We start from the raw sequence: 58910 nt of genomic DNA, 5'->3' as shown, positions 1-58910 counted from the left end.
CCCCCCCCTTTTTTTTTTTTACTGTAAGAGCTGGGAAACATATGATATCAACCAAGAAATTGAAAGTTCTCCATCAATCTTACATTCTATACTTTAATCTTACACAACCAAAATCATCTACCTAAGGAAAGGTTCTCGGAGCAAAAACGTAAACCCCCATTTTCCCTAAATATAAATTTTTTTTGTACAATGTACTTGTAAATATAGTAGAATGATTTTGATTTTTATCATTTGTTTTGCATCATCTGCTTTGTGTTTTGTTTGTTTTAATCATGTATTTTCCATTTTTTGTTAGTAACTTATATATGTAGTAATAGTACAACTTCAGTCAACGTACACTAGCAAACTTGGGCCAACAACACAAGTATCATTTTAGGTTTTTTTTTTTTTTTTTTTTGAAACTAATTCTTTGAATAGGTTAGAAACGTCAAAAATAGGATGTACACCTATGTAGAACCTTGCTTGAGGTTGATTTGTAGCACAGCAGAATATACTCTCAATCAGTCTTCAAATAGTATTAGAACACCAGTGTTTGATTTGAAACAGAACTGATTTGTGTACCTGAAGTTTCAGAACCAGGAAAACAGTTAAGATTGAAGAAGAAGAAGGATACGACTTGGATCTGTCACCCAAGCCTCGACCAGCTCCCACCAGTCAACCCAGCTTCAAACTAGGTAGTGTACTGCCTCTCACAATATCACCTGTTTCTCACAGAACATTGCAGCTAGGCAACACAGCATATGGGGTTCAAAATCGTGGCTGGGGCTATGCCCTTCTCTTTATTTATCATAACAGAAACAAGAAAAATAGGAAACACCCATGTGTAGAAGAGGGGAGTCCTTACAACCTATGTTTCACTCAAAAATAGTAACATTCTAGAATAACAAAATAGAAATTACTATAAAATAGGAACAAACAACTAGGTAGTAACTAACCACTGCATGATAAAGTAGCATCACTAGTTACATGTTACCCTTTTTCCTTTCTTAATTAGGTTCGGATATTCTCTATTTTGAAGTCGTTTAGTAAAGAGAGTAACATTGAGAAAAGTGACAATGCATCGAAAGCAATGCTACCAAACAGTTAGGCTCCGCTTCGGTCCACCTGAGCTGACCATGGCTGGACTCTTCGCCTTAGCAGACCATGGCCTTCCCCTGCCTTGACCCCACCTCCTCTGTGAACTCTCACTTCAATCGAGCATCCTCCTCCCCTGCTGAGAGCCTCCATCTCCATTTTGTTCCTCCGGTCAATCTTAGAGACGACCGCGTTGCTGTCTATCCTAAAGGCCTCCTTGATTCCAAGGCTTCCCAGTGGAGTAACTCCCTTGTTGGTCATTTCCTGGGCAAGCGACCCCCTTTCCACATTGTAAAGCTCTCTCTCTCTCTCTCTCTCTCTCTCTCTCTTGAAGCAATAGCTACCTTCGGGAACGATCGATACTTTCCTTTTGGACCACAGGTTTTTCCTGTTTCGCTTCTCTGATAAGCAGGACCGCTTAAGGTGCCTGGAAGGTGCTCCCTGGCTCGTTGGACAATCCCCAATTTTCCTTGGTCCCTGGCATCGCCATATGCTCATGAATCAAGTGGACTTCTCCACAATTCCCATATGGGTCTCCCTCCATGGGCTCCCACTGCACTTTTGGTGCTCTGATCGGTTAAGTGCGATTGGTTCTGAGTTGGGTACCCCCCTTTATTCCGATGCTTGCACTAATCAGAAGGATCGCCTTGCTTTTGCGAGGATGTGTGTTGAAGTTTTGGCTACTGACGCACTCCCTTCTTCCATATCCATCCAGGATAGGGATGACTTTTCATTCCAACAGACTATCCTCTACGATTGGAAGCCACCACAATGGCTTAGCTGCAAATTATTTGGCCATGACTCAAGCTCCTGCCCTCTAAGGCCTCCCCCGACTGATCCTTTGGGAGCCCTGTATACTTCCGCCATCGGTTCCATCCGCCACTGAGATCAGTCGAGAATGATGAAACCTAGCTCTCGTCCTCTCCGGCCGCCGGCAAGAGGAAGAGGGAGAACTGGAAGAAGAAACTCTCAGAGAACCACCGCCAACTGCTAGGTTGCTGCGACTGCCAAAAATCCTCAGAGCCTCAAAGATCCTTTGCTTGCTGTGTAAAACCGGTTTGCTATGCTGGAAAAGTTGACTGACAACCTCGAAGTCCCATCTCACCTTGTCGGTAATGGTGACGGCGATGTCCAGGTTCCTCCCATCACAAGCCATACTTTGAAAGGTACGGTTGGAAGTTCTGACGACTCTTCCTCTTCTGACGAAGCCTTATCGGACTCTCCTAGCTTTGCAGACGAGGAGAGCTCCTTGGGCTCCGATGGTGACCTATCGACTGAGGAGTCTTCCACTTTCATGCCCTCTTCTCCGTCTTAGACAGTGTCCCTTGCTCCAACTCGATGCTGAGATTTTTTTACCCTATTATAAACACACGTGCCCATGCTAGCACATCTCGCACGCCTCGGTGCTGGATGGGGGCCTCGATCAAAATGGGCCTCACCCATTGGTCACTTCCCCTATTTCTAAGCCCACTAAGCCATCTTCAGCCCACTGCAGGTGGTCATCGAGGATCCAAGTTAATGGGGGGTAACATGCTATTGGTAACCCCTTGCAGGTTGGTAACAGTGTGCTGAGAGACATGTAGACTAGGCAAGGGGCCTAGAGTCTGGGTATAGGCATCTGAAGGGGCATAGGGGTTCACTGATCAAACCAGAGGCGAGGCAGTCTTGATTGCTAAGGGGGGAGAGCTATTCCTAACGCCGTCGAAGGCGGAATCTTGAATGGCAAGGGAGGTCTTGAAGAGACCAGGGGGGATTGGCAGGGGGGCAATGGTAGCTAACAAATGGCAGGCCATCGAGGCCCCAAGAAGATCAGAGGTGGGCAAACTGGAGCTGACTCCTACAATGGCCGGAGCAGTTGTGGATTATGAGGCTGGCTGGACAAGTTTGATCACAGGCGTGGCCAGCAAGGGGCAAAAGAAGGCAAGCTAAAGCTGACCCCTTCAGAGGCGGTTGTAGACGTGGCTAAAATGGATGGATTGCCGAGGTTGATCACAGGCGAGGCAAAATAACATAGGTTATAGTGCAGGCGCCCAGCAGATAGTGGAAAGTCTGCATGAGGTCAAGTCGAGGGGCAGGGGGAGCCAACGAGGACTGACGAGAGGTGGTGGCTAGAGTGCAAGGGAGGGGAGCAAGGGGAAGGTGTGTGGTGAGGATGCAGGTGCAGGCATTATTAAGGTTATTTGGAAGATTGTGACCAAGAAGAAAAGTATATGGGTTGATTGGATATACTCAGGTTTGCTGCGTTATGACCCTATCTGGACAGCCTCGGCCTTGTCTGTTGCATCTTGGGTCTTGCACAAGATCCTGTCCCTTTGATCCACTGCCCTCGTTTTTACCACTCAGGTAGTTGATGGCTCTTCCACCTCTCTTTGGCTGGACCATTGGCATCCCATGGGTATTCTTCATCACTCTGTAAGTTCTAGAGACATTTATAGTTCGGGTTTTACAAAATATCCCAAAGTGGCTGACATTATTAGGTCCAGTTCCTAGCACCCTCCAATCTCTGCCTCTCCTCATATCAATATTATTTGGAATTCCTTGCCTCTAATTGGTTCTAGTAATCATGGTTCAGGTGACAAAATGCTCTGAGCGCCCATTGCATCCAAAATTTTCTCCTCTAAATCTGCTTTGGATTTTGTTAGATCCAAAGGTCCTCTATCTGGTTGGCGGAAACTTGTTTGGTTCAAGTATCATTTCCCTTACCATTGTTTCAATGTTAGGCATGCCTTCACCAACTTTCTTCCTACGTAGGCCGTCCTCATACATCGTCAAATTCCTATCTCGCCTCTTTGTTGCCTCTGCTAGAATGAAGCAAAAGATTTTGATTACATATTTTTTCTTGCTCCGTCTCCTCTATCTAGAAAGGGGTTCTAGTGAAATGTTGGTCAAGGCGAAGAAGATTTCTCCCCTTCCAGAGGGAATGGATATGGATTGATATGACTTATGAGGGCACTTCTATTTGTGATGTTGTAAGCTAGCTCGCTTTTAGTGCTACTTTCAATCAGATTTGGATGGAGCGCAATCTTAGGAAGTGGAACTCCAACTCTCGACCTCTTCATCAGCTTTGGGACTCCATCTCCTTTGATATAAAGTTCAAGCTTTCTAGTGTAGCTTCTTCTTGTGCCGAGTCCTCAAGGAACATGCAGATTGTTGTTTCCCGGGGTCTCTTTTTCTCTTGTTTAGATCCCTTCCTTTGGGCTGGTCTTTGTTTGTTTTCTCCACTCTTTGGGGTTTCTATATCTCCTTTGGTAATGAATTTTTTATTCACCCAAAAGGAAAAAAAAACATATGCAGTGTATCCATCATGTTTAATTTGTAAAAAATATTGAGTTTTATACGTGGAAACTATATAATTTATATAGAATATGTATATATGTTTAGTTATTTTCTAACTTGAGCTTTACCCCAGCATAAGCATGAATTTGAATTTTCCTACCCTTTACTTTTAATAAAATATTTGATACCTGATCCAATATTCAAATATTTTAACAGCTATGGTTACGGACAGCACCATGTTGGATGTATGTTGTAGACTGCTTATTAGAGATGATTAACTGTGTGAATACTTAAACGAGGGAGCCTGTAATAGATTCTGAATTGGAATGAAAACCATGTTAAAGTTCAGAAGTCAGAATAGCCGTTGACATGACTGGAGTATATCTAGACCAAATCTAGTTGTAGTTTTACTAATTCCTTTTCATATCACTCATATATCCTGTCATGTTCTTTGTACAAGCCTTCTAATTTTCTATGGCAAATTAGATTACTGGGCTACTTGTACAGAACTTTTTACAATATAAAGAGGGGTCTTCTTTCACTAAAATTTGTCAAGGTAGATCCCAGAATATTTGTGTAATATTTTGATGCTCATGGGAAATCATCTCGTCTGAATTGTTACTTTTTCTTCCCCCTACGGTTTGGTAACAGGAAGATTCAGAAACTGGCGAGCAGTATGTATACTCTTCATCAGCAGATTGTCAGGCACTGGCTGGATTAACAAGGGAAGTTTGTAGATCTTCATTTTTCTCCAAAGACGATGAACCTTTTGAGTCACTTTTGAACCTAAGAATCTCCACGCGACTGGAGGAACACAGGAAGGGAGGTTCATCAAGTAACACATCAGGTTGTGGATCACCCAGTTCATCAGAAAAAGGGGCCGATGAGGATTTAGAAGGCCCAAATCAACACAATTCCTTGAAGCTCAGGGCAGTATCTCCACAAAAAATTGGATGTATCACTGAATGCCCTGCTTCTCTTTCCAGAAGAAATTTAGAAAGCCATGTTGTTGAAGATTCACAAGAGGTGGATGGTGGGGAATTAGAAAGCTATGTTGTTGAAGATTCACAAGAGGTGGATGATGGGAATTTAGAAAGCCATGTTGTTGAAGATTCACAAGAGGTGGATGGTGGGAAATTAGGAAGCTATGTTGTTGAAGATTCACAAGAGGTGGATGGTGGGAAATTAGAAAGCTATGTTGTTGAAGATTCACAAGAGGTCGATGATGGGAATTTAGAAAGCCATATTGTTGAAGATTCACTGGAGGTGGACAGACTGGCTGATAGCAAAGAGCATGGTGATCCTCTTTCGTGCTTCCCTGAAAATGCTACTGCCTCATCCCATCAACATGCTGACTTCACAAAAGACATTGAGGTTGAAATCAGTGATTTGCAATTTAGCATTGATGTTGTGCCGGAACCGTTAAAACAGCCAGCTGCAAAACGTCCAAGGCTCACATCTTCTTTCTCGAAGGAATTTGAGAAACAAGAAGCTCATTGAAGGATAGACATTTGACTCTATTACCAGAAATAAGCATTGACTCGAGTTGTGTTGCCTGGCTTATCGTTTGGGATTTTGCATCTTAGATGGGAGCTTTTGTTTTGTGAATATATGCTGAGCTGCTTCTCTACATTGACTGGGTTGGGGTTTGGGGAGTTGATCGAGGAACCAGTAGATTGAAAATGGGTGATGGATTCACCAGGTCCTTTCCTGATGTTGTTTCTTGTAAAAAAAAGTATCTCATGTAGCGCTCCTGAAAGTTTGTGTAAATATTTCATGGGAAAGGGTTCTTTAGCATGGCTCCCGTGCCTGCTCAAGGCCCAATCAGTTCCCCATTTTGGTTCAATCTATGGAGGCAAGGAAGTTATTTTATTGGAAAAAGGTAGGGGAGAGAGAGAGAGAGAGAGAGAGAGAGAGAGAGAGAGAGAGAGAGAGAGAGAGAGAGAAGGGTGCAGGCGCTGGAGTCGCACTGCATTTTACAGTATAGTTTATATAACTCCGGCCTCTTGATATTCCCTCTTATATCAGGTTTTTTCTGCACAAGTGTTTTGTGGGCTGGCCAACGCTTTTAAGAGAAATTGAATTACTGAAGTCATCCCTTGTTGAACCTAATGGTAGCAAGCTGTTTGGATCAGTTCCACCCTTCATAACATACCATTCTGTCCTGCGTCATTTGCTTGAAAGCCTAAAATGAGGATCCGGCTCCTCTCCAATTGGCATGTCGCCCCCAATTAACAATCCAACGGCTGGGAGAACTTGGACACACATCTCAATATATGGGTGCTCATCTCAGTACCACCCAGCTAGCTGATGGATGACTAATTGGGTGGCCCAATAATTGGAGAGGATCTTTTTCCTTGAAATTGGATATTTTGGATGGATTCTTTATTGAACAAATGAGCAAAATTGCTTGTATTGAGAATGTTCAGGAAATTCAATATTGTCTATAACCAGGTACTGGCTGAGCTTATGGTGTTGAATCACAAATGGTCTCGAATTGGTCCAGATCCCAAGTATGGATCCCAAGTATGGAGACTCTTGCAACCATCTTTTGCAAGATTCCTAAGGTTATGTTTAGTTACAAGGGGACTCAAAGGGAAGGGAAATAAAATTTTCATACTTAAAAAAGAAATATATGTAATCATTACCCCATGTGACTATATCATTACTTCAAGTCATTCCATATTAGGTTATAAAATTTCACTTTACTTTACATCCAAAACCCTTTGCTATAATATATAAAATAAAAATTACATGTAAAATGTATCATTACCCAATATAGTCAAAAAAATCAAATAGTTTACATAATCACATTGAATCACATGGGGTAATGATTATAAACATTCCTTTTTAAGTATGAAAATTTAACTTTCCTTCCCTTTAAATTCCCTTGCAAGCAAACGGAGCCTAAAGTCTTCTCTTTTTTTTTTTTTTTTTTTTTTTTTAATTGAAAAGAAAATTTCATTATAAGCCTAGGAAAAAGTAAATCAGAGTCTGGATGGATTATACCAGATTTTCTGCCTAAGATAGTGTTACTAGCGATATTTTCTATACATTGTGAGGCAGGATTAGCTTGTTACATTTATGATAGAAGGAAACATATTTGAATATAAGGAAATATATTTGAATTTCAGATATATTTTTCAAAATATTATAAAAATATTCATGATCTGTTAGAAGGTTGCGGAATAAGCTGAAGTAAATCTTGACTTGAGAAAACCTCAGTGATATTTTAGCCCATGTTAGAGCTAAATTGTAGGCCTTCTAGAATTTCATAAGCTTTAGCCTCCGCCTGATTCTTGAAGGTTTGAATGCCAAACTTTTTTTTTTTAATTCTAAAAATAAAAATTGCAACTAAAGTAAAAGAGGGAGTGCACAATTTTCAGAATTACATACATACATTGGCATTTTGTTTATAAGAGTTTGGTTCGCTAATTTGGGCAAAAGAACAATCCCTCATTTTTAGGCTTGGGACAAAAAAACTAAGTTTGGAAAAAAATTATATACATCCAGAAATAAGGGTACTACACTTAAATGGCCATGAGGTAGTTGTTAGGTCGAAAAATGGGTATTGTAAATCTTTCGAGTTGCTCTGGACTTCCTTAACATCCCATCCCTTCCAACTTTCTTGATGTGCTACAAGTAGGATGGATATCTCATGTGCCTGCTTCAATAGAATTTCATGTCATCAAGTAATTAGTTATGAGTAAGAGGAAATTTCTCTTAAATAAGAAACAAAATGCCCAATTAGTTGGGGAATCAGCTCCTGCTTGTTAGGTTGGATAGTATTAATCAACCGTAAGGCAGAGGTAGAATTTGGAAGGAATTTGGTTTTTGTTTTTTTGAAAATTATGTTATTTCTATGAGACCATATAAAATAACATAAAAAAATGAAAGTATAGAGGAAATATTTCCAATTATTCTAAGGGATAAAGTTGGAGTTAAAAAACGGTATAATTGAATATTGAAAAGAGGGTGCAGATAGAGAAGCAGTATATAAACCCAAAGGGCTAGCTGCCCAAATACGCTTGGTGAATTCGTAGGAGAGGAGGATGTGCAGATAGATAATCTTTTATCCATTATGTCTACAACATGTTTAAGGCTATTCACATGGGACTTGGGATGTATAAGATTTGTCCCAAGATAAATAGCATCCTTCGTTAATTCCTTGATACCAATGAGCGAGCAGAGTTGGGAACATTTTTACTTAAGAAAATTCCACTTTTTTGGAAAGATTGATATGTTGTCCAGGGAGATTAGAGAATAAATCAAGCACAACCTTAATGGTTAGGAGATCATCAGATGTAGCTCAAAAAATATAAAAATATCATCAGTAAATAGTAAGTGAGTAATTTCAGAGGCTCTGTGGGCAACCTTAATGCCCTTAAACAAATTTAATTCCCTGTAAGTTGAGAGGAGTCGGGATCGAACCCTGTCGTACACATTGTGTGAGTGTGTGTGTGTGTGTGTGTGTGTGTTTTCTTATTTATTCTATACCCACCCGTGGGTTGCCCAGATGGTTAAGGCAAACTGGGGATTGTGTGGATTAGGCGCATGGTCTTAGGTTCGATTCCCCATCTGTGCATCTGCGATTTAAGTGGAGATCATGGTAGTGGGTTGCTGTGCTGGTCTCCCGGAGGATTAGTCGAGGTGCGCGTAAGCTGACCCGGACACCTTGGTTAACAAAAAAAAAAAAAAAAAAAAAAAAAGAGGAATCAGGAAAGAACTTCCATAATAGTGATAAATAGATATGGACTTAATAAGCAGCAATGTCGAATTCCACGAGGAGGTTCAATGAGGTCAACAGAGGATCCCTCCAACTTAATGGAATAAGAAACTGATGGCAATAGATGATTGATAAGATCGCACCAAGATTTGCCAAATCCAAGAAAATCAAAGGGGGCCTTGATAAGCCAACATTCCAATCTATCATTGGCTTTAGCCATATCAATTTTAACAGCAACAAAGCCTAGTTTCCTTTTCTCTTTTTCCTTAAGAAGTGAAAAATCTCATGAACCATCACAATATTGTCAGAAATTTGCATTCCATGTAAAAAGGCAGCTTGCAAGGAGATATGAAAGAAGCAAGATGAATTTTATGTGTATTAGCCAAAATGTTGACAAAAATTTTATAAGATACATTATATAGACTAATAGGTCTAAATTCTTCAACCCTGGAAACACTATCCTTTTTGGGGATATGATGAATCAAAGAATGATTGGTCCCAAATGGAAGAGAAAATGTTGTGAATAAGTCCCGAACAAACTTGCAAACATCAGTACCAATAAAATATAAGTTTTGGTAAAAAAAGGCTTGAAAACCATCAATTCCGTGGGCCATAGGGGCCAAGAGAGAAAATATTTCTAATTTCTGTGTCCTCTGGTAAAGAACATATTAAATTAGCATTTTCCTTTGAGAGGACCCTAGGAAATAGACATTCCACAAAGGAAGGGTCAAGAGGGTTAAAAGTAGAATATACATCAGAGAAGTAATCAGAAAAACTCTTGCAATTGCTTGTGTTGCTTCAAAAAATTTCCCATCATTGTTCCAAATGAAATCAATTCTCTGAGGTTTGGTCTAATGTTTATTGATGACATAGTAGAATCTAGTATTACGATCACTTTTAGAAATATGGAGATGTCTATATTTTTTAAACCAGAAAGACTCTCCAGTAAATTTAGATTAACTTATTCCAAAGTAGATATATTAGTAGAGAAGAAAGCATCATTTTCCAAGTTTAGAAATTTGGTGAATATACCACTTTTGAGAAAGTCAATATGACCAAAAAAAAAAAAAAAAATTACGATTCTAGACAAAAAGAAGATGGCTAAAATTGTTAAGTTTACAGCTAAGATTAGTTTGATTATTACTGTCCAGTTAGAAGAAGAAAAGGATTTTGAAATCCGGGTGAAATGACCAAGCCTCTTGAAAATGGAATAATTTTTTGAAAGATTGTCGAAAACCAACCAATTTAAGAACAATGGGGTTTGTGGTCTGACCCTGCCTGTAGAGAGAAGTTTGGAAATGGAAGCATTCGGAAAAAGGGTCGACCAGTATGGTTAGCAAAACATCTGTCCAGAACATCTTTGATCAGTTTAGGTGGTTTTTGTTTGTTCCACCAAGAGAAATGACAGCCCGAAGGTTAGAGTTCTCCTAAATCAAAGCAAGAAATAATATTTCACAAAATAGAAGCCATAGAAAAAGAAGGGTTGAAAGGAATCGCTACCTAATTTGTCTTCATCAGAGAGCACCTCATTAAAATCTCATGATGAGAAAGAGTGATAATATATAATTGATAAATTGGCAAAGATTATGCCAGAAAGTTATATAGGGTTCACTTGAGGACGAGCATAAATGCAACTCAAGCACTAACTGTCCCATCTGCTATCCAGGATGTGCACAGTACAAAAGTAGTAGTGGAAGAGTCAACATGATTAATGGAAATAGAATTGGAGGATAATAACCAATGACCACCTTTACTACCTCTTTCTCCAACACTGTTAACAAGCCATTATGAGTTCTAGGAATCACAAAGCTTTGGGAGAGACAAGGTAGCATTTTTATAATTTTTTCACAAAGAAAAATAATATATGGATGCCATTTCATGCAAAAATGAGATTCCATGGAGGTCACGAATATTCCAATAGAGGATGCTAATGGTAAAGTATGATAATAGCAAACAAAAACCAGAATAATAAAAATTATAAAACACAAACTTAATGAGATTAGCAGAAAAAGTAAAGAGAGAATAGAGGATATGGTAGCAGGATAAAAAGGGCAATGTACAGTCAACTCAAATAGAAAATCACAACAAAAACCAAAAGAAACGACCAACCGATGGATATCTAAACTCTTCGACCAAGCCGAAACCAACAGAATGAAATGCTTAACAAAATAATAAAAAAACAAGCAGATAAAACAATAAATGAGCTGGGAGAAATATAAGATGTTACCCGGTCCGGTATTGAAGCATCACCCATTTCCCTTGTCGAGTCAATCCCTCTCTAGCTCGATTAACTAGCATTACAAGAGGGAGAGAAGCCTTTCCCATATGACGGATCATCGATCCATTCCTTAAGAGCATGCTGAGATAAGAGCAGCAGGGCTCGTGGAGAAAGAAATGCAATTGAGAATCAGTGTTTTTATAGCAATGAGTTCAGGTTCAGCAATCGATGCAGTCTAGTGGTGGAAACTTCAGCTCATGCTCTCTTTGAATGCGCCTCCTCTCGGTGTCTTTGGCTTGCCTCACCTATTCCAAATGTGCCACTCCCCTCTTACTCTAGGCTACTCCCCCATAATTGGATTGTAGACTGATTGCATGAAGGTAATTGATCCAAAGATCAAAAGAAGAGATCATTTGCAGTTCGTGTTATCATCTATTGGGAGTCTGGCTATTAAGGAACAAAGAGACTTTAGATCGGAATAGTGTTCACTATCCTTCTATTATTTCGGCAATGCAATCTAAAGTTTCAGAATACCTTCAGGCATTCTTCCTGACTCCCTCACCTACCTCTTCCCGTCAAAGTGTTGCTCCAAATGGATGGGAATGTGTTGTTTGTGATGCCTCCTCTAATGACCATAGGAAGACCGCTTGAATTGGGTTTGTTGTTTTGGATTCTAAGTCTTATTTCAAGATGGTTGTTGCTTTGCCTATCCCGTGGTCTCCCCCCCCCCCCCCCCAAGATATTGTAGAAGGCTTATTGCGTTCTTTTGTTCGATAGACTGTGGATAATTGCATCTTCTACTTGGTATGCTTTTCTGATTGCATGCTGTCAATGGCGATTCATATTCGACCTTCCCTGAACTCCAGACTATTGCTCAAGATATCTCTTTATTAGCTACTCACTTTTTGGGGTTTCGAGACCTTCATTTGCCCCGAGATATGGTGCAACCTGCTCATATTCTTGCTACTAGGGCATGCATTTTTCCCGTGTCTGCTTCTTGGGATAACGCCCTTGGTTGGCTGGCCTCTTTTTCCCTTTTTTTGGCAAGACTAGATAGATTCCCTGATAATTTTTTGCTCGGATTGGCCCCCATTCAAGTCACCCGAAGGAGGAATTGGGTCCTTTAAAAAGAACAGTGGCTGGTGGAGAGTCTGAGTATTCACGTCCTTCATATGCATGAGATTCAATATCCATTGATTAATATTTTGGAGCACAAAATTTGGGTTGGGGGAAATTTTTATTTTTTTTTTCTTTTGCAAAGATATTATTTCTATGAATCCATATGAAATAGATTGTTATGGAAAAAACACTAAAACACCAATAAAGATCAACACGGTTTAACTGCAAATGAAGAAATATTTGTTTAACAACTTGCACCAAATTGGTAGCCCTAAGGTTCTTGGGGTGCAATCCCAATAGGCTCGCAGTTCGAATTCCGGCAATAAATTCACAAGAGATAAACAGGTGATAAAGAGATTCAATGGTGCCACCATAGAATAACATGATTTATCAATGTCCAACCACATACCTAAGATATCTCTTATCGGTACATCTTGCAGTGTTCTCCAGAGAAAAATTAAAATTTCTGATGGATACGAAGCTTCCATAGACCCAAGCCTATTTTGATTATATAAAAAATAGTAAGAGCCATTGACGAATTGAGAGGCTCTTGTTGTTAGCATGGTTTTAAGGGATCGGATTGGATTGGGCAGAAACGGCTAGATGGGATATCCGTTGAGGCTGATTCCAATCCTAGGTCGATCTCATCATATCGGTGAATCAATACAGACAAAGGTAAAAAGATTAAAAAAACAATCTATTTTTTAAAATGAAAGTTAGGGTAATTTTGTCCAATACAGGCTGACCCAGATCGGATCGGATTGATATCGACTTACTTTTGATAATGAGTTATTACTAAGGGGTGGTCTTAGAAGTTGATAATGGCCCTTCCATTGTCTTACATGTAGGTACCTAATTGTTTGGGCACAAACATGATTGTGCTCTAAACAATTAATTACTTTAGAAACTTTTCATAAGGATCCAACCTTATACTTCTCTATGGGTGGCAATTGTATCATTAATCAAGATATAAACACCTTTTATGAAAAGAGATACCACCACCTTGGGGAAACAACATATATGAAAATTATTATCTAAATTTAGATTGCATTTTTGTAAAATATTTTTTTATTTTATTTTTTTAAAGCAAAAGTTTCTCTCAATTGACACAACTATATAGTAGGTGGACGTACACATCTGATTGTGCCAAGTGAAATAGTTGTTCAACCATGTTGACCATTGGATTTGTAGGGATGGTTTGGATTAGTGACATACAATTAAATCTTTAAATTCAATTATTTACCCCTTCCATGTATGTTCATATATCCTTCCGTCTTCCGAACATTCATGTTCACCCTTTGGAAGTAATGAAAAATTTCAATACTTTATTTGGTCATGTGGCTATCTCTTTTGGACTTCGAACTTGACATGTAAGCAGGGGGCTTTGGGGTTTATATGTCCATAAAATTTTAAATCCTATTTGACTTACCAATTCTAGAAGATAGTTTTTTCTCAGTTATTTATGTATATTAGAAACTCACCTTTTTTTTTTCGGCCTAAATATTTATTTATTTATTTTGAATATATATATATCAATTAATTTTTTTTTAATGAAATTCTATAGTGGCAAGGCCACATGGGCCTACGTTTCCCATCATGTCAATGGTTAATGAATCAAATCAATCTGAATTATAAATCTTTCATATCACATATATGGTTCCCTTACCAATGTCAAAACAATGGCATACCTTGTTCTATTCTTTTATCCTAGGGCCTAAATTGTAAAATTGGGCAGGTTTGAGGGGTTTCTTTGTTAATTAAGAAAAAAAATGAGAGATGTTTTTCCTGTCAATGGTATGTCTAGGTTGAAACAAATGTATTTGTTATATGACAGATTAGATGGAGCTGAATTTCTGTGGGTCGTTAGATCAAGTTCTTCACTCGCATATGAATTTTAGCTTAAACATGTCTGCCAACTGCCAGGTGACAAAATAAAGTAATAAAAAATTCAAGATCACCAAAATGGTATTTGATATACATTATGTAGAAGAGTATATAATTGAATTCTGAGTCTAAATTTGACATGTAATCAATTCACAAGTTTTTCTTGTTAACATGTTTACATGGTATTTGATATAAATCATAAAAAGAAAATATAATTGAATCTGAGTCCAAACAAATATTTGTTATATGGCAGATTGGATAGAGCTGTATTTTTATGAATCGTTAGACGCAAGGTCCTATTATCGCATATGAAATTCAGCTCATACAAGTTGGCTAAGTGGCAGAGTAAGGTAAATAAATATTACGAAATTCAAGACCACCAAACAGATATATGATGTACATTATATGAAAGAATATATAATTAAATCAGAGATATAAAATTTGACATGTGATCAATACAGATCATTTGCAGGATAACATCAACTTTCCACACGTAAGCTATTTCTTTGTGTTCTGTTTTTCTACCAAAAAGCCCTTTGGCATGGAAAAATTTGGCTGCAGATTTACAGTTATCCCTTGACTTGCGAGTCTCCAAAACCTTTATAAAGTGAGTGAGCATTTTGTACACAGGAGTACAGGACCAGTGGCCCCTTATTAGCTGTTTCTGCGGAGCAGGTAGTAATGCTTGGGTCATTTAAATAGATTTTATTAATTCCCATAAATCCTACCCTCAACCCCCACTCCCCCTCCCCCCCTACCCCCTACTCCCACTCCCACTCCCACTCCCACTCCAAAAGGTTATTATAAATATCATTATCAAGTCTGAGACCTCACCAGTCACCACCAATGCCTTTCTCTGGCTTTGGCATTGTTTGGTTTTAATCTTTTTGGAGCAGACTTTTATTTTTAGATTTTTATTTGATTCCCCATCAGCCAAAGCACAGTGCCTGAAAATGCCTTTAGTGATCTCTGATGTCACGGATTGTCTGCTACTGTGGTGCTGGTGACTGGGTGGAAGTGTGGAACAACCACGAGAAAGCTTAGGATACGAAAGGATAGAAAGAAAGAAAAGCATCCACTTTCTCTCTCTTTGATTCTCCATCCAATGTTTCTTTTCTCTCACCCTCTCCTCTTATTCTCTCCTCCAATCTTCCACACCCTTTTCCTTTACCAGCCACCTTTATTTACGTTCTCTGTGAATTGATTTTGGGATTCCCAACCCTCAACCTCAAAAGGGACAAAAAAATGGCGACGAGGAAAGATAGCATTCGCTCATACGGTCTGATAAAGCAATTATTTTATTTGTTGTGTTGGGCCCCTTGAAAAGACACGCCTCACAGATGTCTTCTTTGTAAGAGATGAGAAGGGAAATTGTAAATGGAGGTGGCATTGCTTTCTCTCTCTCTCTCTCTCTCTCTCTCTCTCACTCATTATCTTAACGGTCTAAATCTGCTTCTGAATGAACTCTTACTTTAGTAGAGCTAGGGTTTCTTCAGGCAAGAGGACGTTTTCCAGATCCCTGGAAGCTTCGACGATGACGAAATCTTACTACAGCTATCAGTATCAAAGAAGCGCATTTGCAGGTCTCTTGGTGCTGCTGCTCCCGTTTTTCTTCCCTTCTCTCTTCACTCCACTGGGCCATGCCTCTCCTTCAATCTTCTCGGTACGTGAGATTCTCTGCAATATTCTAGTTTTGCCTTGAGTTTGCTATTATAATTTCTGTGATACTTAAGTTTTATCCTTCTGTTGAGTGAATATGATTGAAATTATTATTATTGTTATCTTCGATGTTCATGATTTTGAGTACGGGATGAGAACTACCCAAAATTTAGGTTTGTGTTTTAGTGCTGAAATGTTCAGCTTCTGAATTCTTGCTCACATCGTGCTCTACTTTTGCAGACCCAATTAGTTTTAAACTATAGAATCCAAAGGAAATGCAGGATTTGCGAACTAGATATCAGCTTGTCTTATAGCTAAGAGAGTCCTTTCCTTGATTTTACCTCTCTCAGCTTTTCTTTTTTTTTTTTTTTTTTTTTTTTTTTTGGGGGGGTTAAGAAATTGTGGCCGTTCAGTTCAGTACTTTGGACTATGATATCTTCATCCTATTCGGAAGAGTTGACTTAGTTGACTATGACTTGCCTAATTAATGGATCTGGGCGCACTTACTGCTTATGTAGCAGAGCTAGTTTCCTGACCAGCACAGAAACGATTCATATCGTTCTTCTATGCTATTATCTGTATGGAAAACTCAAATCCTTTTTTTTTTTTTTTTCAATGATAATCTTTCCCTTGTTATGTAGTTACTTAGAAATATATTTCTTCTTTTAAATTCTATTTTCTGATTCTTGAATTGCTATGTTTTGATGGTTATTTATTGAACTCTTATCCAAATTATATAGACCCTCAAGTAGTTGTTGCATTAGATGTTTCATCAGTCGGTGGATATTAGTTTTTCAATATGAATAGACGTGCATTCGATCCAGATGTCTAGCTTCTGTGCTCAGATGTTGAGATTGTATACCATATAGACACTAAACATGTCCTATTATCACCAACAATAATAGATTGATGATGTCCGCATAAATTTAATTTTTTTGTGTGATTGCCCCATATGCAGGAATGGAATGCTCCTAAATCTAGGCACTTGCCACTTCTAAAGGGTGCTTTACAAAGGCAAACTGTGAGTACAATGCTTTTGTTAGGTGGTTAATTGACTATCAAGAATTATGATGCCAAATTCTGTATAAAGGATTTTTTTTTTTTGGTTGATAATTCTTCCCTGCCCCTAAAAAACTTTGCCATTCGTATCCAGTCAAATGTACAGCAGTTCGATCTCTGGTCTCCCTTGGCTGATCAAGGGTGGAAACCTTGTGTTGAACCTGTAGAACCTGCCGGTGAGTGGAAAGAAGCTATGAACATTATAGTTTATATGTCAAATTTTTCAAAGAAAACTTGTAACTTTTATGTGGCAGAAGTAATATATGTTGTTCCTTGACTGATACTTTTTCGTTTCCCTCATTTTTTTTTCCTCGTTGGTAGCTTTACCAAGAAAATCTCAGGGATATATCCAAGTATTTCTGGATGGAGGATTGAACCAACAGAGGATGGGGGTAGGTAATTTGTTTGAAGTGCTTGTGGATCTTGTCTTTTAATAATTTGGCAGCCTTTTTTGTCTTAAAAGTTAAATTATTCATTTTTATTATCTTAACTCATTGTTTTCCTTCTCTAGATTTGCGATGCAGTTGCTGTTGCAAAAATTTTGAATGCAACACTTGTGATTCCACACCTTGAAGTAAATCCTGTTTGGAAGGATTCAAGGTACTACTTTTTTTGTTGTAATCTAATCTTTAATCCAATTCTTTTACCTTTACTTGTGGAAGATGGAAGCCATGGTGACATTGCTTTTACTTCTGCAGTACATTCACAGAAATATTTGACGTGGATCACTTTATTGAAGTCTTGAAGAATGAAATTTCTATAGTTAAAGAGCTACCTGAAGATTTCTCATGGAGCACAAGAGAGTATTATGCAACAGCCATCCGAGCTACAAGAATCAAAACAGCACCAGTTCATGCTTCGGCTAATTGGTATCTAGAGAATGTCTTGCCTTTATTGCAGAGGTGGGTACAGTGTTGCATCAGATAATTTCCTTCTAGGTCCCCCCCCCAGCCCACCCCAAAAGCAATAAATATATAAAAGAGCTCTATGCGAATCTCTCTAACACCCAACCACTCAATCTCCACCTGTCCCCCACAAACATCCCCCCCAACCACACCCCACCCCCAAAAAAAAAAAAAAAAAAAAAAAAAAAACTTAGATTGTATGGATTTGGTCCCAGTTAGCACAACTGAAATTACCTGAAGTATGCCCAGGGGGACTGATCAATTTTTACCTTGTAGGTATGAATTGCATGAAGTCATGGACTACAAGCGTTCGATTTACCCTGCATTTGGCATTGTAGAAAACCTTTCTGCAGCAAAATAGCATAAGAAACAGGGGAAATTTTGATGATAATTAGAATATTAGTGATAAATACTGATGATAATATATTTTTCTAATAATAATGTTGTTGTTGTTGTTGTTGTTCATAATAATAATATGAATATGAATAAACGTAATAACAATATTTATTATTACAACAACAATAGTAATAAGGGAGAAGGCTGTGCACATTGCAGGGGTGTATGGCCCTCCCACACACTCTCTCTCTCCTCCATGACATGTGGGCCTCCCCTTGTATACGAATCGTGAGGTGTCACTCTTGTGCTCCCTTTGGCCTATCATGGAAGATTTCATCCCACACTAGCTGCAGGTAGAATCTCTGCCCTAATAATAATAATAATAAGGGGAAGTGTTTCTTGTGGGGGAGCATGGCCCTGCACATGCATGGGAGACGATGGGAGAGAGTGCAAAAGCGTCAGGAAAGGGATCATTATCATTGCATGGGGGCGAGGCAATCATTTCAACCCCACACTCCCCACAGAAACCATTTCCGCTAATAATAATATGTTTAGCACCGCAATCCCTCACTTCCATCCCCCCTCTCTCCCTTAGCTGACCATATCTTCTAGACCCCCTCCTCTTTTGGATGCTTCTCCTCCAATTCAGCCTGGCAACAGTTTCACTCCCATTCCCCTCTCATTCCCTGGTTCAATGTTGTCTGGTTTCGAGCTCACATCCCTTGCCACAGCCTCACTGTTTGGAGAGCCCTCTCCAACTGCATCCCTACCCATTCTTTTCTCATCTATCGCCACATCCCGGTCTCACCCCTGCTGCCTTTGTTGGAATGGCATTGAAGATACCTCCCACCTCTTCTTCGATGGCCCCTTCTCCTTCCGTATTTGGAAGCTCGTCCAATCCAAGTGCTAGCCTGCCCTGAGATCCCCCCTCCCCCTTCTGAGAGAATGGCCTTGGATTTACATGACCTTTTCAAGGAAAATCTATTTGTGACACTGCCGGTAAGCTCGCATTGGTGCTGCAATCTCCCATATTTGGATGGAACGCAATCTCCGTAGATGGTCCTCCAAATCTAGATCCCTTGACATGATTTGGAAAGCCATCTAGTTCGACATCTCCTCCAAACTTGGATCCCTCCCCCATAGGTTGGTCGTGGACTCCCCAAGGAACAGGTTCATTGTTGATTCCTGGGGTTTATCCCAAACCATCATGTTCTTCCCTCCCCCTGCCCCTTAGGGTTGTATACTTCGGCCTTTGGGTCTTTTATATCCTCCCCCCCCTTTTCCTTGCTTTATATATATTATTTATTCATAAAAAAAAAAAAAAAATGTTCAACACCATTTTGCTCCCACTACATCATGTTAGTGGCCTTTTGAGGAGGGAAGGTTGGATACAATTGTGATTGAAGGATTATCTCCAAAGAAAATTTTCTGTGGTCCTGATGAGAGAGTTTGTCATTAGATTTTCCAGTATTCAAACCACCTTTCTCCTTTAATGCACCTACTTCTGCCTCACCCTATGAAATGGTCTTTCTTCATTCTGCCACATGTTATGTTACTGCTTTTGTCATTGTCTTAAATGTCAATGCAAAATTCTATGATTTCTGTAGCATTTCTGAAGTTATGGTATTTCTTGAAAAAGGTTCTGCACAGCTATATATATATACCAGATAACAGGATCGATCTACACCAAAATCCAGGGAAATAGTGATCTCCTGGTTTTGTATGGTGAGAAGAACGAGATCGGTGCAATACCGTACTTCGATCCAGCAAGGAGACTAACACTATGATAGGTGCGATACCTTATTAGGACTAAATCGTGCTGAATTAAGATAAATAAATAAAAGAACAAGACCATAAACTCAAAATAGGAACATAAAGTAAAGACTGAAAATAAAAGCTGCTTAACCAGATCTATTTCTCAGAATCAAGAGGCACGACTGTAGGCTTTGATCTGAGGATAGAACAAGAAGCAAGCTATATGCAAGATGAAATGCAGAAAATAATGATGCAATTTGAAAATTAAAATAAACTATGCATATAATATTTGGAGATCATTGATACAAGGCTTTCGGGTAGGTTTGGGTTGGAAGGTTTGAGAGGAAGAAGGATGTGTTGATCTTTGAGAGATCTTTGGAGTTTGCTGGAGCTAACCTTTGAGGGCGATCGGACTTGTAGGAGACGATCAGAACCTGGAGTTGTTTGAAGATCGGTGGAGTACTTGGAGGTCCGGCGGAGCTTGGAGATGTCGAAGGCAAGAGGGGCGATCCTTTGAGGGTCTCTCTCTTCTTGAGTTCTAATCTTGGGGAATTTACAAGTGATTTGGGAAATGGGGCAGTGCTCCTTTTATAAGGCAAGGAAACACATTTGAATTACATTTGGGTTTTCGGTGCATTTGGGTTTCATTTGGTACTATTCTACTTTCATTTGGAACAGTACTAAATTACATTTCATTTGGTACTGTGCACTTGAATTTGAATATTGTTTGCAGGCACTGTAGGCGCCGAAAGTTGGGGATGATCTTGTCCTTTGATTTGGAATCTTCTATGTCGCACCACGGCATTCCACGTGTTAGGGACACTGTTCTCCGTATTGGTTTGATTAAGGGTATTTGTACCATATTTATCTGAGGCTGGTATTGGCCTGATTGTCCTTTTTCCTGGGACAGTAACAGTGCCTCATTTCTTTAACAGGTTGTCCGAGGTTATTTGACTAGGTGAGTTTTCGACTTCACCGGTCGGCTAGTTAAAAACCGTCCTAGCAAACGTTAAGGACCAAATCAGGGTTTGGTCGAAGAGGATTTTGATTTGGTGGTGGCCCAACGGGACTTGCGGGAGGTTACTTCTTTGAATTTGCTTGAAGATGATGCCTTGGAGCTGGTAGGCTCATAATCCAGATCATTTTCATAGGGATCTTAGGCCATTTGCTGAGTATGGCAATGGGCCAGCATAGAACCTTTGATGGAACTAAGACTGTAGGCACCATCGCTGGAGTCTTCATCATTGTCTGAGTCAGAACCGAGCTCAGCCAAGCGGGCTCTAAGAGCTTCCTTTTCACTCTTGATGCTAGATTTTGATGATGTTGGAAGGGCCAGAACACGTTTGAGGCCTATAAGGCTTTGAATGATTGCCGTCTTTTCGCATTTTGAGACGTCACAGTTATCCCACCGTTTGACGTTGAAGATCCGGCAAAGGACTGGAGCAACCCAGTCGGGAGTCTGGAAATCATAGATTTCATATTCCCAGAAAAGTATCCATGCCAGACGGCAGTGGAGAAAAAACCGGAGAAGGTCAGGCTGGTGAGGATGTGGAGTGGAGTGTTGGCAAAATAGTTGGAATGAATTTTGAATTTGTGGTGGGAGGATATCAATCACAGGACCATATTGATCCCACCATCGAGGAAACCAGAGGGGAGTTTAGTTATTAAATTTGTAGTCAAAACAGAAGAACCAGGAATGGCGGTTGATCATGTTTTGGAAGCAGATAGCTTTGTACCAGGCCTCTAGGTAATCAAAATATGTGTAACCAGGAGGATTGAAGGTATTTGGGAAATTTTTTGTAGTGAGGGGGTGATAGCCCATATCTTGGAAACTAAGAATTTTGCATATGGTTACGGTGGTGTGAGTAACCAGGGATTTGTCATTTTTATCAAAATTGAGTTTGAATTTGACAGAGTCTGTACTTTTAGAATTCTTGTGTTTTTGCAGAGGAGGGGGAATGATAATGCCACCCTTGGAAGAAAATTCTTTGGGCAATATGAATTGGGGAATTCGTATAATTTTGGAGAGTCCTTAATAATAAAGAGGTCTTCTTTGAAAGGTTTTTCATGATATTGGCTCTTTGGTTTGAAACCTTGGGCAGTTTGGAGAGGTTTAGCTTGGGTGGTTTGGAGGTTGGAACTGGCTTTGTTTGTAGGTTGGAGATGTCCTGCGGTGGCCGAGGAAAGAACCACAGCATGCGAGTAAGGTTTGTTTATAGAGGCCAATTGGGATTCACTTCTGGTGACAATTTGGTTTGATGGGGCAGCAGCAGAGGCACCGTAACTGGATTTTGTTTTGATGATAGAATTTGAGGAGGTGGACTCCTTAGGGGGAGACATTCTGAGGAGATTGAGTTGTGGAATCTGGCCCTGTAGGAATTCACGGGTAAGAAAGTCAGGGACAGAATTGGATTCTTCTTTAATGTATTCTATTTGAAATTCAAAGATTGAAAGTAAAGCTTGCCATCTGGCAAAGATTTGTTTGGATGCAAGGTTTGAAACATCATTTTGTAAAACATATTTAGCTGCGCTACAATCAACACGAACTAAAAATGGTTTATTTAATAATGCATTTTGAAATTTTTGGATGCAGAGAACAATGGAAAGAATTTTCTTTTTAATGGTACTATAATTCTTTTGAGCAGAATTCCATATACCAGAAGTGAATTGAACTAATTGTTCTTTGTTGTTATTGGGAAGTTTCTGTTTGAGGATTCCTCCGTACCCAATATCTGAGGCGTCGGTTTCGACAATTTTAAAAGCCTCGGGATTAGGAATAAATAAACAGGGAATTTCCTTGACTAATTTTTTGATAGTCTGGACGGCTGAGGTTTGGGTCGGAGACCAGGGAGTTGGTTTCTTTTTAAGCCGAAGATATAAAGGTTCGGCAATTTTACTAATTTGGGGAAGAAAATCACGAACGTAATTTAAGCTTCCTAAGAATCGCTATAATTGGGTTCTTTCTAATATTTGATCAGGGAATTTTTCACCAAAAGAAATGGCACGGTCGATAGGGGTTAGAGTTCCCCTTTCGATCAAGTGGCCAAGGAAACGTACTTTGGTAAGGAAAAACTCCATTTTTCTTTTGGAGAGAACAAGACCATTTATTTGAAATGCTGTTCTACTGAATCAGAAAAGACAAGGACATCATCAATGTAGACAATTGTAAATTGTCCGTATGAGTTGAAGATGTCATTCATAATCTTTTGAAATTCACTAGGAGTATTTTTCAAGCCAAATGGCATGACATTCCATTCATAAAGACCGAAGGGAATAGTAAAAGCAGTTTTGTATCGGTTCTTTTCATGGATCTGGATTTGCCAAAAACCAGATTTCATATCGAATTTTGAAAAGATTTTTGCTTTATAAATCCTTTGAAGAAGATCCTTTTGATTTGGGATTGGATATCTAACCCATTGAAGGGCATCATTTAAGGGTTTGTAATTGACAACCAACCTGGGAGTACCACGTTCAATTTCAGCAGTTTTATTAACATAAAAAGCTGTGCAACTCCAGGGAGAAGTACTACGCCGAATAAGGTTTTTGGCCAGGAGGTCACTAATTTCAATTTTGCATGTTTCAAGTAAAGTTTGGTTCATTTGAGCGGGTCTTGCTTTAGTAGGGATTTGGAGGTAAGAAAAATCCGAAGCATATGGAAGAGAAACCATATGCTGTTTGCGGTGCCAAAAGGCATCAGGAACATCAGAACAGAGGTTGAGCTCAAATTTGGACTTGATTTGATTAATTTGGTGAATGGTTTTGGGATTTTTAAGTTGTTCAGAGATTCTTTGGTGAAGAAGCTCTGCTTTAAGGAAATTTAATTGTTTAATTTTGTTGAGACTTTGGTTGGCAGATGTTTGAGCTTGTAAAAAGGGGAAGACAATTTTTTGTCCTTGAAATTTTGTTGTAATGCCATCTTGGGTTATTTTGAAAGGCTTGATTTTCTCTAAAAAGGGTTGGCCAAGAATTATAGTTTGGTCAAGATTTTTTGCCAAGATAAAAGTTTGGGGAAGGCAAAGGCCTTTGTTGCAGACGTGGGTGTTTGAAAGTTTATATTGGACTTTCAACCCAGATCCATTAGCCGTGTTAAGGCGTTGGGTAGTACGTTCATAGAACTGGGTTGGAATGGCACCTTCGTTGATACAGTTGAGCTAGGCTCCTGAATCAACAAGGGCAATGGCTGAGAATTTGAGTGAAGCACTAATGACCAAGGTTATGTGGATGTACCAATTTTGACAAGTAATGGTAGACACAAAACCAGGGGGAGGTTCAATATTTGATGGTTCTTGATTTGCAAAAGGATTTGTCAAAGGTTCATGGGCAGGTTCAATATTTGATGTAGAGGCTTGTTGGTTATGTTGTTGATTAAGAAGAAATAATTGTCGTTTGATATTTTTGATTTCATACTGCAAGGTTGCAGTGGTTGTTTCAAGAGTTTTGATCCGACTGGAGTGGTCGGGAATAGAAGGTTTTGAAATTTTTTCAAACTTTTGCATAATCTGTTGAAGATTATAAGGCTGGGGAGAATTTTGTGCAGAAATATTTTGTTTGAAATGTTCAAGGCAGGCCTTCTTATGTTCTGGGTCTGTCAGATTATCAATATATTCAAAAATGTTTGAATTGGGAGATGCTCTAAGCATTCGAACAGATTTGGGAGCACATTCGTCACAACTTAAATCAATAATGCAAGAATCACAAGTACAGGCTTGAAAATTCTCATTATCAATTGAGCTGGAAACAGAGTGCTCGGAGGCTTGAACTTGGTTGAGTTTGTAAGTTTCTTCATCAGAGGACGAAGAAGAAGTTTTCTTAGAAAAGGGCAAGGATTTGAGACTTATCTTGTTCAGATATTTGTAAAGAATTAATTCTTTTGGATACTCGACAATATTTGGCAATGTGGCTAGGCTTGCCACATTTAAAGCATCCTTGAGAATCTGGGTTTTTAAAATCTTTTTGATTTTTAGGTGCCTTGAAAGGCTTTTTGTATTTATTATATTTTGGTTTTGAAGAAGATTTTTGATAAAATTCTGGTGTTGTAAAAGGTTTGCGAGAAACATATTTCTTAGATTTATACAAATTCTTGTAATATTTTCGTGAAGATTTGTGTTTATGTTTTGTAGGTGGTCTAAGGGGAGAAAAACCAAATTGCTCATAGAAATCTCCTAATTCTTTTTTGTAAAATTTGTTTTCTTGATTAATTTGTTTTCTTAACCTAATATCAGTGCAAAGGGCTAAGCCTTCTTCATGAATTAAGTTAATTATTTGGCCGTAAGTCATTTGATCGTATGGGATAATCCCATCATTTTCTTTATGAAGTCTTTGTTTAATTTTCTCAGAAAAAAGTGTTGGAAGACCTGTAAGAAACTTCTCTTTCTAACAGGGAAGATTAGCATCAGGTCTGGTAAGGACTTTGGTTAGGAAGGTGTCCTTGTACCATTTGAAATCATGTAGTTTTTTGCATCTAAGATTTGATAGTTGTTTGGTAGTTCTGTCTTTGAGACGGGAAGGATTTCCTAAGAAGTAATTTGCTATACTGAAAATAAGGGTATTCACAGCATCTTCTATAGGTTCTCCAAGGTGATTAAGAAGGGGAGTCCCATCAGGGGCAGTTTGTATGGCAGTTAAGATTTCAGTTTTTTGATCGTCAGTCAGGACATAATCCCACCAACCTTTGAGTTGGCCAGTAAAGCCGGAAACAAGTAAAGTAGCAACTGCACTGTCTTCAGTATTCTGAATAAAATGTGCATTGCTGACCATAGTCATTTCCTGTAATTTGTTCATGAGATTATGCTCGGACAGACCATCTATGTTCCATTCATAGATGATGCCACTTTGGTAGGAAGCTTGAAGGGTTCTTCCTCGTGCTTCGATTTGAAGGTCAGGGAAGGTTGGGTTTTGAGTGGAACTTTGACCAATCTGATTAATTTGAGGGAATATATCAGACTCATTTCCTGAATCGGAGGAGTCCGAAGAATATCCTTTAATGGTGCGAACACCACTACGACTGGCAGATTCAGCAGTCGGTTGACTTTGTATTGGTGTTTGAGGGGCTTCTAAAGAAGTGTGACGATGATTAATTTGATCAAGAATATAAGATTTGTTAAGTAATTTTTGTTGTTTTGGAATATTATTAGGTTTGAAAAGTGGTGTTGAAGAAGGAACCAGAGCCAGGGTCATGGATGATGAGGCTAACGGTTCAGGTTGGACAAGGCATTCAACTCGGTAAAGTTGATCGCCAATGGTTTGAAGACTTAAATTTGTAAAATTTAGTTGTTCGATTTGTTTTCTATTTGGGTCTTCTTGGTCGGTAACTTTAAGTGGAGAAACGATTATCTCCGTATTTTTAAAAGCATATTTGATGCTTTCCACCGGAGGATGGATAGCAGTAGTAGTTGGACCGGAATTTAGGGTCCAAGATTTATGAGAAGAAGTTTGAGTGCAGATTTGGTTATGCCAAGGGTAATTTATGTTATTATCTTGGGCATAAATATCAAAATATGTAAAAAAGAAAACATTTGTTTTAAGGTTTGTCATAAAATTATACCAATTTGTCATAATCTGAGCTTGTTGTTCAAGATTAAAGGTTTTGAAAAACCAATCACGTTTTTGTTTATTTTTGGGTGATTCAAAGTCGGTTCTAAGGAAGGGTTTGTCAATTTGGTATTCATGATCAACCTGAATTATATAGACACTTGAGGTTCGTTCGGGTGCAGCTACTTCAGAAGGTGTTTGAGATTGGGGTTGGTTTTGATCATTTTGTTGTTGTTGTTGTCCATAGTGGATTGATTCAGATACAGATGATGAAATATCATAAGTACCGTGGACAATATTTTGGCCTTGGTGTAATCCAGAGAGATTTGAAATAGGGGGTGGATTCCTAAGGGGAGAAATCCAATGAAAAGAATCAGATGAGGTCGAGGCATCAGAGCAAGACCTTCTGGAATTTTGGTAGACAGATGGAGATTGTTGTCTATTGAACCTAAGAGTTACTAATCCATCTCAATTTTGGGAAATAGACTGGATGTTAGTATTTGAAACTTGTGGTGGAATAGCAGTTGTTTGTAGTTGCCATTCAGTAGGGAAAGAGATATCTTTCCACTGGACAAGTTTTGGGTAAACTATTTGACCTTGGAGACAATCAGTCTCTAAGTAGAGGGTTTGTCCTTTAGGGGAACATTTGAGGGCTCGAGGTTTAACAGTTTTCATAGCTTTGTATTTGATGCGATGGATGATCGATATTGGGACCGATCCATGCATCATCTTGTACCCGTGGGTTTCGAAGTTGATTTTGAGGGAGTGAAGAATATTTGGGTCCTCAAGGGATATGGACATATTTGGGTAAACATTGAAATGGACAGGTCCATAACAAAGGCTTGTTTCAATGGCTCTCAGAAGGGAATCATTGAACTCAATAAATCTTTGGTCACGAAGGGCTAATAAAAGAGAAGTGTTAAGTCCTCGATGAAGTGGTTTGATGGCAACCTGAACAAGGCCGACATGGACATAATTGAATTTGTGTTTTTGGTAAAGGTCTTGTAAAGACTGGGGGTCAAAGAGGGTGATTTCTTTTGTTTCTGGGGTGAAGTTGATGGTTTGTTCAATGGTTTTAATGGTTTCAAACGAAAGCCAATCTTTTTCATAAACTTCTTTTTGTGAAATTTTTGGCATGTCCCATTTTTTAAGTCGTTTGTCTAGATCTGTTATTTGTTCATCATAATGGAGCACATTAGAACTTGTGCTCGCCTCACTTGCCGATCTCATCGACATGGAGCGGGAGAGACGACTCATAGTTATGAGAAATCTTAAACTAGGGGCCCGTTTGATAACGTTTCTGCCGTTTCTGTTTCGAGAAACGGCAGAAATATAAATTTCCGTTTCTATTTCTAGAAACGGAATTGAAGGTGTTTGATAATTCATGTTTTTAGAAGTCGATAGTAACCAATGAAAAAATGGCCACAAGTCGTTTCCAGAAATGGCGAAACAAGTTGTTTTGCCTAGGTCGTTTCCTGAACCATAAATAAGTAAAAATTTCTATTTCCATTTCTGAAAATAAGTGAAACGAAACAGTTTTATCAAACGTTTTTTACTCCGTTTCTGCTGTTTTTTGAAACAGAAACGCGTTTCTTGAAACGTTATCAAACGGGCCCTAGGGGTAATCTCCTAGATCTAGTCATTTGACGAGGGTATTTCCAACTTAATTTGGGCACAAATGTGGTCTTACACTCTCATCTGCCACTCCTCCCAAAAGTCCAAAGGCTTATACACCGTCAATGGCTAAAACTAAACCGATTACACAAAAGAAAAGAAATCTGTAACGCAAATAAATCGAATTCACCACCAACTTGGCTCTGATACCTGAACGAACCTCAGGTGTCTATATGATTCAGGTTGATCATGAATACCAAATTGACAAACCCGTCCTTAGAACCGACTTTGAATCACCCAAAAATAAATAAAAACGTGATTGGTTTTTCAAAACCTTTAATCTTGAACAACAAGCTCAGATTAGGACAAATTGGTATAATTTTATGACAAATCTTAAAACAAATGTTTTCTTTTTTACATATTTTGATATTTATGCCCAAGATAATAACATAAATTACCCTTGGCATAACCAAATCTGCACTCAAACTTCTTCTCATAAATCTTGGACCCTAAATTCCGGTTCAACTACTACTGCTATCCATCCTCCGGTGGAAAGCATCAAATATACTTTTAAAAATACGGAGATAATCGCTTCTCCACTTAAAGTTACCGACCAAGAAGACCCAAATAGAAAACAAATCGAACAACTAAATTTTACAAATTTAAGTCTTCAAACCATTGGCGATCAACTTTCCCGAGTTGAATGCCTTGTCCAACCTAAACCGTTAGCCTCATCATCCATGACCCAGCTCCGGTTCCTTCTTCAACACCACTTTTCAAACCTTATAATATTCCAAGACAACAACAAAAATTACTTAACAAATCTTATATTCTTGATCAAATTAATCATCATCTCACTTCTTTAGAAGCCCCTCAAACACCAATACAAAGTCAATCGACTGCTGAGTCTGTCAATCGTAGTGGTGTTTGCACTATTAAAGGATATTCTTCGGACTCCTCCGATTCAGGAAATGAGTGATATATTCCCTCAAATTAATCAGATTGGTCAAAGTTCCACTCAAAACCCAACCTTCCCTGACCTTCAAATCGAAGCACGAGGAAGAACCCCTCAAGCTTCCTACCAAAGTGGCATCATCTATGAATGGAACATAGATGGTCTGTCCGAGCATAATCTCATGACCAAATTACAGGAAATGACTATGGTCAGCAATGCACATTTTATTCAGAATACTGAAGACAGTGCAGTTGCTACTTTACTTATTTCCGGCTTTACTGGCCAACTCAAAGGTTGGTGGGATTATGTCTTGACTGACGATCAAAAAACTGAAATCTTAACTGCTGTACAAACTGCCCCTGATGGGACTCCCCTTCTTAATCACCTTGGAGAACCTATAGAAGATGCTGTGAATACCCTTATTTTCAGTATAGCAAATTACTTCTTAGGAAATCATTCCCGTCTCAAAGACAGAACTGCCGAACAACTATCAAACCTTACATGCAAAAAACTACATGATTTCAAATGGTACAAAGACACCTTCCTGACCAAAGTCCTTTCCAGACCTGATGCTAATCTTCCTTGTTGGAAAGAAGTTTCTTACAGGTCTTCCAACACTTTTTTCTGAGAAAATTAAACAAAGACTTCGTAAAGAAAATGATGGGATTATTCCATACGATCAAATGACTTATGGTCAAATAATTAACTTAATTCATGAAGAAGGCTTAGCCCTTTGCACTGATATTAGGTTAAGAAAACAAATTAATAAAGAAAACAAATTTTACAAAAAAGAATTAGGAGGTTTCTGTGAGCAATTTGGTTTTGCTCCCCTTAGACCACCTCCAAAACATAAACACAAATCTTCACAAAAATATTACAAGAATTTTTATAAATCTAAGAAATATGTTTCTTGTAAACCTTTTACAACACCGGAATTTTATCAAAAATCTTCTTCAAAACCAAAATATAATAAATACAAGAAGCCTTTCAAGGCACCTAAAAATCAAAAAGATTTTAAAAACCCTGATTCTCAAGGATGCTTTAAATGTGGCAAGCCTGACCACATTGCCAAATATTGTCGAGTATCCAAAAGAATTAATTCTTTACAAATATCTGAACAAGATAAGTCTCAAATCCTTGCCCTTTTCCATGAAACTTCTTCTTTCCTCTGATGAAGAAATTTACAAACTCAACTAAGTTCAAGCCTCTGAGCACTCTGTTTCCAGCTCACTGATAATGAGAATTTTCAAGCCTGTATTTGTGATTCTTGCATTATTGGTTTAAGTTGTGACGAATGTGCTCCCAAATCTGTTCGAATGCTTAGAGCATCTCCCAATTCAAACATTTTTGAATATATTGATAATCTGACAGACCCAGAACATAAGAAGGCCTGTCTTGAACATCTCAAACAATTTATTTCTGCACAAAATACTCCTCAGCCTTATAATCTTCAACAAATTATGCAAAAGTTTGAAAAAATTTCAAAACCTTCTACTCCCGACCACTCCACAGTCGGATCAAAACTCTTGAAACAACCACTGCAACCTTGCAGTATAAAATTAAAAATATCAAAGGGCAATTATTTCTTCTTAATCAACAACATAACCAACAAGCCTCTACATCAAATATTGAACCTGCCCATGAATCTTTGACAAATCCTTTTGCAAATCAAGAACCATCAAATACTGATCCTCCTCCTGGATTTGTGTCTACCATTACTTTTCAAAATTGGTACATCCACATAACCTTGGTCATTAGTGCTTCATTCAAATTCTTAGCCATTGCCCTTGTTGATTCAGGAGCCTAGCTCAACTGCAACCCAATTCTATGAACGTACTACCCAATGCCTTAACACGGCTAATGGATCTGGGTTGAATGTCCAATATAAACTTTCGAACACCCACGTCTGTAACAAAGGCCTTTGCCTTCCCCAAAATTTTATCTTGGCAAAAGATCTTGACCAAACTATAATTCTTGGCCAACCTTTTTTAGAGAAAATCAAGCCTTTCAAAATAACCCAAGATGGCATTACAACAAAATTTCAAGGACAAAAAATTGTCTTCCCCTTTTTACAAGCTCAAACATCTGCCAACCAAAGTCTCAACAAAATTAAACAATTAAATTTCCTTAAAGCAGAGCTTCTTCACCAAAGAATCTCTGAACAACTTAAAAATCCCAAAACCATTCACCAAATTAATCAAATCAAGTTCAAATTTGAGCTCAACCTCTGTTCTGATGTTCCTGATGCCTTTTGGCACCGCAAACAGCATATGGTTTCTCTTCCGTATGCTTCGGGTTTTTCTGACCTCCAAATCCCTACTAAAGCAAGACCCGCTCAAATGAACCAAACTTTACTTGAAACATACAAAATTGAAATTAGTGACCTCCTGGCCAAAAACCTTATTCGGCCTAGTACTTCTCCCTGGAGTTGTACAGCTTTTTATGTTAATAAAACTGCTAAAATTGAACGTGGTACTCCCAGGTTGGTTGTCAATTACAAACCCTTAAATGATGCCCTTCAATGGGTTAGATATCCAATCCCAAATCAAAAGGATCTTCTTCAAAGGATTTATAAAGCAAAAATCTTTTCAAAATTCGATATGAAATCTGGTTTTTGGCAAATCCAGATCCATGAAAAGAACCGATACAAAACTGCTTTTACTATTCCCTTTGGTCTTTATGAATGGAATGTCATGCCATTTGACTTGAAAAATACTCCTAGTGAATTTCAAAAGATTATGAATGACATCTTCAACTCATACGGACAATTTACAATTGTCTACATTGATGATGTCCTTGTCTTTTCTGATTCTGTAGAACAACATTTCAAACACTTAAGGACTTTTTACCAAATTGTTAAAATAAATGGCCTTGTTCTCTCCAAAAGAAAAATGGAGTTTTTCCTTACCAAAGTACGTTTCCTTGGCCACTTGATCGAAAGGGGAACTCTAACCCCTATCGACCGTGCCATTTCTTTTGGTGAAAAATTCCCTGATCAAATATTAGATAGAACCCAATTACAGCGATTCTTAGGAAGCTTAAATTACGTTCGTGATTTTCTTCCCCAAATTAGTAAAATTGCCGAACCTTTATATCTTCGGCTTAAAAAGAAACCAACTCCCTGGTCTCCGACCCAAACCTCAGCCGTCCAGACTATCAAAAAATTAGTCAAGGAAATTCCCTGTTTATTTATTCCTAATCCTGAGGCTTTTAAAATTGTCGAAACCGACTCCTCAGATATTGGGTGCGGAGGAATCCTCAAACAGAAACTTCCCAATAACAACAAAGAACAATTAGTTCAATTCACTTCTGGTATATGGAATTCTGCACAAAAGAATTATAATACCATTAAAATGGAAATTCTTTCCATTGTTCTCTGCATCCAAAAATTTCAAAATGCATTATTAAATAAACCATTTTTGGTTCGTGTTGATTGTAGCGCAGCTAATTATGTTTTACAAAATGATGTTTCAAACCTTGCATCCAAACAAATCTTTGCCAGATGGTAAGCTTTACTTTCAATCTTTGAATTTCAAATAGAATACATTAAAGGAGAATCCAATTCTGTCCCTGACTTTCTTACCGGTGAATTCCTACAAGGCCAGATTCCACAACTCAATCTCCTCAGAATGGCTCCCCCTAAGGAGTCCACCTCCTCAAATTCTATCATCAAAACAAAATCCAGTTACGGCGCCTCTGCTGCTGCCCCATCAAACCAAATTGTCACCAGAAGCCAATAACAATTGGTCTCTATAAACAAACCATACTCGTATGCTGTGGTTTTTTCCTCGGCCACCGCAGGACATCTCGAACCTACAAACAAAGCCAGTTCCAGGCTTCAAACCACCCAAGCTAAATCTCTCTAAACTGCCCAAGGTTCCAAACCAAAGAGCCAATATCATGAAAGACCTTTCAAAGAAGACCTCTTTATTATTGAGGACTCTCTCCAAAATTATACGGATTCCCCAATTCATATTGCCCAAAGAATTTTCTTCCCTCCTCTGCAAAAACACAAGAATTCTATGAGTACATTCTCGTAGACACTGACTCTGTCAGATTCAAATTCAATTTTGATAAAAATGACAAATCCCTGGTTACTCACACCACCGTAACCATATGCAAAATTCTTAGTTTCCAAGACTGGGGCAATCACCCCCTCACTATAAGAAATTTCCCAAATATCTTCAATCCTCCTGGTTACACATATTTTGATTACCTAGAGGCCTGGTACAAAGCTTTTTGCTTCCAAAACAGGATCAACCGCCATTCCTGGTTCTTCTGTTTTGACTACAAATATAATAACTAAACTCCCCTCTGGTTTCCTCGATGGTGGGATCAATATGGTCCTGTGATTGATATCCTCCCACCACAAATTCAAAATTCATTCAAACTATTTTTCCAACACTCCACTCCACATCCTCACCAGCCTGACCTTCTCTGGTTTTTTCTCCACTGCCGTCTGGCATGGATACATTTCTAAGAATATGAAATCTATGATTTCCAGACTCCCGACTGGGTTGCTCCAGTCCTTTGCCGGATCTTCAATGTCAAATGGTGGGATAACTGTGACGTCTTAAAATGAGAAAAGACGGCACTCATTCAAAGCCTTACTGGCCTCAAACCTGTTCCGGCCCTTCTAACATCATCAAAATCTAGCATCAAGAGTGAAAAGGAAGCTCTTAGAGCCCGCTTGGCTGAGCTTGGTTCTGACTCAGACAATGATGAAGACTCCAACGATGGTGCCTACAGTCTTAGTTCCATCAAAGGTTCTATGCTGGCCCATTGCCATACTCAGCAAATGGCCCAAGATCCCTATGAAGATCCGGATTATGAGCCTATCAACTCCAAGGCATCATCTTCAAGTAAATTCAAAGAAGTAACCTCCCGCTGGGCCACCACCAAATCAAAATTCTCTTCGTCCAAACCCTGATTTGGTCCTTAACGTCTGCTAGGACGGTTTTTAACTAGCCAACCGGTGAAGTCGAAAACTCACCTAGTCAAATAACCTCGGATAACCTGTTAAGGAAAGGAGGTACTGTTACTGTCCCAGGAAATAGGACAGTCAGGCCAATACCAGGCTCAGATAAATATGGTACAAATACCCTTGATCAAACCAATACGGAGAACAGTATCCTTGACACGTGGAATGCCGTGGTGCGATCATAGAAGATTCCAAATCAAAGGACAAAATCATCCCCAACTTTCGGCACCTACAGAGCCGGCAAACAGTATTCAAATTCAAGTGCACAGTACCAAATGAAATGTAATTTAGTACTGTTCCAAATGAAAGTAGAATAGTACCAAATGAAACCCAAATGCACCGAAAACCCAAATGTAATTCAAATGTGTTTCCTTGCCTTATAAAAGGAGCACTACCCCATTTCCCAAATCACTTGTAAATTCCCCAAGATTAGAACTTAAGAAGAGAGAGACCCTCAAAGGATCGCCCCTCTCGCCTTCGACATCTCCAAGCTCCGTCGGACCTCCAAGTACTCCACCGGTCTTCAAACAACTCCAGGTTCCGATCGTCCCCTACAAGTCCGATCGCCCTCAAAGGTTAGCTCCAACAAACTCCAAAGATCTCTCTAAGATCAACACATCCTTCTTCCTCTCAAACCTTCCAACCCAAACCTACCCAAAAGCCTTGTATCAATGATCTCCAAATATTATATGCAAAGTTTATTTTAATTTTCAAATTACATCATTATTTTCTGCATTTCATCTTGCATATAGCTTGCTTTTTGTTCTATCCTCAGATCAAAGCCTACAGTCGTGCCTCTTGATTCTGAAAAATAGATCTGGTTAAGCAACTTTTATTTTCAGTCTTTACTGTATGTTCCTATTTTGAGTTTATGGTCTTGTTCTTTTATTTATTTATCTTAATTCAACACGATTTAGTCCTAAGTAAGGTATCGCACCTATCTTAGTGTTACTCTCTTTGCTGGATCGGAGTACGGTATTGCACCGGTCTTGTTCTTCTCATCATACACAGCTATATATATACATATATATATATATATATAGCTGGGGGCATCTGAGATTCGAAGTTGGATTAACCTTTTTTTTTTTTTCTAGGTGGTTTTTTCTTATTCATGGAATCAGGCTGTTCAATTGCTATGCCTAATGCATGTTAGGAAATATTTTCTTCTGAAGCTTCTCCTAATGGTTGATGAAATGATATTCTATGCCAAATAAACCTTAATTTGCTTTTGTATCTCCAGTCAGTAAATTTATTTCCAGATACTAGTGTTGTAATTTGGAGTTGTGTTTTGGTTGTGCCAGCTATGGAATTGCTGCCATTGCTCCATTTTCACACCGTTTGGCTTTTGACAATTTGCCCATGGACATTCAACGGCTACGTTGTAAAGTAAATTTTCAAGCATTGATATTTGTTCCGCATATCAGAGCATTGGGTGATGCCCTTATTAGTCGCCTTCGGTATTCACCAAATAAAACTGCAAAATTAGTAAGTGAATTCCTGCAGCAGACAACAGTTGAGAAAGATAAAGAGGGAACTGGGAAGTTTGTTGTGCTACATCTTCGGTTTGATAAGGTATCATTTGTTCCTCTCCATGTCATTCATAAATGATGCACTGGTTTATGTAATTCATAAATGATTCACTGGTTTTGGATTTTCCTGTTATGGGTAGTACCCGTGAACTGTAAGTTTGTAACTAGAGAAACAGAATATGAAAGATTGAAGCAGAGAGAGGATACCAGAATTCAGAGAGAGGTGGCAATATTAGATATATGAAAATCAATTTCAGAGTGATACCTTTAACACCATCTCACATGTCATAAGCTGTCAAAACCTCTTCAGAAAACCAAAATCTATTCCGTTCAACGCATATTGTCAAAGGAAAGGTATATATATGCTTTTCTAGAACTCGTAAAATCTGACTACAACTTGGTTTATCCTAATACAATGTAACCACTATTTATTGGACCAATAATAGAGTGAGAACGGCATAGCTAAACTTGTAGAGTGAGAAAATAAAAGCTTTAAAACCCTTATGAGATTAGGACTGATGTACGAATTAGACTTTCAAACTCCTAATTCTATTAAGGAAAGAATTAATCCCAAAAAGTGAAATTTGTGTTTCTTTCTTTGGACTAAATTTTGGCGCTCTATAGTTTTCCATTACAATGAAAACTATTAACTGTTCTTGATGTGTAACCTCCATCCTTAATTTTTACTCTTTTATGTTTTCTCTTATCGGATTGTTGTCGGTTATATGTTGAGTTCGATTTACAACAACAGCAACAACAACAACAACAACAACAATCTCAGCCTTAATCCCAACTTAATGAGATTAGGTGGAGCTAGCGGCTCAACCAATGGGAGGGTTGGGATAGGAGGGGCATAGGGGACTTTTCCAAGGGGAGGAGGAAAGAGAGAGACACAAGGGTGGGTGCACACCCTAGCATACCCACCATTTTCCCTACTATTATTAAGAAAAGTACCAGTCTTGTTACTGTGGTATGAGGACAGTCTGCTAAGTGTGTTTGGTGCTCATGGCACAAATGGTAGAGAAGGGGCACACCATCTGGTGGTTTTACTTGGAATATCTAATGCAGATATTGATCCAGGAGGTCTGTAATGATCCTGTATCAATAAATGGCTATCAATTTTATATGCAGTTTTCTTTCCAACCATTTTTCTGGTATACCTGAATGTTGAAAAATAATGCCATGCTTGAAACCTTGCAGTCATCCAATCTGGTCCCTATTTGGTTTACCGGATGACCATGCTCCCAACTTGTACCAGGCCTACAAGCCAGTGCTCAATTGGTAGCCTGAAAGAAGTCTCCTTTAGTGTCACCTTTTATCTCCTCAGCTCAACTAGCCTTTTCCCAACTAAGTGGGTTGGCTACCTTTGATATCGTTGTTTTTTTAATCATTTGAGATTCATTTTTTATTTTTTTAACTGTGGTCGGGGCTGGAAGGTGGAGGGATGCTATATTTAAGTACTCAGTAGTTTATGTTCTTTTCACTAATCTATTCATTATCCAGGATATGGCTGCTCATTCAGCCTGTGATTTTGGTGGTGGCAAATCAGAAAAACTTGCTCTGGCGAAGTACAGGCAAGTGATTTGGCAGGGAAGAGTCTTAAACTCTCAGTTTACTGATGAGGAGTTGAGAAGTCAGGGTCGTTGCCCACTGACCCCAGAAGAGATTGGATTGCTGCTGGCAGCTTTGGGCTTTGACAATAGTACCCGCCTCTATCTTGCCTCCCACAAGGTTCATCATGTACCATTCCTGTAAATGGAAAAAAATTTGCATGCTGTCTAGAGCTTGAACCTGAACAACATTTGATGTTTCCAGGTCTATGGTGGGGAAGCCAGGATCGCTGCTTTGCGTGTGCTGTTTCCATTGATGGAAGATAAAAAGAGTCTTGCTTCTGCAGAGGAACGAGCCAATATTGAAGGAAAGGCTTCTTTATTAGCTGCAGTGGATTATTATGTGAGCATGCACAGTGACATTTTTATCTCTGCATCTCCTGGCAACATGCACAATGCCTTGGTAAACATTCTTTCTTTCTTACTGAATTTGTCTCTCTGTTTTAAGAAGGGTTTAGTTGCAGTTTATTAGTAAAAAGGGCGTACCAGTACACGAGGTTCCCACCACTGCAGGGGGTCTGGAGAGGGTCATAATGTACACAGCCTTACCTCCGCTTCACGAAGACGCTGTTTCCTGGCTCAAACCTGTGACCACTTTGGTCACAATGGGCAACCTTACGGTTGCACCTAGGTCCACCCTCAGTTGTGGTTCATTAGTAAAATTTAATAAAGTCAGCGAAGTGGCTAAGGAGGCCCATTATTATTTGATAGTGAGTGAAAAATGAGTGAATCCGAGGACAGCTTTTAGCGCAGCTCGTTGGGGCCTAGTGCAGTTGAGCCCAGCTTGCCAGGTGGTGGTCTCGGTTTCGAAACCCCCTGTTACCTCATCTAGTATTCCCCCTGCCAAGCGTGAATCACTGATTAAGGATGATGCAAATGTTCAATCCTGTTTTAAAACAGATCCATCTCTGGGATTTTAGACTGACACCATCTGGATTTTAAAATCCCCTGGTCTGGCCTCGTGGAGACAGCATCCATGGAGCACTGAGACTGCCTTGTGGATGCTGTACCTTTAATATGAGGATTTAAAATAGGCCACAGGTTTGGCATTTGGAGTAGAGGATTTAAAATATTGCTGCCATGCTAACTGAAGCAAAGTTTTTTTTTTCCTCCACGGCCAGGTCGGACACCGAACATATGAGAATTTGAAGACAATAAGGCCGAATATGGCTTTGGTGGGTCAGCTCTTCCTGAATAAGAGTATGGGATGGTCAGAGTTTCAACTTGCAGTTCTGGAAGGGCACAAAAATAGACAAGGGCATATTAGATTGAAGAAAGAGAAACAATCCATATACACGTACCCTGCTCCTGACTGTATGTGTCAAGCTTAGCACAAATTTATTCAAAGGATGCTTGTCTGTGTGCAATATCTGTGCTCCCATTGTTTGTGGCTTGTACGAATCTACTCCTCCCATTTATATAGAATTATTCCCATTTTATACAAGCTTCATCAATGTATGCATCATCTATTTTGTGGTGTTCTGTTTTGTTTGGATTTTCGCAAATAAGGCCTTATGCAGGTTTAATAAATTATGAGAATATTAATCAAGCTTTATTGATATCTTACTCATTCAGTGTCTTTGAATATCATGTACGAAAAATCAGGTTGCAGTTCTATCTGACCCAAGGTAAGAAATCAACCTCTAATCCCCTACGCTCTTTTTGACCTGAAAACCACTGGAGTTAGTTCCTAATATTAACATTCCAAATAGTAGATACCAACCTCTCATGTCCATGATGGTATCTATTTTTTTCAGAGATTACTTACTAAAACATCTTATTATAGAAACTGAAAATGGGGTACATAAAGTGGTATAATGGCCCTGGTAGGTATGGATTTGAGTGTTGTCATTGTTGGCAACTGTGTGGTGATGTTTTGGTGATGCACGTGTTGTGGCAGGTCAAGAGAAGAAGACAATGTATCAACAGTGCAGCTAAGTTATCAATGTGAATTGTGTTTGGAAATGTTACAGATGCATCCGGGTGTGGGGGATGATGTTTGGTAGCTTATAATGGCCTTACACAGTGTTTGGCAAAAGGTGGAAGTAATGGGTGAAGGCCTCATACAATAAAATTTGCGATTTCATAGGTTCACGTTGTAATACTGTGTTTGGAGCTATTTTTCGAAGGTCTAATGGCTGATCTGGGCAGAGAGATCTGCATGAAAAACGTAGTTCGTTCAGTCTTCTTTCCAGTGCCATTGGATCGCATCATTCGGACTTTAGACAAGGAAGTTACAACAATTTTCATATCATCGGGTCGAAAAGAAGCTAATTGGGAGAGATTTTGGAAAAGTAAGTAAGATGCTGCTAGTTTTCCCTGACAAGATGTTTTTCGTTATCCACCATTCCTTCACGAGCATGGTGGTGCAAACCAAATTAAAAAATTTGTTATATTGAGTAAGGCTGCGTATATTTGCCCTTCTCAAACTCCACAATAGTGGGAGATAACCTTGTCCACTGGATTGCTCTTTTTCTTTTTCTTTTCTGGGATGGGGGGTGGTGGGGGGGGGGGGGAGAGATATAGCTTATATACCATTTCGGACTCTCCTAGGGGTTTGGCACATTGAAATATTTACATTGGCTCACACTCGATCGAGCATTGAGCAGCTATGATGAAGCCACTTCGCCATATTCCGCATATGAGGCTCATATAAAGGCATGCCCGATGGCATAGTAAGGGTGTCAATCGGTTCGATTCTGGTTATTTGGTTCAGTTTCGACTTGATTCCAAATAATGGTAAGGTGGACCATAACCGAACCGAGAATCGACGTGGTTCCATATTTAGATACTCAAGTCGATTCAATTCGGCTCGGCTTGATTCGGTTTCGGTTCCAATTCAATTGTGATATGCAATTTTAATTTGGTTTTGTATTTTAGTTTTAATTTGGTTATGAAAACGGTTATACTTTTGAACCATGACTGTGATAGACCAAAGGCTATAATGGGCTCAAGTTATGGGCCTTATGGCCATTGCTAACTCCAAAATTGTCTTAGCATGTACATATGTGATGATAAATTGTAAAAAACACTTACCACCTAAAAAAAATAAAAGATCTTGCAAAAAACACTTGTATTTTCAAAATTGAATATTGAAAAAATCCCACTTGAGTCTTAACGATACTACTATACTAGGGTTTTTTCCTTTTTTTTTGGTTTTTAGACAATTTGGTTCGGTTTCAATCCGTATTGATAGTTCTTACACCTAAAATCGAAACCGAATCGAACTGAGGAGTATACTCACATACTCAAACTGAATTTAAACCGAATTAAATCAGTTTGGTTTGGCTCAATCAGTTTCAATTCCCAATTCACACCCTTAGGGGGTGTTTAGTTCGATTTTTCCATCGGATTACATTCTAAGGATCCATGTTTCTCATTAAATAAAGCTGTCTGGTTCCCGTTTTCGGAAAAATGATCCGGACTCAGGGTGTTCCTTGGAACCACAAATTATACTAAAAGCCATGACTCAACTGGATTAGCCTGGATAGGTAAATCCAGAATCGAGTCAGCTGATTCCAGGGTTCATATAAAAACCCCAGGGTGTCTCCATTTATCGGGTTTTGCTATCTCACGTTTTCCTTCCTTCGACGAAAAACGATCGCAGCTGAGTGTTTTCTGAAAACCGAGCGCAGGCGAGGTGAGATTTCCCCTCTTCTTCTTTTGTGTTTTCTTCAGATTATGGAACTTCGGTTTCTACTTTTCCGGTTGTTAACTTCACATATGGGGTTTAGTTCTTATGTTTCCTCCTCGTTGTGCATGATTTACTTGTTTGCTTCGACGATCGACTGAAGAAGGTAGTAAAAATCCAGATTGTGTGAGGTATGGTCCTTTCTCTTCTTCAAACCTAGATGTGAAACCCTAAATTTGGGGGTTTTTTCATTTTTGTTGAAATCGGACTGAAGTAGTATGTGCCGTGGCTTATTTCATTTTGAGTTTGTTATATGAACCCTAGAAATCGGTGAGTATTCATTTCTGTTTTACTATATGAACCCTATATGGATTTTGGTTGTTCTGAAATGGGTGTATTTAGCAAAGACAAAAAGGAAATGAATAGAGATTGTTTATTGGGTTTTGGATGTTACTTACATTTCCCTATTGGGGTCTCCCCAGTTATACCAGCCTTTGGGAATGATAATATCGTCAATATATGTGTAGGCAAAGACTACCGTAGAGAAGGTACGCCATGCATTACCAAGATAGAGAGCTCCTGAAACCGTGACCTTGCAGTTCACAAAAGAGAACCCTGTGTCTTATAGTAATCTCACTCGGGGCTGTGAGTGCCCCATAGTTCTGATCTATTACATGTACATGACACCTCTACAGTCAAATTGACGGAGAGAAGAGAAAAAACCCATTCACCAACCTGATTGAAATTTGGGGGTTTTTAAGTTCCAGATAATTCAATTTTATAATAGGAAATTTGAGAACCACTTTCACTCATAAAATGAGAGACCATTGCCAAAGATGCAATCCACAGAGCCTTCTACGTAACAATCCTTAAAATAGTGTCTGCCCAGGTGATTATACAGTGTATCTTGGGCTGCCAAGAATTTACAAAGGCTGCTGATATCCTAAATGCTACTGCCTACTTTCCAGCTGCTCCTGGTGGGGATAGAGGTGTTGTGTTCTGCTTCACAAAACTTGTAATTATAGAGAGAGAGAGAGAGAGAGAGAGAGAGAGAGAGAGAGAGAGAGAGAGAGATGCTAATATTAGTGCTGAAGTTTAAATGAAAGAGAGGACCTATTTGGAATTTAACCTCAATAGTGATGTTTTTGGATATGAAATAAGGGGAATTGACAGCAAAAGTTGCAGAATTGAAGGGACCAATAGGTAGCCCTCTGGACCCAAGTGTTTGAGCTGTGCCCCCCCATTGGACTATGGACTTACCTGCTCCTGCTTCTACGGTTATGAAAGATTTGAATGGTATTATATTCACTTTCTCCCTGCAAATTTCATGTGGTAGAATCAAATCTATATCATTACCTTACAGTAACCCAAAAACAGAACAAATGGAGACGAGGAAAGAATGCTAAAAAAGACAATTCCATTCTACTTTATTATTTTGAGTCCAACCGGATTCCCATAAGGGCTTTGTTATAAAAAATAAAAAAATAAAAAAAATAAAAAAAGAAAAAAAAAAAAAAAAAAAAAAAACCAGATGAGAAATGAGATTAATGAGAAGACAAAGAATTAAAGACACTCACTTGTATACTCCTGCGTTGACCATTATAACAACTCTCACAAGATTAAAGAAGGGACTAATCCCAGGAGGCTCACCAACCGGATTAGATCACTTCTCTTTAACCCCATGTTCAGTTCTGAAAGTTGTTCTTTTTTTTAACTAATTTTTTCCCAACTTAAATTAATGTTCATTGTTAACGAAGAGGTGATGAATTCTAACTATTATGTTTTTATTGAAATGGTTTTGTTGTTGGGGATCCTTTATCATATTAAACATATGAATAACCATATAGTATTTAGAATACAAGAATCATAAAAGATATTTAACCATGAGTATAGTCCCTAAACCAAGATTAATAAAGTACTCCCTTCATAGATCTTAAAATGCATAACCATATAGATTTACCATATCTATAATAATTAATGGGACATCCATGACATGAACCATAAATGGGAATAGAGAAGTACCTGTGTAAGTTTAGAAGCCCCATGAGCATAGATCATAAACCTCTGTCTCATGTGATTAAACATTACTCCCATGAAGATGACAATGACGAACTACGCAAGTGGAGTCCTTCTACTGAGATCTTGTGCAGCTTCTTACTCTAGGGTTTCCTCTCTTTCTATGCACTTGTTCTTGTGAGAAAGCCGTGCTCCCAAAACAAATAAGGCATTAAGTGATGGCTGCAATGATCGTCAGTATTCTATTTATAATAAAATCCCTAAAACCCTATTCCACTCTCCCAATGGAAGGGGTTAGGAGTTTCTTAATTAGAGTGGGTCTATTATTGCATGGGCCCAATGGATCAATCGGTATCAGTTAAGCCCACATAAAAATTCTAACAATCTCCCACTTGGGTTATATTGATACTGATGTCTTTCCATTGATACCTGACCAAATAATCCCAAGACTGAACACCACTCAAACAAACTTTGATTCAATCAATAGTAGAAAATACACCCTAATATATAGCATATAACTATCTAATGTTACAAACAATAGAAAACTATCAATCCAAATCGCCTGGAAACATATATATAAAGAATTAATACCATACCTGTGATCACATGAAATATACATTTCCTTATAGGTCATTTCTTGATCTAAAGATCAGCCTACCTTGAAAACCTCACAGGTAGTAAACTTTGATATTAATTGACACTTAGGAAAATCGTCATTTTCTTGAATTAATATCTTATTTTGGCATACCGCTATTTCCATAGATTTAGATTAAATACCCTCATAAATCATAAACTTTGACAAACCGTCTGTGGTTAATCACCACTATCATAGATTTATGTTAAATACCACCATAAATCACAAATTTTGGCAAACCGCCTATGGTAAACCATCACTTATTTGGACCTAGGCTAAATATCGTCATAAATCACAGACTTTGGCTAAATACTGCCATATATCACAAATTCTGATGAAATATCTTCAATTACCTTGACTTGTCGCCAATTACTTTGGCTAAGCACTGCCAATAAATCTTAGCAGGCATAGCCTTTAAACTTTGGCTTTTACCACCATGATATCTTTGGTTAAATGAGATCATAAAACTCCCACTAACCAAATATATCAAAAACATCAATAACACCAATGTCAGAAAACATGGCTCTTGAGCACTTTGTCGATAAACTTAGATGACATCACCTTTGGAAAAATGTCACCTTTACCTTGAGAAATACACATTTGAACTGAATGTACCACTTTAGTGGATTTCACTCATTCTTATCATGTTTTTCACATTAGAGATAAATATATGTACAGAAGTGTATATTTTAATGTGTTTCTTATACAACCAAGGATAACACAAACAAATGAAACATAAATGTACATAAATAATTCAAAGAACAAAATTTAAGATAAAATCAATTCAAAATTACTCTAAAGCCATTATAAACTTAATAGGATAATAAAATTGTTCCTATTTCCCTTCAGTTGTGCTTTGATCAACAACAATACCTGTTTGGGTTCCCTGAGAGCTAAAACCAAATCAAGTAGCCTTAAAAATCTCAGGTATGAAACATATACACTAAATAACCGGGTTAGAAAATTTAATATGTACATCTAGCAGATAAACTACACAATAAATGTACATCTAGCAGATAAAACACACAAGAGTCACAACCGTAACTACATTCCTATCCTTTGGGCTAAGAATGCACTGATCCTCTTATAAATCCAAATTTACTGCGAAAATCAGTTACTTTTATCACATATGGGCTTAGAAATGTCTAAGTTATAATCATTTCCATACATGTATTTTTTTTAACTTGGATGACATCACCTTTGGGCAAATGTCACCAACTTTGCTGCACTTGAAAAAATCATAAAAGAATAGGATGTGCCACTTTGGTGGATTCCACCCAATCCTTTCATAGCTTCCTAGAAATATACTGTGCAGCATAAAATGTGCGAAAGTTCACACCCAGTTTAATTCTAACATATTTATCCATCACAGGGTGTTTCAAACAAAACATACAAGTACAAAATGAAATGAATATGAATTTACTATATATTTCAGCCATAAATAATTCTTTAATATCATGATAATAATAAATCAATATAAAACTCAAAATAGTTATTTTGCATGAAAAACAATATAGTACACTGAATTTATTTTCCCACTAGTAACCTAGTATACTGACATTCTACAAGCAACATCCTCCCACTGGCAGCCTAGTATACCGAATTTATCATTCCACTAGTCGATCCACATAAAATAGCTTAAGATCCATAATTCTATCCTCCCACTTGGTTCGACCAGCCATAAATTAATCCATTTATTAGAGAACACAATTCGTTAAATGTGATATACATATAACTTGTTCACATAAGCCCAAAAACAAAAGAAAACCAAACATTTATCAATTAATGTTCATAAATAGGTTTTCAAAGAACAATGATAATGTTTGAGAACTTGGTATTGGATTGATCAAAACCGATACTAATCCAACCTAACCAATCCGAATTGATCTAATAGGAATATAAAAATAACACATTAAATAAATATATAACCTATGGTCATAGTCATGAAACACTCATCCACCCTATTGCCATTGATCAACTGTCCAATACCTTTTAAGGTAAAAATCTTTGCTTTAAAAGCATAATACCAAACTATTGGTTTGGTTTTCCTAGTATAGAAAACTAGATATTTGAGGCAAATGTAGACCTCCATATTCTCAAGCCATTTTTAAAAACATTCAATTTAATGGTTCAACTCAAGGAAGAATAATCCATTTAATATTTAATAAATGCATATAACATCAATAAAATTAAAATCAATATTACATCACCAACCATTAAACATAACCAGAGTGTCAACTAAACTACATTCTCAACCTTTGGGTCTGGAATGCACTAGTCCACTTAAAAACTACAATGACCGTGGGAGCTCTTCATCTTCGAAAATTACTATTACTTTTGGATGAATAACAACTTCTAGGTTAAGGTCTGCCTAAAGTACACTTGCATTTATGTTTATCTTTGATAATGTCGCCTTTGGACAACCATTACCTAATTCCTGCGAATAATTTTCTCTATCTGTGAAAATAAGACAAAACCTTTGAGTTGCAAACCTATTACAGTAAACTTAGATTTTATCACTTTGGTGGGTTTCATCCATCCACTGCAATAACTTACAACTACACCTGACAACTTAAATTTGTGGGTTATTTAAACATAAACTAAACATCATTTAAATGTAAAAGAACAAGTATGTAACTATTAGCAAAATAAACATTACAGTGCTCAATTATCAATTACTTCATGAGTGTCAACCGTAACTACATTCTTGACCTTTGGGTATGAAATATACTGGTCCGCTCAAGTTTCTGCTATTACTGTGAAACTTCTTCTAACTTTCGAAAAGTATCGCCATCTTTGGATGGACAGCATCTTCTAGGTTGAGAAATTCCTATTTTGTTTTTCACTTGCTTTAACTTTAATTTTTCTTTGATAATGTCACATTTGGGTGAACATTAGCAACCTTGCTACCAACCATTATTCTCTGTCTTTTCAAACAAATAAGACCTTTGATTTGTATTCTATTACAATAAGGTTGAACTTTACCACTTTGGTGGATTTCATCAAATCTTACTGCAATAGTCTACAAATTCATTCCGGTAACTAAAAGTGGGATTGTTTAAACATGAATAAAAAAAATATTCATAAACTATCATTACCAAGAATAAACAAATTCATATTCTGATATACAAGTAATGTATGAGTTGATTTTCTTTTATTTCTTCCAATTAATAGAAAAATTATGAAGAATCATTAAACACCCATACTTGTAACTTATACAAAATAGATCATAAAAGTTGACCAAAACTAGGCTCATAATATATCAAAATGAAGAGCACAAAAAATTGGTCTCAACGCTAAAAAATTAAGGTGAAAAATTCTTCACCCTTTGCCCGTACGAGCCATTTGAAGTTGTGAAAAAAAAATTTACCCAAACCAACCGGTTTGGCCAAGCGGTCTAATCCAGTTCGAGCATATTAGTTCCGGGTCAAAAATCTGGGTCAAACCGGTTGTCTTCGGGTCGGATATCTGGGTTAAAATTCAGGTCAAATGGTCAACCTTTGACCGAGTCAAATAAGTTGGTCATTAGTTGACCCACTACACCTCCGGGTCAACTCGGTAGGGTTTCGAGTTGACCCGATGATGACTCATCGGTTTTTTTTTATTATTTTTTTTCTCTCCTCTGGTAGCCGGTTTCCAACGGTGCGTGCTGGCACGTCCGAAGGTTTTCGGGGACTTGTGGTATATCATCGCGACCGTCTTCTCATCTTCTACAACTTTTGTGAAGAAAGTTTTTTTTATCCAAAACCTTTAAGTTATGGTAAAATTATGATTTTCAAGATTTGGGACCCAAACCCTATACAAAATCAAAATTTTTTTTTTATTTTTCTTGATTCTAATATTATAAGGCTTGGCTCTGATACCAATTGTTGGGATCCTTTATCATATTAAACATATGAATAACCTTATAGTATTTAGAATACAGGAATCATAAAAGATATTTAACCATGGGTATAGTCCCTAAACCAAGATCAATAAAGTACTCCCTTCTAGATCTTAAAACACATAACCATATAGATTTATCATATCAATAATAATCAATGGGACATGCATGACATGAACCATAAATGAGAATAGAGAAGTACCTGTGTAAATTTAGAAGCCCCATGAGCATAGATCATGAACCTCTGTCCCATGTGATTAAACATTACTCATATGAAGATGACAATGATGAACTACGCAAGTAGAATCCTTCTACTGAGATTTTCTGCAGCCTCTTACTGTAGGGTTTCCTCTCTTTCTATGCACTTGCTCTTGTGAGAAAGCCGTGCTCTCAAAATCAATAAGGCATTAAGTGATGGCTGCAGGGACCGTCAGTATTCTATTTATAATAGAATCCCTAAAACCCTATTCCACTCTCACAATGGAAATAACTAGGAGTTTCCTAATTAGAGTGGGTCTATTATTGCTTGGGCCCAATGGATCAATCGGTATCAGTTAAGCCCATATAAAAATCCTAACATTTGTTTCTTTGTTCTCTGTTGATATTTTGATTCCAAGTCCCCCTTAATAAAAGAATTTAGTGTGCCAACAGTACCGTGTGCCAATAGTACCATGTGCCAACAGTACCCATGGCTACATCAAATGGGTTTGCCATAGCTAGAGATGCTACTCCAACAATTGTGGATGAAAGGAATATACAAATGGATCAGATGAAGGAAGTACTGAAAAATTTTACTGAAGAGATCCGTAGTATGAAGAATATCCTGAGCGTGATGGGTCATATTGTAATAGCTCTACTGGTAGTAATTTTTACATATTTGAATGTATAAGAATGTAGGTGTTTGAATTTCTAATGAACTATATGGTCCATTATTAGCAATGAAATGACAAGTTGTTTATATCGAGTTAAATCTTGAACGCATGTCTTCTATCTGGTCATAGGGGGAACTCTCATATTAAAAACAATTATCCACAAATTAATTATTAAAAACGATGGTGCTTACCAAGGTGGGGTGGGTACTTGTTCAACAAATATTAAAGAGGTCTAAAATTGTTATTTTTATTTTTAATTTAATATAATTTGCCTAGAAGATGCAGAGTATCCACATTTTTTGGGGTCAGGTCATTAAGGAGTGAAGACTGGAGAGATAATAGATAGGGGTTAATGTGTTGGGTGCATTTTAAAATCCTCCCAACCATGGTTCTAAGTATAAGGGATTAAAATGATCATATTTAACGATTTGTTCCGATTTAGTATATCTCCAAACTAAATATTTGGCATTTATAAATAATATAAAAAATAAAATAAAAAAACTTAATACCTACCCAAAACCATTAGGTAAAAAAATCAAAACATGTTTTTTAAGAAAAAAATTGAATGATTCAATACTATATTATTTTTTTGAGATAAACAATACCTATTCTAATACCATGCACTAAAATCATGCATTGTAATGTTCTTTTTATTTTCTTCTTCAATTTAATATATTTATTTACTAAACAAAATATACAAAAGGAACATCTAGTACACTCTTGGAATTGATAGCTCACGAGTATCACTCTTTTTTTTTGCCTATTACTAGAAAAAAAATAAAAATAAATATAAAGAAGTCCATCCTTGGAACAATTTTTTTTTTCTTTATTATTCTAAAAGACTCATAGGTGACTATACAGTTTTCCACTCAAAATCAACTGACAGAATCATGATAACCAAACAGTTTTTCACTTAGAAGAAAATTGTTCCAAAGAAACTCCTCCATATGAGTTACATCTAGAATCAAAACATGTTCCAACAAAATAATCGAACCAAACACCCCCTTATACTCTCACGGAAACGCTTCCATCAGGGGGCATTTTGGTTCTCTTGGCGCATCGTTCTGTCTGCCATGCAACGAAATCAGCCATGTGTAGATGATACTACAGTGCTCTTATTGCTCCAGTTATGGATTTGAAAATCAAGAACACTGTCTTCCGTATGTCACCCACCAAGTCTCCTGGTCTAGATGGATTTTCAAGAGCATTTTCTTCACAAGGTATGGGATTCAATTGGTTTCTCTATTATTTCAATTGTTAAATCTTTTTTCACTTCTGGGACCGTCAGGAGGAAATTGCACCATTTTTTCGTTAGCCCCATTCTTAAAGTTGAGTTTTCTTCATTGATAAGAGATTTCAGACCTATAAGACTAATTTTGTCTATAAGATCATATCTCGTATTCTTGTCAATCGTTTAAGGCCCTTGTTTCATTATTAGTCTCCTTCAACCAAAGTCGCTTTATAAAAGGCCATCACATACAAGATCATGTGCTTATCTCGCATGAATTATTCCATTATATGAAATAAAAGAGGAAAAGGAAGTTTGGCTGGATGGCCATTAAATTTGGTATGTCAGGTTGGAACGAGACTTTCTACAGTGGGTCTTATCCAATTTTGGTTTTGCTTCTAGTTGGATTGATCTTGTCATGGTTTGTGTTAAAACTCAACAATTCCCTATTCTCTTGAATGGCTCTCCCTTATCTTTTTTCACCCCCGCAAGAGGTATTCGACAAGGTGATCCACTATCGTCTTACCTTTTTGTGTTATGTGCTGAGGTCCTCTCTTCCCATTTGACTCTTGCACAAATTCAAGAAGAATTAATGAGATCAAAATTTCCCGTAGGAGTGAACCAATATCTCATTTGGCCTTTGTCGATGACTTAATATTATTCGGTAAAGCTAACTCCCAAGAAACTAGAGCTTTTTAGTAATCCTTGATAAATATTGTCAAAATTCAGGTCATCCAAGTCCCCTGTTCATTTCAGCCCAAATCTCCCTTCTTCTTTCAAACGGCAGATGAAATCCCTTGACACCTATTTGGGGATTTCTTCAAGGCAGCCGCCTTAACAAGATTCAATCTCAGAATCTTCTTTCTAAAGTCAATGCCAAATTTAGTGGGTGGAAATCAAAACTGCTAAGTATTGCTGGCCAACATACTCTCATTCAATCCACTTTAGCGTCAATGCCACAATATTACATGTCTTGTTTTAGGCTTCCCCATTCCATCCGCAAAGACCTTGATTCTACTTGTCGTAAGTTTCTTCGGAGAATGGTGATAAGTTTCTTGTTTCTACTATAAGTTGGAATTCTATTCGTCGATCATAGAAATCTAAGTTTAATCTTAAGCTTTGTTCACCAATGAATGAAGCACTTCTATGTAAGAAAGCTTGGGAACTTCTAAATCCCCAAAACTCTCTATGGGGAAGGATGATTAAGTCTAAGTACTTTCCTAATACTGATTTCTTCCATAACATATGCCCTTCTAATGCATCTTGGGGTTGGAAATCCTTGTATCAAAGACATAATACTTTGTTAAAAGGACTTTTTATTAGAGTTGGACATGGTCGATCTATCAATCCTTGTGTCAAATCCGTGGATTTCAAGATTCCCTCCTTCAAGTTCTTTGTTTCTGCTTCCTCAAGGTGCTCCTCTAAGTGTTGCTAAACTTATCGATTCACAAGGTAATTGTTGGCTCTGATCGCATATTTTATTGGTGGCCTAAAGAAATAGCTAAAGCAATTTTATTTATTCACTTTCTACTATTGCCTATTGAAGATGTATACATATGGAATCCTACAATTAGGGGCAATTTCACTGTTCTTTGGCCTATCGACTTGCTCTTCCGGGTCAAATTTCCAACTTCAATCCTATTTACCAGAAGATATGGCATATAAAGACAACTCCTAAAGTAAGATTTCTTATTTGGAAACTAATGCTTAGAGTGCCGCATTCGGGTCTACTTTTCAGGTGGGGCTTTCATTTGGATGGTCTTTGCCCATTATGTTCTTAGTCACCTCGGATTATTTATTTATTTTTTTTCACTACACACTCGCACGAGCTCTTTGGATGACTTTCAGTTTTCAGCTGAGCAATTTTTTTAACAAGATTCAGGATTGGGTGTCCATATATTAAGTGTTCATTGGGTGTCCATATATTAAGTGTTCAAGTCAACAATTCCACTAAAACAAGGATGTGTGGAATTATGGCAAGCATATTGTGGCATATTTGGATCTCATATACTAATGCATTGTTTCGCCAGTCCAATTTTGATGCTTCTGCCCTCTGGAGACGAACGACTACATTTGCAAATACGTATTTATCTTCCCAAAATTTGCCTTAATGTTCTAGTAGGACTAGCCACATTTCCTGGAACCCACCACCATCTAACTTCATCAAAGTGAATGTAGATGGTTCTCATCTATGTTCCCCTGGTCTAGCTGGCATTGGTGGCGTTTTCAGAGACTCAATGGAAGGTTTATCTCATGCTTCTCAAAATTCATTGGCATCCCATTTGCCTATATGGCTAAAGCTCTCACAATACGACAAGCACTTTTTATTGCAGTCTCCAGGAACTTCACTCATCTCATTATAGAGAGTGATAATTTGAAGTTATTTCCTTCTTGTGAGATTGACTGCTTCTATTCTTCTTTAGAGAAATCAACAATTATTGATGATTGTTGCAGATTAGCCTCACGACTCCATTCAATAATTTTCACTCATGTTTATCAGCAAGGCAATCAAGTGACTGATGCTTTAGCTTCTTTTGGTTCTTCGAATCTTCTTTTTTTTTGTAATTGAGATAACTATCCCTCTCTTCTTTATTGCCTTTGAATATTTGTCTTACTTTTGTTCCTCGAACTATACCTCTCCCTACTTTTGTAATATAAGTTTTCCTTCAACTAAAAAAAATAAAAAAAGAAAAAAAGAAAAAGCTGGGCATGCTTGTTAGATGCATTGGATTCTAGCATGCTGGCGTTTAATAACCGTCGGGTACAATAGTTTGAATATCTGCCATTCGTTGTCGTCATAATTGCATTGTACATCCTCTACTGCCGTCGCACAATACCCTCTCTCTCTCTCTCTCTTGTCAGACTCTTAAAAAAAGGCCAAAAAAAGAAAGTGAAGGACGAAGCACTCCCCGAAGCTGTTTTTGTTTCCTTTTAAACTTGAGTTCCCTTTCACCCGTCTTTCCCTTCAGAGGTGATTGCAAATGGTTATGACCATGGGGATTTTAGGGCAGGTGCATGGGACGACATTCCTGCAATGATAAAATCATCCGTTTTTTTATGCTTTCCCTCCTCAATTTGCCAAACTAATCCAGTAAACATAACTAAATAGGGGTTCACGCCTTTTCCCTCCAAAGGAGATCTCAAATTTTATTTTTAATTTAATCTTTCATAAGGAAAATTGAATCTGGTTCATCAGGAAGAGAAGAAATTTTCAACAAGTTAAAGTAGGGTCTGCCTCTTTATTATCTTTCTCCTCTTCATATTCTTGGAAAGATCGAAAGTCAAATACAACACAATACGCGTTAAATGAGGAGGTGTTGCCAGAGCCAGAGCCGAACCTCCATAAGCTTGAGAGGGGTGTTGCAGGAAGACAGAGGACGGGGAAAGCTAATAGGTAGAGAGAAAGATGGGGTGGAGAGAGAGACGGGAGGAGCAGATGGGTAGGGAGAACTCCGGAGAAGTCCCTTTTCTTCGAACCTTGATGCGGGTGAGGGTTGCAACCGGGACAGAGATGCGACAAATGGATTGAAAATTTGGATCCTTTCTCTTTCATCCTACGGTTTAATTTAAGCTACCCAAATCCCACAGCTAAACTCCCACTAGCATGTAAAATTCCAAGGACGTACTTGAACCTGATCTGGTGAGAGTCCTCTCTCCTCAAACACGAAGGGTAAGCAGAGGAATTTGCAAACTCTTTTCAGACGAACAAAACGGGAATTAACGACGACCAGACAATATCGAGTAAAAGGTCAAAAGACCACACCAACTTTGACCGTCCGTTGATTCCTCTCCTCTTCACGTCAACGAGATAAGGCAATTCTATGTTTGGGTGATTTTATCTCCTCCTTCCACTCATTCATCTCTAAGTCGAGAAGAAAACAGAAACGGACTTTAAAGATAGGTCGGCTTGCCCATACAAGTGACCTTATCTCTCTCTCTCTCTCTCTCTCTCTCTCTCTCTGGTTAATCATGATCCCCATTGATGGCACTGGATACGAGGAATTACTGTTGACGACTCCCATCAACAGTTCTCATGCATGGACATTTGGGTTGAAGAGGAAGATAGTGAATGCTGAATGCATCCGAAAGACTGGGCCCTGTAGAGGTATCTTTTACGGAGATGATCCCTTCAAATTTATGGAACCAGTTTTCGTGATGCAGCTGCTTATAAGCTCTTTCCTCACAACTTTCTGTCAGCTCCTTTTCAGGCCACTGGGCCAAACTTCCATTATCGGCCAGATCATGGTATATATAATTAAGTTTCAATATCAATTAAATGTTCCTTCTTCATTAATTCCTTTCCCTTACTTGACCTGCTTGTTACGTTTCTGCTTCCCTTCCTCAGGCTGGTTTAATTGCAGGGCCCTCAGCTCTTAGCCGAAACCCGACCCTCAAGAAAAAGTTGTTCCCACAACCAAGCCAATACGTGCAGGAAACCTTGTCTTTATCTGCCAGCGTATTCATCTTCTTCCTTGCCGGAGTGAGAATGGACATGGGCATAATCAAGAACTTAGGAAAGAAAGAATGGTCTATCGGCCTCGCCACATTCTTCGTTCCATTGTTCTTAAGTGTGCCCATTGCCGTTGCATTTAAGAGAATCAGTAACCTCGATAAGACTTTAAGCGATAACCTCGCCTCGATTGCATGTCTCTATTCCAGCACTTCTTTCCACATCGTGGCTAGTGTCCTACACGAGCTCAAGCTCCTCAATACTGAAGTTGGTCGCTTAGCTATGTCTTCGTCCATGATCAGTGTCCTGCTTAGTTGGATCTTGTTAGATTTTGGCGTGACATTCAAGCAAACCGTAATGAAGGGATATGGAGTGGGCGTGTTCTTTAAGTTGATGGCATGTAGCGTGGTCGTGGTACTCTTTATCTACTATATTATGCGACCCATCATGCTTTGGATGGTCCGACAGACCGAGGAAAGAAGATCCATCAAGCGAAGCTACCTCTATTCTCTCCTCGTCATGATTCTAGCTTGTTGTTTCTTGAGCGAGGCATTGGGCAAGCATGTGGTCTTCACAGCAGCATTTCTGGGCGTGTGTGTTCCAGGCGGCCCACCTCTGGGTTCAGCCTTGGTGGAGAAGCTTGATTGCTTCATAACGTTTGTACTATTGCCGCTCTACTTAGTTGTGAATTTTGAGGATGTTGATTTGTATCACATCAAAGCTCGCTCTTTCTTTATTATACAATCTCTATGCTTCGTTGCAAGCTTCGGCAAATTCATCGGAACCATAGTTCCTTGCTTCTACTTCGACGTTCCATTTAAGGAATCTATCCCACTCGGGCTCGTGTTGAGCACTCTCGGCTTACTTGATCTTCAGTTTTACAAATCATCACAAGTGCTTGGGGTACAAACTCTCTTCCTTTCTCTAATTCTTCCCGTTTACTTTAATTAGGCAGTAAGAAGAAAGTTTTCCTCCACGAGTACGTGGAAAGGTTCACCATACCATGTAGGGTTCAGGTTTTTTGTATTTTCCTTGTAGAACAAGTATGTGGGATAAGGATGTGATCCGGCCATGGTTTGAGGAATTGGATTGAATTGGTTGGAGTTGGTTGGATCAGATTGGTTTCAATCTTGCCCAATTTCGATTCTTGATCAATATACCATATTGGTACTTCGGATAAAATGATAAAAATAAAGTGGTTTTAAATGTAAAACCAAGGGCATTTTTGTCCGACCATTAGCGATTGGAATTGAAATCAGATTGATATTGACCTTGACCAATTCTATTACCGATAACAAGTTCTCAAACCATGGATCGGGCTAAGTTTCTGAAAATCCAGGCTAAACTCGAGATCTCTAAGCTCAGCTGAAGCCTAGCATAACCCGAGGTCAAGTTGAGAGTCTCAGGCCAGGCCCAACCTTGCTTGGTTCAAGGTAAGCCAGAGTTTGGCCTTGTTATTGTGTATTAAAATATAAATTAATATAATACTTGATGCATTCTCTCTCTCTCTCTCTCTCAACAGGACTAACGGTCATTCTTTTTTTGTGCAGTATTTTGATAGCTCAATGTTCGGGGCGATGTCTATATCAATAATAATAGTGACAGGTCTCGTTGCGCCTGTGGTTAGAGTGATTTACAATCCATCAAAGAAATACAGAGCCATCAAGACACGAACCCTTCAACAAAACGTACGCCAAGCCGAACTTCCAATACTTGTCTGCGTGTACAACCAAGAAAGTGTTCCTGCACTTATCAACCTCCTTGAGGCCACTCACCCTGTCCGAGACTACCCCATGGCCCTCTACCTCCTCCAGCTCGTCGAGCTAGTTGGTCTTTCAGCCCCAGTCCTCATCCCTTATCAACCTGGCAAAACCGTTGACTCTCAACGTTCTGGGCGTGCCGTTTTCAATGCTTTCAAGATCTTCGAACGCAACAACCCAGGAGTGACCACGATGCAGGCCTTCACAAGCATAGCCCCCTACGCTTCAATGCACGATGACATATGCACTCTCGCACTGGACAAGAAGGTTTGCTTCATCATCGTTCCCTTTCATAAGCAATGGCACCTCGATGGTGCAGTTGAGTCGGTGAGTCGTAGGAACGTCAACCGAAATGTCCTCATGAAGGCGCCATGCTCCGTCGGGATACTCATCGATCGTGGAGCAGTGATTGGGCGCAGATCTATATTAGAAAGTTGGGCCTACTTCCGTATTGCAATGATGTTCTTAGGGGGTCGTGATGATCGTGAGGCACTATCGTTTGTAATGCGCATGGCCCAACATCCGAACGTCAATCTCACAGTGATCCGGTTGGTTCCTATCGGTGACAATTTGTACGTCATGGATGAGATGGAGAGGATATTGGATGAGGAAGTGATCACAGAGTTTCGGCTTGCCACTGCAGGTTGCAGCGATCGTGTTCTCTATACAGAGGAGGGAGTGACAGATGGGATTGGAACTATCAATGTGATGCGGTCCATTGGTAACTCATTCGATCTCATTCTGGTCGGGAGACGTCATGAGAAGGATTCACCATTCTTGGAAGGATCAGTGGAATGGGTTGAGTTTCCAGTTATTGGATTCATTGCAGACATGCTCATGTCAATAGATTTCAAACGCAAGGTCTCGATTTTGGTGGTGCAACAACATGACTTGGCATCTCAAGTTGCCTTAAGTAAAGCTAGACTTCGCCACCTTTACAGTAGTGACATTCCATGAAAACTTTTTGCATAGTTTTGGAATGTATTGATACTAATCTCATAGAAGACAGAGACAGGAGAATAGATTAGGAAGAGAGACGATAACAACTTACAATTATATTTGCAGATTTTCAATTCCACAAATCTGTACGTGGCAAGGTTCAAGAGAATGGAATCAGGATGGGTAAATGTTAGCTTTGCGCTTAATTATGTTGCACAACATACACTGTCGTAGAGTAGTACATACTACTTGCGTATATATCTCTCTTCCCTTCTTTGAAAATGTCTCATCTACCCATTTTGTCTGATGCCCAGTCCGCACCCTATCGGTAACACCTAATTTATTGCACACGGATGGTGAGCCTATCCCACTCCCATTCTTTTTTTGGCAAAAGATCGCGAATGCGGATCAGGTTCTCATATGATAACCATTCTCATAAGGCTTGATCCACACAAATGGAATCCACCATGCACAAGGTTTCTCCTTGAGTGGATTCCATCTGTGTGGATCAGTCCCATATGAGAATGGTTCTCATACGAGGACCTGAACCACTCTCAGAGATCGCTACCTAGTCTATCCCAGCTAATTCTAGTTACCCCAACCTAAACCCGTTATGCAAGAATTTGTGGAGTATGATTGAGTGTAAGACCAGTCAGGAGTTCATTGTGATATTGTTAATGATGCGGGAGGGTGATCGAAAATGTCATTGATATCTATCATTGGAGAGTATTCAGAAATACGGTTCTATTAATATCTTGCACGAAAGAATGGATACCCAGATGTGTCATATTGTTTACCTAAAATTTGGACCCATTAAACCGTACCAACTCAGAACCAAACCAAACCCGAACCAGCCAAAACCAAACAAAAACCGAGCCAACTAACCCAGAACCAAATCAAACTAGACCAAACTCGAACCAAACCAAACCTCATGCGTTCCCCATAGCTAATAGGACTTAGCCGCCTAAGTCTACAGCTGCCCAAGCTACTAGGCAGCCGCCACCCTAGGCCTCCCACAGGTCTTAGGGAATTATTTCGATGGAGATATAAGCTTCTTCCACGGACCATTTAAGCCTCCCATGGATCTTAAAGATCCTTAAATATGCTTCCACAAAGACACGGAGATGGTACCATCTCCTTGTAAGAAATTTTATGGATAATTGGATTTTTCTATAAATAGTAACCAAGGTCACTATGTGAGAAGGCTGAACTTCCTGAGAAAGAAATCCCTATTTTGGAATCCCATGCCATCCATTTCAAGCTAGCGCTGAAGCATTGCTCAAATTTTCATAGTTAAATTTGATTTTTTTATTATAGTGCGGAGATGATATTTAAATATTTGTCATTCATATATATGTTCATAATATAGCGCGGAAGCCCTACCCACATTCCTATAGCTGGTTCCTGCTCTAGGGACATAGCACGAAAGCCCTGCCTATATTCCTATAGTTGGCTCATATTCTAGGAACATTAAGCTCTGCCCACATTTCCATAGCTAGTTCGTGTTCTAAGAACATAGCGTAGAAGCCCTGCCCATATTCCCATAGTTCGTCCTTGGTCCAGGGATATAGTGTAGAAGTGTTGCCCAAATTCCCAAAACAAAAATCCATTTTAAACCATAGCATGAAAGACCTGTCTGATTTCTTACCCAAGTGCCGGAAGTTTTGATTTCTCCAAGAAAGTGAAAAGTCAAATCTTTGCCCATGAGTCAAGGAGAATTACTGAAATTTTCATTATTATTATCAGTTGTTGTCATGTAAATATTAGATCATAATTTCATTTGTGTTTGTTTGATACAGACCCCATCTCTGCATGCATTATTTTTTGTGTTCATTGCATAAAGTCATTTCACGCATTACTTTATGCAATTGGGCATTCAATGATAGTCTACTTTAGAATTCCATATGTTATCTTATGTGTTCATCACATAAGATAATAATCAGAATCATCGTTTGATGAGGCTTGCCCTACGGGGGCTTGTCTTGGGGGCTATGATCACTGCCATGGAGCACCCTTTTTTTTTTTTTTTTCTGCCTGGTCTACAACTAGCCGCCCAAGCTATTCCCTTCCACGGAGCCATGAATTGGCTTCCACAAGGCCTTCCACGGATACTTAACGCTTAAGAATTGCTTCCACGGAGATGGTAAGGCTTTACCCATCTCCCTGTAAGAATTCTAGAAAAAATCCTGATAGAGAAATCCCTATTCTAGGGACCCTACAAGAGAGAGAGAGAGAGAGAGAGAGAGAGAGAGAGAGAGAGAAAAAC

The 58910-nt window shown here is 38.6% G+C and overlaps 3 protein-coding genes and 1 long non-coding RNA gene across 7 annotated transcripts in view; all 4 read left to right on the top strand.

The window, feature by feature from the left end:
* Positions 1-6387, top strand: part of LOC122071091 (probable ubiquitin-like-specific protease 2B) — a 95338-nt gene extending 88951 nt beyond the window's left edge. For all 3 annotated transcript variants that reach the window (XM_042635368.1, XM_042635366.1, XM_042635369.1), the window contains one exon: positions 5002-6387. In XM_042635368.1, the coding sequence (XP_042491302.1) occupies positions 5002-5850 (849 nt within the window). In that variant the 3' untranslated portion in view covers positions 5851-6387. The remainder of the gene's footprint in view (positions 1-5001) is intronic.
* An 8749-nt stretch (positions 6388-15136) lies between these two features.
* LOC122071106 (O-fucosyltransferase 31-like) lies at positions 15137-38801 on the top strand. 2 transcript variants are annotated; one of them, XM_042635386.1, is made up of 11 exons: positions 15137-15680; positions 15794-15960; positions 16915-16977; positions 17110-17191; positions 17337-17407; positions 17527-17615; positions 17714-17917; positions 35394-35664; positions 37125-37352; positions 37437-37634; positions 38353-38801. In XM_042635386.1, the coding sequence occupies exons 1-11, from the start codon at positions 15656-15658 to the stop codon at positions 38560-38562; spliced, it is 1608 nt and encodes a 535-aa protein (XP_042491320.1). In that variant the 5' UTR covers positions 15137-15655; the 3' UTR covers positions 38563-38801. The 2 variants fall into 2 exon arrangements, with proteins under 2 accessions (XP_042491320.1, XP_042491319.1); XM_042635385.1 differs by lacking the exon at positions 15137-15680 and having other exon boundaries at positions 15687-15960.
* Positions 38802-40617: 1816 nt separating this feature from the next.
* LOC122071093 lies at positions 40618-48353 on the top strand. Its single transcript, XR_006138054.1, has 3 exons — positions 40618-40871; positions 41029-41053; positions 48047-48353. It is a non-coding gene; the product is annotated as an uncharacterized LOC122071093 (long non-coding RNA).
* Positions 48354-53464: 5111 nt separating this feature from the next.
* On the top strand, positions 53465-56847 carry LOC122071094 (cation/H(+) antiporter 15-like). Its single transcript, XM_042635372.1, has 3 exons — positions 53465-53740; positions 53841-54848; positions 55496-56847. Exons 1-3 carry the CDS (start codon positions 53465-53467, stop codon positions 56660-56662), a joined length of 2451 nt encoding a protein of 816 aa, XP_042491306.1. The 3' UTR covers positions 56663-56847.
* The last annotated feature ends 2063 nt before the right edge of the window (positions 56848-58910 follow it).

Source organism: Macadamia integrifolia, unplaced genomic scaffold, assembly GCF_013358625.1.
Source record: "Macadamia integrifolia cultivar HAES 741 unplaced genomic scaffold, SCU_Mint_v3 scaffold_189A, whole genome shotgun sequence".
NCBI classification, from domain to species: Eukaryota; Viridiplantae; Streptophyta; class Magnoliopsida; order Proteales; family Proteaceae; genus Macadamia; species Macadamia integrifolia.
This window is presented reverse-complemented; position numbering and strand designations above follow the sequence as displayed.

Bases quoted from the DNA above. Each gene is read 5' to 3' on its own strand.
- LOC122071106 (XM_042635385.1), top strand. From the start codon at position 15,757: ATGAACTCTTACTTTAGTAGAGCTAGGGTTTCTTCAGGCAAGAGGACG. The intron at 15,961-16,914 runs GTACGTGAGATT...CCCCATATGCAG, and splicing joins CCTCTCCTTCAATCTTCTCG to GAATGGAATGCTCCTAAATC. The intron at 17,408-17,526 runs GTAGGTAATTTG...TTCCTTCTCTAG, and splicing joins TGAACCAACAGAGGATGGGG to ATTTGCGATGCAGTTGCTGT.
- LOC122071094 (XM_042635372.1), top strand. From the start codon at position 53,465: ATGATCCCCATTGATGGCACTGGATACGAGGAATTACTGTTGACGACT. The intron at 53,741-53,840 runs GTATATATAATT...TCCCTTCCTCAG, and splicing joins CCATTATCGGCCAGATCATG to GCTGGTTTAATTGCAGGGCC. The intron at 54,849-55,495 runs GTACAAACTCTC...TTTTTTGTGCAG, and splicing joins AATCATCACAAGTGCTTGGG to TATTTTGATAGCTCAATGTT.